We start from the raw sequence: 72089 nt of genomic DNA, 5'->3' as shown, positions 1-72089 counted from the left end.
ATTGAGACAAACTTTGACGCGTCACAGCTCCAAGCGAGGATTTCGTAGAAACGTGTGATTTGCCACATTTGAAGAGGCTGGCAGGCTCTGTAAGAGCATACCTCAATATGGGGTAAAAGTTGCACCCCTGGGGGGCAGGAGCTGCCCAAAAATGCCCCAATTCACTTATAATGGTGTAGGACGGCCCATGAAATGAAAAGGCATAGGGATTTGTATTGAACATAGCTCTGGATCACAGTGTCATAGAGATGAGGGGGTGGGCTCATTTTACTCAGACAACCAATCAGTCTCTCTGGATCATTGTGAAGCTATCAAGCCACGCCCTAGCAACCATTAAGAGCACCTTAGCAACAAGTCCCATAGAGTTCTATTGAAAAAGATCAAAGGGATATCTCCGGATAGAAGTGTCATAGAAACACAAGGGTGGTCTCGTTTGACTCGGGACAGCAAACAGCCAATCATGCATCACTTCAACACTTCCTAGCCCCTCCCTAGCAACCATTGTCGAGCACCTTAACAACCTAAATCCATAGAGGGATATCTTCCATTCTGAATGTCACAGAGGCATGGGAGTTGGTTTATATCATTCATACTGACAAGCAGCCTTTGGAGATTCATGATTGGCAGCTGCCAAGCCACTCCCTAGCAACTACACAGAGTACCCTAGCAACCGTTTAGCAGTAACTATATCTCTGCACCAGAAAATCAGAGAGACTTCTGGGTTGATTTATTTCAATCAGGATGGCAAGGAGACTTGATAAGTATCACTATGTTAACTGCCTAGCAACCAGATGGGGTTACCCTAGCAACCGAGTAACAAATCACATATCTCTGCATCAGAAAAACGTAGAGACTTCCGGGTTGACTTATTTCAATCAGGATGGCAAGGACACTTCATTAGTATCACTATGGTAACTGCCTAGCAACCAGATGGGCTTACCCTAGCAACCGAGTAACAAATCACATATCTCTGCATCACAAAAACATAGAGACTTCCGGGTTGACTTATTTCAATCAGGATGGCAAGGACACTTGATAAGTATCACTATGTTCACTGCCTAGCAACCAGATGGGGTTACCCTAGCAACCGAGTAACAAATCACATATCTCTGCATCAGAAAAACGTAGAGACTTCCGGGTTGACTTATTTCAATCAGGATGGCAAGGACACTTCATTAGTATCACTATGGTAACTGCCTAGCAACCACATGAGCTTACCCTAGCAACCGAGTAACAAATCACATATCTCTGCATCAGAAAAACGTAGAGACTTCCGGGTTGACTTATTTCAATCAGGATGGCAAGGACACTTGATTAGTATCACTATGATTACTGCCTAGCAACCAGATGGGGTTACCCTAGCAACCGAGTAACAAATCACATATCTCTGCACCAGAAAATAGTACTGACTTCCGGGTTGATTTATTTCACTCAGGATGGCAAGGACACTTCATTACTATCACTATGGTAACTGCCTAGCAACCAGATGGGGTTACCCTAGCAACCGAGAAACAAATCACATATCTCGGCACCAGAAAAGAGTACAGACTTCCAGGTTGATTTATTTCAACCAGGATGGCAAGGACACTTCATTAGTATCAATATGGTAACTGCCTAGCAACCACATGGGGTTACCCTAGCAACCGAGTAACAAATCACATATCTCTGCATCAGAAAAACGTACATACTTCTGGGTTGACTTATTTCAATCAGGATGGCAAGGACACTTGATTACTATCACTATGGTAACTGCCTAGCAACCAGATGGGGTTACCCTAGCAACCGAGTAACAAATCACATATCTCTGCACCAGAAAATAGTACTGACTTCCGGGTTGATTTATTTCACTCAGGATCGCAAGGACACTTCATTACTATCACTATGGTAACTGCCTAGCAACCAGATGGGGTTACCCTAGCAACCGAGAAACAAATCACATATCTCGGCACCAGAAAATAGTACAGACTTCCGGGTTGATTTATTTCACTCAGGATCGCAAGGACACTTGATTACTATCACTATGGTAACTGCCTAGCAACCAGATGGGGTTACCCTAGCAACCGAGAAACAAATCACATATCTCGGCACCAGAAAAGAGTACAGACTTCCGGGTTGATTTATTTCAACCAGGATGGCAAGGACACTTCATTAGTATCAATATGGTAACTGCCTAGCAACCAGATGGGGTTACCCTAGCAACCGAGTAACAAATCACATATCTCTGCACCAGAAAACACTACAGACTTCCGGGTTGACTTATTTCACTCAGGATGGAAAGGAGCCATGTATTGTATTACCTTGGTAACTGCATAGCAACCACATGGGCTTACCCTAGCAACCGAGTAAAAAATCACATATTTCTGCACCAGAAAATCGTACAGACTTCTGGGTTGATTTATTTATGACCATAATTTTTTTTCTTTTCAAGTTACAACATGCTGTTTGACGAGTTTTGCCACGGCAAGCACCACTCACATTTTCTTCAGGAAATGTACCTATCTAGTTATTTTTATTTTTCTTATTTTTTATATCTCTTAACAAAACTTCGGCACCTAACTCGTCCCGCACCGTTTGGCGTAGACCCACGAATGAGGTGTCAAATCGAACGACCAATTGAGGACACGTGTGCTATGACTTTTATAAGCGATCGGGGTACGGTACTTGCCCCAGGGGCAAAAAAGCAGCCGAAAAATCCCATAGACTTAACATTGAGACAAACTTTGACGCGTCACAGCTCCAAGCGAGGATTTCGTAGAAACGTGTGATTTGCCACATTTGAAGAGGCTGCCAGGCTCTGTAAGAGCATACCTCAATATGGGGTAAAAGCTGCACCCCTGGGGGCAGGAGCTGCCCAAAAATGCCCCAATTGACTTATAATGGTGTAGGACGGCCCCTGAAATGAAAAGGCATAGGGATTTGTATTGAACATAGCTCTGGATCACAGTGTCATAGAGACGAGGGGGTGGGCTCATTTTACTCAGACGACCAATCAGTCTCTCAGGATCATTGTGAAGCTATCAAGCCACGCCCTAGCAACCATTAAGAGCACCTTAGCAACAAGTCCCATAGACTTCTATTGAAACAGATCAAAGGGATATCTCCGGACAGAAGTGTCATAGAAACACAAGGGTGGTCTCGTTTTACTCGGGACAGCAAACAGCCAATCATGCATCAAATCAACACTTCCTAGCCCCTCCCTAGCAACCATTGTCGAGCACCTTAACAACCAAAATCCATAGAGGGATATCTTCCATTCTGAATGTCACAGAGGCATGGGAGTTGGTTTATATCATTCATACTGACAAGCAGCCTTTGGAGATTCATGATTGGCAGCTGCTAAGCCACTCCCTAGCAACTAAACAGAGTACCCTAGCAACCGTTTAGCAGTAACTATATCTCTGCACCAGAAAATCAGAGAGACTTCTGGGTTGATTTATTTCAATCAGGATGGCAAGGACACTTGATTAGTATCACTATGGTAACTGCCTAGCAACCAGATGGGGTTACCCTAGCAACCGAGTAACAAATCACATATCTCTGCATCAGAAAAACGTAGAGACTTCCGGGTTGACTTATTTCAATCAGGATGGAAAGGAGACTTCATTAGTATCACTATGGTAACTGCCTAGCAACCAGATGGGCTTACCCTAGCAACAGAGTAACAAATCACATATCTCTGCATCACAAAAACATACAGACTTCCGGTTTGACTTATTTCAATCAGGATGGCAAGGACACTTGATTAGTATCACTATGGTAACTGCCTAGCAACCACATGGGGTTACCCTATCAACCTACTAACAAATCACATATTTCTGCACCAGAACATTATACAGACTTCTGGGTTGATTTATTTATGACCACAATTTCTGTTCTTTTCAAGCAGGCTATTTGACGAGTTTTGCCACGGCAAGCACCACTCACATTTTCTTCAGGAAATGTACCTATCTAGTTAGTGGTGCTTGCAAAGCATCACTATTGTAATCTCACATATTATTATACTTTTTATTTTTATTTTTATATCTCTTAACAAAACTTCGGCACCTAACTCGTCCCGCACCGTTTGGCGTAGACCCACGAATGAGGTGTCAAATCGAACGGCCTATTGAGGACACATGTGCTATGACTTTTATAAGCGATCGGGGGTACGGTATTTGCCCCAGGGGCAAAAAAGCGGCCGAAAAATCCCATAGACTTAACATTCAGACAAACTTTGACGCGTCACAGCTCCAAGCGAGGATTTCGTAGAAACGTGTGATTTGCCACATTTGAAGAGGCTGGCAGGCTCTGTAAGAGCATACCTCAATATGGGGTAAAAGTTGCACCCCTGGGGGCAGGAGCTGCCCAAAAATGCCCCAATTGACTTATAATGGTGTAGGACGGCCCATGAAATGAAAAGGCATAGGGATTTGTATTGAACATAGCTCTGGATCACAGTGTCATAGAGACGAGGGGGTGGGCTCATTTTACTCAGACAACCAATCAGTCTCTCTGGATCATTGTGAAGCTATCAAGCCACGCCCTAGCAACCATTAAGAGCACCTTAGCAACAAGTCCCATAGACTTCTATTGAAAAAGATCAAAGGGATATCTCCGGATAGAAGTGTCATAGAAACACAAGGGTGGTCTCGTTTGACTCGGGACAGCAAACAGCCAATCATGCATCACTTCAACACTTCCTAGCCCCTCCCTAGCAACCATTGTCGAGCACCTTAACAACCAAAATCCATAGAGGGATATCTTCCATTCTGAATGTCACAGAGGCATGGGAGTTGGTTTATATCATTCATACTGACAAGCAGCCTTTGGAGATTCATGATTGACAGCTGCCAAGCCACTCCCTAGCAACTACACAGAGTACCCTAGCAACCGTTTAGCAGTAACTATATCTCTGCACCAGAAAATCAGAGAGACTTCTGGGTTGATTTATTGCAATCAGGATGGCAAGGAGACTTGATAAGTATCACTATGTTAACTGCCTAGCAACCAGATGGGGTTACCCTAGCAACCGAGTAACAAATCACATATCTCTGCATCAGAAAAGCGTAGAGACTTCCGGGTTGACTTATTTCAATCAGGATGGCAAGGACACTTCATTAGTATCACTATGGTAACTGCCTAGCAACCAGATGGGCTTACCCTAGCAACCGAGTAACAAATCACATATCTCTGCATCACAAAAACATAGAGACTTCCGGGTTGACTTATTTCAATCAGGATGGCAAGGAGACTTCATTAGTATCACTATGGTAACTGCCTAGCAACCAGATGGGCTTACCCTAGCAACCGAGTAACAAATCACATATCTCTGCATCAGAAAAACGTAGAGACTTCCGGGAGGACTTATTTCAATAAGGATGGCAAGGACACTTGATTAGTATCACTATGGTATCTGCCTAGCAACCAGATGGGGTTACCCTAGCAACCGAGTAAAAAATCACATATCTCTGCATCACAAAAACATAGAGACTTCCGGGTTGACTTATTTCAATCAGGATGGCAAGGAGACTTCATTAGTATCACTATGGTAACTGCCTAGCAACCAGATGGGCTTACCCTAGCAACCGAGTAACAAATCACATATCTCTGCATCAGAAAAACGTACAGACTTCCGGGTTGACTTATTTCAATCAGGATGGCAAGGAGACTTGATAAGTATCACTATGTTAACTGCCTAGCAACCAGATGGGGTTACCCTAGCAACCGAGTAACAAATCACATAACTCTGCATCACAAAAACGTAGAGAATTCCGGGTTGACTTATTTCAATCAGGATGGCAAGGAGACATCATTAGTATCACTATGGTAACTGCCTAGCAACCAGATGGGCTTACCCTAGCAACTGAGTAACAAATCACATATCTCTGCATCAGAAAAACGTAGAGACTTCCGGGTTGACTTATTTCAACCAGGATGGCAAGGACACTTCATTAGTATCACTATGGTAACTGCCTAGCAACCAGATGGGGTTACCCTAGCAACCGAGCAACAAATCACATATCTCTGCACCAGAAAACACTACAGACTTCCGGGTTGACTTATTTCACTCAGGATGGAAAGGAGCCATGTATTGTATTACCTTGGTAACTGCATAGCAACCACATGGGCTTACCCTAGCAACCGAGTAACAAATCACATATTTCTGCACCAGAAAATCGTACAGACTTCTGGGTTGATTTATTTATGACCATAATTTTTTCTCTTTTCAAGTTATAACATGCTGTTTGACGAGTTTTGCCACGGCAAGCACCACTCACATTTTCTTCAGGAAATGTACCTATCTAGTTAGTGGTGCTTGCAAAGCATCACTATTGTAATCTCACATACTTATTATACTTTTTATTAGTGGTGCTTGCAAAGCATCACTATTGTAATCTCACATACTTATTATACTTTTTATTTTTATTTTTATTATATCTCTTAACAAAACTTCGGCACCTAACTCGTCCCGCACCGTTTGGCGTAGACCCACGAATGAGGTATCAAATCGAACGGCCTATTGAGGACACGTGTGCTATGACTTTTATAAGCGATCGGGGGTACGGTATTTGCCCCAGGGGCAAAAAAGCGGCCGAAAAATCCCATAGACTTAACATTGAGACAAACTTTGACGCGTCACAGCTCCAAGCAAGGATTTCGTAGAAACGAGTGATTTGCCACATTTGAAGAGGCTGGCAGGCTCTGTAAGAGCATACCTCAATATGGGGTAAAAGTTGCACCCCTGGGGGGCAGGAGCTGCCCAAAAATGCCCCAATTGACTTATAATGGTGTAGGACGGCCCATGAAATGAAAAGGCATAGGGATTTGTATTGAACATAGCTCTGGATCACAGTGTCATAGAGACGAGGGGTGGGCTCATTTTACTCAGACAACCAATCAGTCTCTCTGGATCATTGTGAAGCTATCAAGCCACGCCCTAGCAACCATTAAGAGCACCTTAGCAACAAGTCCCATAGACTTCTATTGAAAAAGATCAAAGGGATATCTCCGGATAGAAGTGTCATAGAAACACAAGGGTGGTCTCGTTTGACTCGGGACAGCAAACAGCCAATCATGCATCACTTCAACACTTCCTAGCCCCTCCCTAGCAACCATTGTCGAGCACCTTAACAACCAAAATCCATAGAGGGATATCTTCCATTCTGAATGTCACAGAGGCATGGGAGTTGGTTTATATCATTCATACTGACAAGCAGCCTTTGGAGATTCATGATTGACAGCTGCCAAGCCACTCCCTAGCAACTACACAGAGTACCCTAGCAACCGTTTAGCAGTAACTATATCTCTGCACCAGAAAATCAGAGAGACTTCTGGGTTGATTTATTGCAATCAGGATGGCAAGGAGACTTGATAAGTATCACTATGTTAACTGCCTAGCAACCAGATGGGGTTACCCTAGCAACCGAGTAACAAATCACATATCTCTGCATCAGAAAAGCGTAGAGACTTCCGGGTTGACTTATTTCAATCAGGATGGCAAGGACACTTCATTAGTATCACTATGGTAACTGCCTAGCAACCAGATGGGCTTACCCTAGCAACCGAGTAACAAATCACATATCTCTGCATCACAAAAACATAGAGACTTCCGGGTTGACTTATTTCAATCAGGATGGCAAGGAGACTTCATTAGTATCACTATGGTAACTGCCTAGCAACCAGATGGGCTTACCCTAGCAACCGAGTAACAAATCACATATCTCTGCATCAGAAAAACGTAGAGACTTCCGGGAGGACTTATTTCAATAAGGATGGCAAGGACACTTGATTAGTATCACTATGGTATCTGCCTAGCAACCAGATGGGGTTACCCTAGCAACCGAGTAAAAAATCACATATCTCTGCATCACAAAAACATAGAGACTTCCGGGTTGACTTATTTCAATCAGGATGGCAAGGAGACTTCATTAGTATCACTATGGTAACTGCCTAGCAACCACATGGGGTTACCCTAGCAACCTACTAACAAATCACATATTTCTGCACCAGAACATTATACAGACTTCTGGGTTGATTTATTTATGACCACAATTTCTGTTCTTTTCAAGCAGGCTATTTGACGAGTTTTGCCACGGCAAGCACCACTCACATTTTCTTCAGGAAATGTACCTATCTAGTTTTTATTATTTTTATTTTTCTTATTTTTTATATCTCTTAACAAAACTTCGGCACCTAACTCGTCCCGCACCGTTTGGCGTAGACCCACGAATGAGGTGTCAAATCGAACGGCCAATTGAGGACACGTGTGCTATGACTTTTATAAGCGATCGGGGGTACGGTACTTGCCCCAGGGGCAAAAAAGCAGCCGAAAAATCCCATAGACTTAACATTGAGACAAACTTTGACGCGTCACAGCTCCAAGCGAGGATTTCGTAGAAACGTGTGATTTGCCACATTTGAAGAGGCTGCCAGGCTCTGTAAGAGCATACCTCAATATGGGGTAAAAGCTGCACCCCTGGGGGGCAGGAGCTGCCCAAAAATGCCCCAATTGACTTATAATGGTGTAGGACGGCCCCTGAAATGAAAAGGCATAGGGATTTGTATTGAACATAGCTCTGGATCACAGTGTCATAGAGACGAGGGGTGGGCTCATTTTACTCAGACGACCAATCAGTCTCTCAGGATCATTGTGAAGCTATCAAGCCACGCCCTAGCAACCATTAAGAGCACCTTAGCAACAAGTCCCATAGACTTCTATTGAAACAGATCAAAGGGATATCTCCGGACAGAAGTGTCATAGAAACACAAGGGTGGTCTCGTTTTACTCGGGACAGCAAACAGCCAATCATGCATCAAATCAACACTTCCTAGCCCCTCCCTAGCAACCATTGTCGAGCACCTTAACAACCAAAATCCATAGAGGGATATCTTCCATTCTGAATGTCACAGAGGCATGGGAGTTGGTTTATATCATTCATACTGACAAGCAGCCTTTGGAGATTCATGATTGGCAGCTGCCAAGCCACTCCCTAGCAACTACACAGAGTACCCTAGCAACCGTTTAGCAGTAACTATATCTCTGCACCAGAAAATCAGAGAGACTTCTGGGTTGATTTATTTCAATCAGGATGGCAAGGAGACTTGATAAGTATCACTATGTTAACTGCCTAGCAACCAGATGGGGTTACCCTAGCAACCGAGTAACAAATCACATATCTCTGCATCAGAAAAACGTAGAGACTTCCGGGTTGACTTATTTCAATCAGGATGGCAAGGAGACTTCATTAGTATCACTATGGTAACTGCCTAGCAACCAGATGGGCTTACCCTAGCAACCGAGTAACAAATCACATATCTCTGCATCACAAAAACATAGAGACTTCCGGTTTGACTTATTTCAATCAGGATGGCAAGGACACTTGATTAGTATCACTATGGTAACTGCCTAGCAACCACATGGGGTTACCCTAGCAACCGAGTAACAAATCACATATCTCTGCATCAGAAAAACTTAGATACTTCTGGGTTGACTTATTTCAATCAGGATGGCAAGGACACTTGATTAGTATCACTATGGTAACTGCCTAGCAACCAGATGGGGTTACCCTAGCAACCGAGTAACAAATCACATATCTCTGCATCAGAAAAACGTAGAGACTTCCGGGTTGACTTATTTCAATCAGGATGGAAAGGAGACTTCATTAGTATCACTATGGTAACTGCCTAGCAACCAGATGGGCTTACCCTAGCAACAGAGTAACAAATCACATATCTCTGCATCACAAAAACATAGAGACTTCCGGTTTGACTTATTTCAATCAGGATGGCAAGGACACTTGATTAGTATCACTATGGTAACTGCCTAGCAACCACATGGGGTTACCCTAGCAACCGAGTAACAAATCACATATCTCTGCATCAGAAAAACTTAGATACTTCTGGGTTGACTTATTTCAATCAGGATGGCAAGGACACTTGATTACTATCACTATGGTAACTGCCTAGCAACCAGATGGGGTTACCCTAGCAACCGAGTAACAAATCACATATCTCTGCACCAGAAAATAGTACTGACTTCCGGGTTGATTTATTTCACTCAGGATCGCAAGGACACTTGATTACTATCACTATGGTAACTGCCTAGCAACCAGATGGGGTTACCCTAGCAACCGAGAAACAAATCACATATCTCGGCACCAGAAAAGAGTACAGATTTCCGGGTTGATTTATTTCAACCAGGATGGCAAGGACACTTCATTAGTATCAATATGGTAACTGCCTAGCAACCAGATGGGGTTACCCTAGCAACCGAGTAACAAATCACATATCTCTGCACCACAAAACAGTAGTGACTTCCGGGTTGACTTATTTCACTCAGGATGGCAAGGACACTTCATTAGTATCACTATGGTAACTGCCTAGCAACCATATGGGGTTACCCTAGCAACCAAGTAACAAATCACATATCTCTGCATCAGAAAAACGTAGAGACTTCTGGGTTGCTTTTTTCATTCAGGATGGCAAGGACACTTGATAAGTATCACTATGGTAACTACCTAGCAACCAGATGGGGTTACCCTAGCAACCGAGTAACAAATCACATATCTCTGCACCAGAAAATAGTACTGACTTCCGGGTTGATTTATTTCACTCAGGATCGCAAGGACACTTGATTACTATCACTATGGTAACTGCCTAGCAACCAGATGAGGTTACCCTAGCAACCGAGAAACAAATCACATATCTCGGCACCAGAAAAGAGTACAGACTTCCGGGTTGATTTATTTCAACCAGGATGGCAAGGACACTTCATTAGTATCAATATGGTAACTGCCTAGCAACCAGATGGGGTTACCCTAGCAACCGAGTAACAAATCACATATCTCTGCACCAGAAAACAGTAGTGACTTCCGGGTTGACTTATTTCACTCAGGATGGCAAGGACACTTCATTAGTATCACTATGGTAACTGCCTAGCAACCATATGGGATTACCCTAGCAACCAAGTAACAAATCACATATCTCTGCATCAGAAAAACGTACAGACTTCTGGGTTGGTTTATTTCACTCAGGATGGCAAGGAGACTTCATAAGTATCACTATGGTAACTGCCTAGCAACAAGGAGGGGTTACCCTAGCAACCAAATAACAAATCACATATCTCTGGATCAGAACATCGTAAAGACTTCCTGGTTGACTGATTTTACTCTGGATAGCAAGGACACTTGATAAGTATCACTATGGTAACTGCCTAGCAACCACATGGGGTTACCCTAGCAACCGAGTAACAAATCACATATCTCTGCACCAGAAAACAGTACAGATTTTTGGGTTGACTTATTTCACTCAGGATGGAAAGGAGCCATGTATTGTATTACCTTGCTAACTGCATAGCAACCACATGGGCTTACCCTAGCAACCTAGTAACAAATCACATATTTCTGCACCAGAAAATTATACAGACTTCTGGGTTGATTTATTTATGACCACAATTTCTGTTCTTTTCAAGCAGGCTATTTGACGAGTTTTGCCACGGCAAGCACCACTCACATTTTCTTCAGGAAATGTACCTATCTAGTTAGTGGTGCTTGCAAAGCATCACTATTGTAATCTCACATACTTATTTTTATTTTTATTTTTCTTCTTTTTATTATTATTCTATCTCCGTACAAAACTTCGGCACCTAACTCGTCCCGCACCGTTTGGCGTAGACCCACGAATGAGGTGTCAAATCGAACGGCCTATTGAGGACACGTGTGCTATGACTTTTATAAGCGATCGGAGTGCGGTAATTGCCCCAGGGGCAAAAAAGCGGCCGAAAAATCCCATAGACTTAACATTGCGACAAACTTTGACGCGTCACAGCTCCGAGCGAGGATTTCGCAGAAACGTGTGATTTGCCATATTTGAAGAGGCTGGCAGGCTCTGTAAGAGCATACCTCAAAATGGGGTAAAAGTTGCACCCCTGGGGGCAGGAGCTGCCCAAAAATGCCCCAATTGACTTACAATGGTGTAGGACGGCCCATGAAATGAAATGGCATTGGGATTTGTATTCAACATAGCTCTGGATCACAGTGTCATAGAGACAATGGGGCGGGCTCATTTTACTCAGACGACCAATCAGTATCTCAGGATCATTTTGAATCTATCAAGCCACGCCCTAGCAACAATTTAGAGCACCTTAGCAACAAGTCCCATAGACTTCTAATGAAAGACATCAAAGGGATATCTCCGGATAGAAGTGTCATAGAAACACAAGGGTGGTCTCGTTTCACTCGGGGCAGCAAACAGCCAATCATGAATCACCTCAACACTTCCTAGCCCCTCCCTAGCAACCATTGTCGAGCACCTTAGCAACCAAAATCCATAGAGGATATCTTCCATTCTGAATGTCACAGAGGCATGGGAGTTGGTTTATATCATTCATACTGACAAGCAGCCTTTGGAGATTAATGATTGGCAGCTGCCAAGCCACTCCCTAGCAACTAAACAGAGTACCCTAGCAACCCTTTAGCAGTAACTATATCTCTGCACCAGAAAATCAGAGAAACTTCTGGGTTGATTTATTTCAATCAGGATGGCAAGGAGACTTCATTAGTATCACTAAGGTAACTGCCTAGCAACCAGATGGGGTTACCCTAGCAACCGAGTAACAAATCACATATCTCTGCACCAGAAAATCAGAGAAACTTCTGGGTTGATTTATTTCAATCAGGATGGCAAGGAGACTTCATTAGTATCACTAAGGTAACTGCCTAGCAACCAGATGGGGTTACCCTAGCAACCGAGTAACAAATCACATATCTCTGCATCAGAAAAGCGTAGAGACTTCGGGTTGACTTATTTCAATCAGGATGGCAAGGACACTTGATTACTATCACTATGATTACTGCCTAGCAACCAGATGGGGTTACCCTAGCAACCGAGTAACAAATCACATATCTCTGCACCAGAAAATAGTACTGACTTCCGGGTTGATTTATTTCACTCAGGATGGCAAGGACACTTGATTACTATCACTATGGTAACTGCCTAGCAACCAGATGGGGTTACCCTAGCAACCGAGAAACAAATCACATATCTCGGCACCAGAAAATAGTACTGACTTCCAGGTTGATTTATTTCAACCAGGATGGCAAGGACACTTCATTAGTATCAATATGGTAACTGCCTAGCAACCACATGGGGTTACCCTAGCAACCGAGTAACAAATCACATATCTCTGCATCAGAAAACGTAGATACTTCTGGGTTGACTTATTTCAATCAGGATGGCAAGGACACTTGATTACTATCACTATGGTAACTGCCTAGCAACCAGATGGGGTTACCCTAGCAACCGAGTAACAAATCACATATCTCAGCACCAGAAAATAGTACTGACTTCCGGGTTGATTTATTTCACTCAGGATCGCAAGGACACTTGATTACTATCACTATGGTAACTGCCTAGCAACCAGATGGGGTTACCCTAGCAACCGAGAAACAAATCACATATCTCGGCACCAGAAAAGAGTACAGACTTCCGGGTTGATTTATTTCAACCAGGATGGCAAGGACACTTCATTAGTATCAATATGGTAACTGCCTAGCAACCAGATGGGCTTACCCTAGCAACCGAGTAACAAATCACATATCTCTGCATCACAAAAACATAGAGACTTCGGGTTGACTTATTTCAATCAGGATGGCAAGGAGACTTGATAAGTATCACTATGTTAACTGCCTAGCAACCAGATGGGGTTACCCTAGCAACCGAGTAACAAATCACATATCTCTGCATCAGAAAAGCGTAGAGACTTCGGGTTGACTTATTTCAATCAGGATGGCAAGGACACTTCATTAGTATCACTATGGTAACTGCCTAGCAACCACATGAGCTTACCCTAGCAACCGAGTAACAAATCACATATCTCTGCATCAGAAAAGCGTACAGACTTCCGGGTTGACTTATTTCAATCAGGATGGCAAGGACACTTGATTAGTATCACTATGATTACTGCCTAGCAACCAGATGGGGTTACCCTAGCAACCGAGTAACAAATCACATATCTCTGCACCAGAAAATAGTACTGACTTCCGGGTTGATTTATTTCACTCAGGATGGCAAGGACACTTCATTACTATCACTATGGTAACTGCCTAGCAACCAGATGGGGTTACCCTAGCAACCGAGAAACAAATCACATATCTCGGCACCAGAAAAGAGTACAGACTTCCAGGTTGATTTATTTCAACCAGGATGGCAAGGACACTTCATTAGTATCAATATGGTCACTGCCTAGCAACCACATGGGGTTACCCTAGCAACCGAGTAACAAATCACATATCTCTGCATCAGAAAAGCGTAGATACTTCTGGGTTGACTTATTTCAATCAGGATGGCAAGGACACTTGATTACTATCACTATGGTAACTGCCTAGCAACCAGATGGGGTTACCCTAGCAACCGAGTAACAAATCACATATCTCTGCACCAGAAAATAGTACTGACTTCGGGATGATTTATTTCACTCAGGATCGCAAGGACACTTGATTACTATCACTATGGTAACTGCCTAGCAACCACATGGGGTTACCCTAGCAACCGAGAAACAAATCACATATCTCGGCACCAGAAAATAGTACAGACTTCGGGTTGATTTATTTCACTCAGGATCGCAAGGACACTTGATTACTATCACTATGGTAACTGCCTAGCAACCAGATGGGGTTACCCTAGCAACCGAGAAACAAATCACATATCTCGGCACCAGAAAAGAGTACAGACTTCGGGTTGATTTATTTCAACCAGGATGGCAAGGACACTTCATTAGTATCAATATGGTAACTGCCTAGCAACCAGATGGGGTTACCCTAGCAACCGAGTAACAAATCACATATCTCTGCACCAGAAAACACTACAGACTTCCGGGTTGACTTATTTCACTCAGGATGGAAAGGAGCCATGTATTGTATTACCTTGGTAACTGCATAGCAACCACATGGGCTTACCCTAGCAACCGAGTAAAAAATCACATATTTCTGCACCAGAAAATCGTACAGACTTCTGGCCTCATTTATTTATGACCATAATTTTTTTCTTTTCAAGTTACAACATGCTGTTTGACGAGTTTTGCCACGGCAAGCACCACTCACATTTTCTTCAGGAAATGTACCTATCTAGTTATTATTATTATATCTCCATACAAAAGTTCGGCACCTAACTCGTCCTGCACCGTTTGGCGTAGACCCACGAATGAGGTGTCAAATCGAACGGCCTATTGAGGACACGTGTGCTATGACTTTTATAAGCGATCGGGGGTACGGTATTTGCCCCAGGGGCAAAAAAGCGACCAAAAAATCCCATAGACTTAACATTGCGACAAACTTTGGCGCGTCACAGCTCCGAGCGAGGATTTCGCAGAAACTTGTCATTAGCCACATTTGAAGAGGCTGGCAGGCTCTGTAAGAGCATACCTCAATATGGGGTAAAAGTTGCAACCCTGGGGGCAGGAGCTGCCCAAAGTTGCCCCCATTGACTTACAATGGTGTAGGACGGCCCATGAAATGAAATGGCATAGGGATTTTGTATTGAACATAGCTCTGGATCACAGTGTCATAGAGACAAGGGGCGGGCTCATTTTACTCAGATGACCAATCAGTCTCTCGGGATCAAAGGGATAAGCGTCATAGAAACACAAGGGTGGTCTCGTTTGACTCGGGACAACAAACAGCCAATCATGAATCACCTCAACACTTCCTAGCCCCTCCCTAGCAACCATGTCGAGCACCTTAGCAAACAAAATCCATACAGGGATATCTTCCATTCTCAATGTCACAGAGGCATGGGAGTTGGTTTATATCATTCATACTGACAAGCAGCCTTTGGAGATTCATGATTGGCAGCTGCCAAGCCACTTCCTAGCAACTAAAAAGAGTACCCTAGCAACCGAGTAACAAATCACGTATTTCTGCACCAGAAAATCGTACAGACTTCGGGTTGATTTATTTCAACCAGGACGGCAAGGACACTTCATTACTATCACTACAGTAACTGCCTAGCAACCAGATGGGGTTACCCTAGCAACCGAGCAACAAATCACATATCTCTGCACCAGAAAACACTACAGACTTCCGGGTTGACTTATTTCACTCAGGATGGAAAGGAGCCATATATTGTATCACCTTGGTAACTGCATAGCAACCACACGGGCTTACCCTAGCAACCGAGTAACAAATCGCATATTTCTGGACCAGAAAATCGTACAGACTTCCGGGTTGATTTTTTACAACCATAATTTTTACTCTTTTCAAGTTATAACATGCTGTTTGACGAGTTTTGCCACGGCAAGCACCACTCACATTTTCTTCAGGAAATGTACCCATCTAGTTATTTTTATTTTTATATCTCCGTACAAAACTTCGGCACCTAACTCGTCCCGCACCATTTGGCGTAGACCCACGAATGAGGTGTCAAATCGAACGGCCTATTGAGGACACGTGTGCTATGACTTTTATAAGCGATCGGGGGTACGGTGTTTGCCCCAGGGGCAAAAAAGCGGCCGAAAAATCCCATAGACTTAACATTGTGACAAACTTTGATGCGTCACAGCTCCGATCGAGGATTTCGCAGAAACGTCTGATTTGCGACATTTGAAGAGGCTGGCAGGCTCTGTAAGAGCATACCTCAATATGGGGTAAAAGTTGCACCCTTGGGGGGCAGGAGCTGCCCAAAGTTGCCCCCATTGACTTACAATGGTCTAGGACGGCCCATGAAATGAAATTGCATAGGGATTTTGTATTGAACATAGCTCTGGATCACAGTGTCATAGAGACAAGGGGGCGGGCTCATTTTAATCAGACAACCAATAGGCCTATTTCACAAAATGGCGACCGCAACCGGAAGTAGGGTAACGATTCTTCCGGTCGCGCCGCCGCTCTCTACGATCCCCATTCATTCTTGGACATTCTTCGCTAAAATGGACTGTGAACAGCGTGTTTTTTCTCAGTCATTCATGTACTTGCCAAAAGTACATATATCTGATGTTGTCCGTTTTGTTGACATTTTTCAGGGAGATGTGAAGCGATCAAAATTGGACAAAGGTTACAAATTCTTTTTGAGCAATTTATTTTTGATTACCAAGGTATGTATTATTTCACGATAGGCTGATTTACCTTTTGTTGGTTTTATGGATGAATTTCAAAGTGGTGTAATAAAAAACCGAGTTTTAACCATGTTTGTGTGTATTTGGACACTTCAGTCTCAAATATTATTGCAGGGACAGTGGTAATTAGGGCCAGATGTTATAGGTCGTTAAGAAAGCGTGAGGAACCACATCAACTTGAGGTAAATACATACTGGATTTAGCTAAAGATGAATGGTATATTTTTGATAACCAATATAAATTCTACTTGTCTCAGTATCAATAGTAACGTCAGCAGCTATAGTTAGAAAAAACTAAACAATGTTACATTCATTAAAATGGCATTGCACTTGATGACACTTACTATACCAATCTTCACCCACAAAATCAATAAATAAATAGAAATGATGTCTGATTGTATGTGTGATATCTAGTGGCTTTAAAAAAAATTCATGTTGTTTAGTTGTCCAGGAGAGTGCAGCAATCTTACACTAGATTATGGCTCATTTTCATGTCATCACCATGAATGAAACTAAGAATTGTACATCTTTACAGTAAATTTAATTTAACTTTGCTATTTTATCTAAACATGAAAATAATGAAATTAAGGCAAATAAATAATAAAAACTAATTTTACACTAATGATATTACATTTTAAAAAGTTACAAAAACATTTTTGTATGTCCCCAAAAAATCCCAGTGTACACCCTAAATGAACAACACACAAAAGTTAAATAAAGATGTGAAATATATGAGTCTTTCTATCACTTTCTCCAGATCACGCTTGAATCTAACCATCCACCTCAAATGGCAGCTTATACTTGTACTTGTGCTGCTGGAAGAAGTTTGTGCAACCACCTTGTTGCACTACTTTACCAGACAGCACATTACAGTACATTAGGAACCAAAAATGTTCCAGCTGCCCTTGCTTGCACAAGCAAACAGCAGACATGGCATAGGCCACGCACCCAGGTATAAAAAACAAACTCCTCAAACAGTTTTAATTTAGCCAACAGTAAATAATAAATAAAAAAAGTATGTAAAATGCATGTGCAAATCAGATTACAATCAAATGCAATATATACATGTTTTGTCAGGGCATCACTCCTGAACCAGTGGATCAGCTTGTAGTCGCAAGCCGAAAGCCTCTGGTAGGAGCTGTGTGCAGTCTACTCTGTATAGAGCATATGGAGGTAATCTCCAAATACTAATACAATACATATTCACATTAGATAAGACACACTGATAATTAATATGGTGGTAAGATGGTGGTAAGAGATGGTAAGCCTTGACACCAGTTCTTCCAGCTCCTTTTAGTGTTAAACATGACACTTTATCATTAGAGGGGAAAAACGTATTCATTTGGTAAATTGCAATTACATGTATGCAGTTATAAAACAGTTAGAACATCACTGTAAATTTTTTATTCACCCCAACAGCCTCACATACCATTTTTTATTTAGTTCTGTTTAATCAATTGTTCATATTGTCTCCATTGTTGCACATTTAATAATAACTGGACAAGAACTGAAATGGGTGTCAGACAAAAGAGACATGCAAAATACTGGGGTCCTCTGAGCTAAACCACAGAATGCAGTATAAAAGGGGCTGACAAGAGAAATGATGACTTATCGTGCTATCGGAATGATCGTAAATACTAGTTTCCTAGTTTAAAAAAAAATGGAGACGAACGCCCTCACAAGTTAAAATTTGAATGCGATGAGCTCGTAGTCACAACTTCAGAAGAGGGAAGTAGGATGTTTCCGATGGCACGTAAAGGCAGCAAAAAATTAGCTGCTACCAGTAATAGCTAACTTAGGCCTATATTTTAAATCGTGGTATTGGTCGCACCAGACCATGCTAAAAATAATTAAATACAAATTCATCTTCCTAACATGCTCCACTGCTAGCATAACTGCTACTATATGCTACAGCAATTTTATAAAATCTAACATATTGTATTGGATAATAACATGTTACACTCACCCGGAGAGCTGGCTGTCATAATCGTGCTCCTGCACCAGCAGCTGGCATCAGCACTTTCCACTTCTGCTTCCTCGAGTACACAACAGACACCTCTTTTTGCCGTCAGTGTCTGGCGTAATTTAACTTCTCCCCAGTTGTTCCAGGAAAACCGAGAAGTTACGGCCTGCGGTGTAAGATACTTACGACCGGATTCTCTAACACAGACTTCGTCCTCCGTGAAGTGCTTAGCACACAAACAAGTACTGCCTTTCCTCACTGTGAACGTCGGCCCTCCTCTCTTCAGTATAGCCCATATCCAACGCCTTTTCAACATTTCATCGCAAGGAAAGCTGTGAAATGATAAATAGGGTTGTTTCTTTTCGAGTTGAAACATAAAGGTCGCTAACATGTCTGACTGCTTTTAGATTCCGCCATTGTTCTCCGACTGCTGCTGCTAGCGCGTTCACCGGAAAATAGTTTACCCTACTTCCGGTCTCGGCGGCCATTTTTGTGAAATAGGCTAATCAGTCTCTCGGGATCATTGTGAAGCTATCAAGCCACGCCCTAGCAACAATTTAAAGCACCTTAGCAACAACTCCCATAGACTTCTAATGAAAGACATCAAAGGGATATCTCCGGATAGAAGTGTCATAGAAACACAAGGGTTGTCTCGTTTGACTCAGGGCAGCAAACAGCCAATCATGAATCACCTCAACACTTCCTAGCCCCTCCCTAGCAACCATTGTCGAGCACCAAAATCCATAGAGGGATATCTTCCATTCTGAATGTCACAGAGGCATGGGAGTTGGTTTATATCATTCATACTGACAAGCAGCCTTTGGAGTTTCATGATTGGCAGCTGTCAAGCCACTCCCTAGCAACTAAACAGAGTACCCTAGCAACCGTTTAGCAATAACTATATCTCTGCACCAGAAAATCAGAGAGACTTCTGGGTTGATTTATTTCAATCAGGATGGCAAGGAGACTTGATAAGTATCACTATGGTAACTGTCTAGCAACCACATGGGGTTACCCTAGCAACCGAGTAACAAATCACATATCTCTGCACCAGAAAATCAGAGAGACTTCTGGGTTGATTTATTTCAATCAGGATGGCAAGGAGACTTGATAAGTATCACTATGGTAACTGCCTAGCAAGCACATGGGGTTACCCTAGCAACCCAGTAACAAATCACATATCTCTAAACCAGAAAATCCTAGAGACTTCTGGGTTGATTTATTTCAATCAGGATGGCAAGGAGACTTGATAAGTATCACTATGGTAACTGCCTAGCAACCAGATGGGGTTACCCTAGCAACCGAGTAACAAATCACATATCTCTGCATCAGAAAAATGTAGAGACTTCTGGGTTGGTTTATTTCAATCAGGATGGCAAAGACACTTGATTACAATCACTATGGTAACTGCCTAGCAACAAGGAGGGGTTACCCTAGCAACCAAGTAACAAATCACATATCTCTGGATCAGAAAATCCTAGAGACTTCTGGGTTGATTTATTTCAATCAGGATGGCAAGGACACTTGATAAGTATCATTGTGGTAACTGCCTAGCAACCACATGGGGTTACCCTAGCAACCGAGTAACAAATCACATATCTCTAAACCAGAAAATCCTACAGACTTCTGGGTTGATTTATTTCAATCAGGATGGCAAGGAGACTTGATAAGTATCACTATGGTAACTGCCTAGCAACCAGATGGGGTTACCCTAGCAACCGAGTAAAAAATCACATATCTCTGCATCAGAAAAACGTAGAGACTTCCGGGTTGACTTATATCAATCAGTATGGCAAGGAGACTTGATTAGTATCACTATGGTAATTGCCTAGCAACAAGATGGAGTTACCCTAGCAACCGAGTAACAAATCACTTATCTCTGCCCCAGAAAATAGTACAGACTTCCGGGTTGACCTATTTCAATCAGGATGGCAAGGAGACTTCATAAGTATCACTATGGTAACTGCCTAGCAACCAGATGGGGTTACCCTAGCAACCGAGTAACAAATCACATATCTCTGCATCAGAAAAACGTAGAGACTTCTGGGTTGGTTTATTTCAATCAGGATGGCAAGGACACTTGATAAGTATCACTATGGTAACTGCCTAGCAACCAGATGGGGTTACCCTAGCAACCGAGTAACAAATCACATATCTTTGCACCAGAAAATCATAGAGACTTCTGGGTTGGTTTATTTCAATCAGGATGGCAAAGACACTTCATTAGAATCACTATGGTAACTGCCTAGCAACAAGGAGGGGTCACCCTAGCAACCAAGTAACAAATCACATATCTCTGGATCAGAACATCGTTGACACTTCCGGGTTGACTGATTTTACTCAGGATAGCAAGGAGACTTGATAATTATCACTACGGTAACTGTGTAGCAACCAGATGGGGTACCCTAGCAACCGAGTAAAAAAACACATATCTCAGCAGTTATAAAATGCTATTTGACGAGTTTTGCCATGGCAAGCACCACTCACATTTTCTTCAGGAAATGTACATTCTAGTTAGTGGTGCTTGCAAAGCATCACTATTGTAATCTCACATACTTATTTTTATTTTTATTTTTCTTCTTTTTATTATTATTCTATCTCCGTACAAAACTTCGGCACCTAACTCGTCCCGCACCGTTTGGCGTAGACCCACGAATGAGGTGTCAAATCGAACGGCCTATTGAGGACACGTGTGCTATGACTTTTATAAGCTGATCGGGGTACGGTAATTGCCCCAGGGGCAAAAAAGCGGCCGAAAAATCCCATAGACTTAACATTGCGACAAACTTTGACGCGTCACAGCTCCGAGCGAGGATTTCGCAGAAACGTGTGATTTGCCATATTTGAAGAGGCTGGCAGGCTCTGTAAGAGCATACCTCAAAATGGGGTAAAAGTTGCACCCCTGGGGGCAGGAGCTGCCCAAAAATGCCCCAATTGACTTACAATGGTGTAGGACGGCCCATGAAATGAAATGGCATTGGGATTTGTATTCAACATAGCTCTGGATCACAGTGTCATAGAGACAATGGGGCGGGCTCATTTTACTCAGACGACCAATCAGTATCTCAGGATCATTTTGAATCTATCAAGCCACGCCCTAGCAACAATTTAGAGCACCTTAGCAACAAGTCCCATAGACTTCTAATGAAAGACATCAAAGGGATATCTCCGGATAGAAGTGTCATAGAAACACAAGGGTGGTCTCGTTTCACTCGGGGCAGCAAACAGCCAATCATGAATCACCTCAACACTTCCTAGCCCCTCCCTAGCAACCATTGTCGAGCACCTTAGCAACCAAAATCCATAGAGGATATCTTCCATTCTGAATGTCACAGAGGCATGGGAGTTGGTTTATATCATTCATACTGACAAGCAGCCTTTGGAGATTAATGATTGGCAGCTGCCAAGCCACTCCCTAGCAACTAAACAGAGTACCCTAGCAACCCTTTAGCAGTAACTATATCTCTGCACCAGAACATCAGAGAAACTTCTGGGTTGATTTATTTCAATCAGGATGGCAAGGAGACTTCATTAGTATCACTAAGGTAACTGCCTAGCAACCAGATGGGGTTACCCTAGCAACCGAGTAACAAATCACATATCTCTGCACCAGAAAATCAGAGAAACTTCTGGGTTGATTTATTTCAATCAGGATGGCAAGGAGACTTCATTAGTATCACTAAGGTAACTGCCTAGCAACCAGATGGGGTTACCCTAGCAACCGAGTAACAAATCACATATCTCTGCATCAGAAAAGCGTAGAGACTTCCGGGTTGACTTATTTCAATCAGGATGGCAAGGACACTTGATTACTATCACTATGATTACTGCCTAGCAACCAGATGGGGTTACCCTAGCAACCGAGTAACAAATCACATATCTCTGCACCAGAAAATAGTACTGACTTCCGGGTTGATTTATTTCACTCAGGATGGCAAGGACACTTGATTACTATCACTATGGTAACTGCCTAGCAACCAGATGGGGTTACCCTAGCAACCGAGAAACAAATCACATATCTCGGCACCAGAAAATAGTACTGACTTCCAGGTTGATTTATTTCAACCAGGATGGCAAGGACACTTCATTAGTATCAATATGGTAACTGCCTAGCAACCACATGGGGTTACCCTAGCAACCGAGTAACAAATCACATATCTCTGCATCAGAAAAGCGTAGATACTTCTGGGTTGACTTATTTCAATCAGGATGGCAAGGACACTTGATTACTATCACTATGGTAACTGCCTAGCAACCAGATGGGGTTACCCTAGCAACCGAAGTAACAAATCACATATCTCAGCACCAGAAAATAGTACTGACTTCCGGGTTGATTTATTTCACTCAGGATCGCAAGGACACTTGATTACTATCACTATGGTAACTGCCTAGCAACCAGATGGGGTTACCCTAGCAACCGAGAAACAAATCACATATCTCGGCACCAGAAAAGAGTACAGACTTCGGGTTGATTTATTTCAACCAGGATGGCAAGGACACTTCATTAGTATCAATATGGTAACTGCCTAGCAACCAGATGGGCTTACCCTAGCAACCGAGTAACAAATCACATATCTCTGCATCACAAAAACATAGAGACTTCCGGGTTGACTTATTTCAATCAGGATGGCAAGGAGACTTGATAAGTATCACTATGTTAACTGCCTAGCAACCAGATGGGGTTACCCTAGCAACCGAGTAACAAATCACATATCTCTGCATCAGAAAACGTAGAGACTTCCGGGTTGACTTATTTCAATCAGGATGGCAAGGACACTTCATTAGTATCACTATGGTAACTGCCTAGCAACCACATGAGCTTACCCTAGCAACCGAGTAACAAATCACATATCTCTGCATCAGAAAAACGTACAGACTTCCGGGTTGACTTATTTCAATCAGGATGGCAAGGACACTTGATTAGTATCACTATGATTACTGCCTAGCAACCAGATGGGGTTACCCTAGCAACCGAGTAACAAATCACATATCTCTGCACCAGAAAATAGTACTGACTTCGGGTTGATTTATTTCACTCAGGATGGCAAGGACACTTCATTACTATCACTATGGTAACTGCCTAGCAACCAGATGGGGTTACCCTAGCAACCGAGAAACAAATCACATATCTCTGCACCAGAAAAGAGTACAGACTTCCAGGTTGATTTATTTCAACCAGGATGGCAAGGACACTTCATTAGTATCAATATGGTCACTGCCTAGCAACCACATGGGGTTACCCTAGCAACCGAGTAACAAATCACATATCTCTGCATCAGAAAAACGTAGATACTTCTGGGTTGACTTATTTCAATCAGGATGGCAAGGACACTTGATTACTATCACTATGGTAACTGCCTAGCAACCAGATGGGGTTACCCTAGCAACCGAGTAACAAATCACATATCTCTGCACCAGAAAATAGTACTGACTTCCGGGATGATTTATTTCACTCAGGATCGCAAGGACACTTGATTACTATCACTATGGTAACTGCCTAGCAACCACATGGGGTTACCCTAGCAACCGAGAAACAAATGACATATCTCGGCACCAGAAAATAGTACAGACTTCCGGGTTGATTTATTTCACTCAGGATCGCAAGGACACTTGATTACTATCACTATGGTAACTGCCTAGCAACCAGATGGGGTTACCCTAGCAACCGAGAAACAAATCACATATCTCGGCACCAGAAAAGAGTACAGACTTCGGGTTGATTTATTTCAACCAGGATGGCAAGGACACTTCATTAGTATCAATATGGTAACTGCCTAGCAACCAGATGGGGTTACCCTAGCAACCGAGTAACAAATCACATATCTCTGCACCAGAAAACACTACAGACTTCCGGGTTGACTTATTTCACTCAGGATGGAAAGGAGCCATGTATTGTATTACCTTGGTAACTGCATAGCAACCACATGGGCTTACCCTAGCAACCGAGTAAAAAATCACATATTTCTGCACCAGAAAATCGTACAGACTTCTGGCCTCATTTATTTATGACCATAATTTTTTTTCTTTTCAAGTTACAACATGCTGTTTGACGAGTTTTGCCACGGCAAGCACCACTCACATTTTCTTCAGGAAATGTACCTATCTAGTTATTATTATTATTCTTCCATACAAAACTTCAGCACCTAACTGGTCCCGCATCATTTGACATAGACACATGATGAGGTGTCAAATCGAACGGCCTATTGAGGACACTTGTGCTATGACTTTTCTAAGGGCTTGGGGGTATGATGCACCCCTGGGGGGCATAAAACGGCCCGAAAAATCCAATGGACTTTGCATTGCGAGAACAAATCTCATAAAGACTCATTTTATGTGGCCTAGCAAGCAGTTTTGGAGCATTACATGAGTTTGGGGGTAAGATTTACCCCTGGGGGTAAAACGGGCCCAAATATGCCCCATAGGCATACTATGTTATGGCAAGGATCTCGCCCATGAAAACAATAGTTTTTCCCCTACTATGACAAGACACTTTATTTTGTTGGATCTTATCTCCCAATCAAAATGTCGTAGAGACATTGGGGTGGGCTCATTTCACTATGGCTACCAATCAGTATATAAGTATCACCTTGGAAATGGCATGGCCATGCCCTAGCAACCATTTACGGCACCCCAGCAACCGCCCCCATAGACATCCATTCAAAATGGTTCAGATGGATATCTTCAGAACAAAATATCATAGACATATGTGGATTGGCTCTTTTGAGTCAGGTTAGTAAGCAGCCAATTAGAATCACTCCACACCTGGCAACCATTTAGAGTACCCTAGCAACCAGCTCTATTGCTTTCAATTAGAGTGTGATATCTTTAGAAGATCAAAGTGTTAAAACATACAACAAATGTGCTAGCATCATGCTAACACATGCTAGGATCACCTAGCTAAGTGCTAAAACATGTTAAAAATGTGCTAGCATCATGCTAACAAATGCTAGTGTAGCAGGACAGCCGGTCGAGGATAGATAGGGCGTCAGCACCAGCCGAGGGGGGAAGAATGCTGCTGATGCTGCCATAAAAAAAAACAATAAATGAGCAGACTACACAACCCTGTAATTAAAAGGGAAATACTAACCTAAATCAGAAAGGGCACACAGGTTTGTTTTTTCAAAACAAGAGGGTGAGAGATTTGAATACCAAGGTATAAAAATATTTAATTTATTTTAACAGATGAATCATAATGGGCACTGCATGCTCATTTCATCCTTTAAATGTGTATTAAAATTATGAGCACCGCAATCAGCTGTGTGGTTTGTAGTAGGCTTCACACATCCATAAAACAACATATACACTGACCACAAAGGGCTTAGGCTAACCAGGAGCAGGAAGGCTAGCTGGGGGCAGCAATTCACTGATAAAGACACGTCACCCACAAGTGTACACTCTCTCACACACACACACACACCAACACAGGTGAGTCAGTTGTAAAACCACAGCACTCCACATGGGAAAGGGGCACTACCACCATTTAGCGGGAACAGCTAGCCCCCTGCACTGGGCCTTCAGCTCCTGAGAACACAGAAGGGGAAATTAACTAAATACTCATACAATTAAAAACAAAGACACTAACTGATTTTTAACATACAACACATCATATGTCAGTGTGAAGGGCAGAGCTAATGACAAATCACCATACCAGGACCAACATACAAACAATAACAAAATAAAATTGTTTCAATTAATACAAAATAGCACCATTTCCAAACTCTAATGATGATCTCTGTGGCTCAGGATATACACATAGAGGACGGATCCCACTTCTCTCTGTGAGAGAGAAAACAGCACTTCTGGAGCCAGAGACAGAGTTGATAATGTAAACATACCAAAACATAAATGTATAACAAAACAGCAGCATAGTTCAGCCCTGCAGCTTCCATCTAGACAGACACCTTCTGGTGAGCAGATTAGTTAATCTATAAAAAGAACAAACAATTACAAAAAAACAGGAAACCCACACGAGTTTCAATCACCATCGTATTTAAGGCGTTCACATACCAAAAGTGTTGAAGCCACAGCCATAATTATGGCCGCAAATACACGGCTGTATGGAACGGCTGACTGAAGGAAGGCAGCAGTTGGCCAGCGGAGCTCGATACAAGCCTCGCACAAACAAAAGCTAATCATATACAAACGAAACTAACATTAACACAAGATACCAGAGCCAGGCAGTTAGCCTAACGCCGAACTTAAAAACAAACAATGACAACAACTCATACCTTTTGATGGAATCGCTCAATACCGGAAAAAGGGGGAGGCCACATGAAGCACGTAGCTGCCCTAATATACCCCACGAATGCACGCTGATAGGCTATAAACAAAACCACCGAATACTGAGGGGCGGGAAATAATAAAACAGACAGATGCGCTGTTCTTATGCACACTGCATAATACAAATCGCATTAAATATAATATTATGCATAACAGGGAAAGTCACGGTTAGACACAAATTACAACATTTGGGGGGGGGAGAACTACTACAAGACATTAATCTGTCTCACTACACTAGCATCACCTAGAGAAGCGCTAAAACATACTAACATGATGCCAACACATTATAGCATCACCTAGCAAAGTGCTAAAACATGCTAAAAATGTGCTAGCATCATGCAAACACATGCTAGCAATGTTTAGCGAAGTGCGAAAACATGATAGCATCATGCTACCACATGCCAGAATCGACTAGTGAAGTGCTAAAAAATACTACCTACATGCTACCATCATGCAAACACATGCTAGCAACATCTTCTTCTGCTTCTGTTTTTGCTATTGTTTAACATATTCAAAGGTTTTGTACCTGAGTACATGCATTGTGTGCTGCTAGGTGTGGTTAGGCAATGGACTACCCTGTTGTTCGATCCACAACATAGTCAGTGTTCATGGTACCTTGTTAGACACACACTTTACTCTAGGCATACTCAAGATGAAACCACCGAGGGACATGAGCAGGGTACCACTTTCACATTTCTGGAAAGTGGAAGTCTTTCCTATTGTATTATTAACTTTTTGCAATTATGGGTTTACTCCCCAATAAATTTGATCAACACTGGGGTCTGCTTTTCTCTCCATATTCTGTTGCAGCCCAGAGTACCAACATTTTTGATTGAAAAAGCTGACTTGATGTTGAAAAAGTTTGTCAAATATGCTGAAATGCTGTATGGCAAACAGCATATCTCATTCAGTGTGCACCAGCTGAAACATTTATCCAGTAATGTTTATAGCTGGGGACCTTTTTGTGCTGTGTCTGCCTTTTACTTGAGTCCAATAACAGAAAGTTGCTGAGCTTTTTCCATGGAACTCAGCATGTAACCATTCAAATCACGAAATCTTTCTTGTTATCCCCAAAATGCTAAAAGCAGCAACGGATGCATCACCATCTGTGGTCTGCTATGTAGAAAGACTTTGGCATTGTAGCAGTGTTCTCACACAGAAATCCTTTAAAAGAGATATCTATTTTTTTCTCTCAGTATATAGTGAAACAGTTGCCTTTGCAACATATACTGGCCTTAAAAGGGACTTCTGGGTCGAAGTTTGCAGTTTGACCATGGCATTTATCATCGAAAGGTTTTAATTAGACAGAACTTATATGCAGTGGAGTATAGTTATCCATCAGAATGGATATGTAATTCTTTGGTTGAATTTTGTGATGCCACATTTGGCATTTTAAAGCATATTCATGCTCCAAAGTGTGTGAAATGTGACAGCATTTTTACTACAGAAGTTCAATGTGACTGCAATTCTTCGGTAATGGTTTTGTACTCAAGTCTGACAACTGACTGTGATGAGGAGGAGGGCGTGGCCGGACCGTGATGGAGCTGAAGATAAGGGGAAGCCGGAGACGCTGGTTCAGGAGAGAGAGAGAGAGATGCACGTGGCCGCATTGCACGTGTGTCTGTTTATGTTTGTTTAAGTTCATTTATGCATTAAAAGTTTATGTTTATTGTTCAGCCGGTTCCTGCCTCCTCCTTTCCCATCCTTTACCTGTTACATTGACTCATGTGTTTTTTAGAGACACACCAATAGGATTCACTTCAGCAGGTTTTATGCACAGTTTCCACAGGGAATTGAGTTGGAGATAAATTTGCAAAACACCTGAAACGAAAGTACTTCTTGATTTCATTTCAAGATACTATGTTTGTTGTTCCAATTGTGAACACTGTATAATCTGACTAAGGACATCCAATGGAATGTCTGAAAGAGCGGTTTGTGTTCTGACCCTGCCCCACTTCTTTTTCCTGTCAAATGATAATCCAGAAATATAATTTTGTTAAATAATAGATATTCAGTAGGCCTACAGTATATGTCATGTCTTCTTAAAAGTATTACTGTTATTGTTTAATTACATTTATTTATGTTACTGTTCAGCATCAAACAGTTGTCATGAATTGTAATAATTTCACCAATCTTCGAGGATGTATCACACTGTATCTCTGCTAAGAAAATGTATATGTAGTTTATACAATTTATAAAAAGTAGATCACCTTGTTTATTCACCAGCTGATCAAATCATTGTTGATCATTTACTAATCCAGATCTACTAAAACCTCAAACAGGTAACATTTTTGTAACATTGATACATTATACAATATGCTCATTTTATATTCCCACTCAGATACGGCACTTAATTTCTGCCTGCACCACCCTGGAAAAATCCTGCATCAAAAATATGTTAATGTTTTGATAACACTACACAAACCAATACAAATACTGGTTCTTATAGTACAATCTTGTGATATTGCACAAAAGAACATGCTGTGGTAGCCCTGTCATAATCAGCTCTGTTAAGATGTTTTGGTTATACCACACAAAAACAATGAAAAAATGAATAAAAATACAACAGACTGCATCTTAAGGTAAATTCTTGTGATACTGTACAACAATAAGTGCTGAGGTAATCCTGTCATATTCTGCTCCGTTCAGATGTTGTGTGGTACATTTGTGCTGTTTTGCGGAAGTACCATATGAATACCACAGGACATCTTTGTAAGGGCTAGGAGAATATTACGCTGATATATAGATATATTTCAGATATTTATAAAAAATAAGTAGGCTACAGGACATTTTTGTAAGGGCTAGGAGAATATTACACTGATATATAGATATATTCCAGATATTTATAAAAAATAAGTAGGCTACAGGACATTTTTGTAAGGGCTAGGAGAATATTACACTGATATATAGATATATTCCAGATATTTATAAAAAATAAGTAGGCTACAGGACATTTTTGTAAGGGCTAGGAGAATATTACACTGATATATAGATATATTCCAGATATTTATAAAAAAATAAGTAGGCTACCGCGGTACAATCCATGAAAAGTGTTCTCCTTTTTCAAACATGTGGGCATAATACTGGAACTTTATTTATACAGTATTGATGGGTGAAGGTGTTCAAATCTCACTTTGAAATCTTTTGTTCAACAAATAAAAAAAATACGTTTTTGAGTGGAAATAATAAACTGATAAAATCATTACGTTAATCAAGATTTTTTTGCTTATTTCGATACTTATTTAATCTTTTTCTATTTTTTTTATTTCAAATTTGTCATTCATTTAGTTTTATTATTATTGTTGTAACAAAGGGAAATCTAAATCCTTCAAGTACCCTTGCTCTACGGACGGTAGGCTACTATTATACCCTGGTTCATTGTTACAGAACTGACTCGTGTGTCCGGCAGGCGGCAGTAGCCTCAGTCGGCAGTCAAACACACGAGAAGAAGAGTTGCGCTCTGCTAATGTGAAGGTGACAGTCATGGCGACAGCAGCGGTTGTTCGTGGGATCGGTGCAAATCTGTCGAAGAATCTCCGTGAGATTCGCTTGCATTTATGCCAGACTTCTGCTTCCAGCCAGGGAGCGAGGTACAGTACTGGAGACGTTTACTTGAGGAGAAATATGTTTCTAGGAGAGAAGCGGGTGTGTTAGGTCTAAAACCTTTAGAACCGTCAGCAGTTTTGAGTACCATAAACGCTGTCCTTCATGGACCTATCAGAACGTGTTTGAAACTTTTTAGTTTTAATGTTTTCAAGTCTAAACGTGCGTTCAGACCAGAGGAGGCGAGAGCGTAATAATTCGCTCTTGCTGCCCTGCCAACAACGCTATCAAAGATTCGTGGACGCTCTAACGTAGTTGAAATAGGCGGCAATATTCGTTCGGAATGCTTGGTTTTGTGAACTATATTTAAAGGGGCCGCAAAACATCCAGACATGTCGAACGCAGAGACGTGGGAACTATATTGTGAGAGAGGGGGCGGGGGGAGGTTTAGTGTAGGCCTATAGTAGGCTGTGTTATGTATCCTGATTGACTCTTTATGATTAGTTAAATCTGTTTTGCACATGCATCGCCACAGAGTTAACCATTTCAGACAGTACCGGTCAGCCTCTGTCTCGTTCACTTCACGTCTGTGGGCGTTACGCACAGCTCAGTGTGGCCGCTCCAATTTACCTTCAATGAAATCTAACCTTAGTGTAATTGACAGAATTACTAAAAAATATTTTGCTACCTAAAAGTTAAAGATTTTTAAAGGGGTCATGACATGGGTTTTTTTATTGTATTATTATGTTCCCTTAGGTGCAATTATAGTATTAATATATTTTTTTTTTTAAGAAAAACTTTTAAAATCTAGTGATTTATGACCTTTTCCCACCCTGTTTCTCATCCTCTGATTCAAACAGTCTGTTTTGGGGGCGTTTTCCATTTAAGACTTCAGTGTTAACGCCCACTGTTATGATTGGCTAACGTCAGTGCCTATGTATCAATTATTGACGCCCCCAGCCAGAACAATATGCAAGTAAACTAAGTAAAAACACTGTGATTATTCATAATGAATGAAATTGCGCTTTAAAAAGTAGTTTAAAGTTTAAAATAGATTACTTACAGTTTGCGTCGTCGTTGTTCCCAGAATAGTCGGCACGGACTTATCTTTGAGCAACAGTTTTCTGGCAAAGCCAGCATCATATTGAGATTTGTTCTCAAAACAGTCATCCTTAAAATGTACAGAACAAACGCTTAAGTTAACACTGCCGTGACTGGGACGTCCGCAAAAAATAAACTGCATCCATTTTTCCCTGACGCCTGGATCTTTCGGCAGCTTATTCAGAGGTTTTGTTTGACCACAGCTAGGAACAGCACATCTGTGTGGCATCGTAATTTTCCTGTGCACAAGTAGTCTCTGTCAGAGCTCGCTGTCCATCGACTGAACACTTGTGAGGCGCACGGCGATACTGAAATGAGCGTAGTTGTCTTGAGCTTAAAGCGTAGTTATCTTGTGCTGGAGGCGGTCATATGCAAACGCTGGTACGTCACTTCTAACCGACACGTCACTTCTAACCATGAATCCAGAACGAGCTGTATTTTGAGCTTGATTAAATAAATGATTCGTTTAGAATGGGGAGGACGTCTTAAAATATTAAACTTGCAGGACGTTTTAATGATACAAAGACCTCTTATATACCAAAAGATCAAGGCAAATTTGGTTTCTCATGTCATGACCCCTTTAATAAAACTCAAGAGATGGTGGATGTGTGAAATTTCATGATTTATGAGTGACGTATTGTAGTAGAATTTTCAAAAAAATATTTTGCTACCTAAAAGTACCTAAATATTAAATATAAAACGCATGTGGACTGATATTTTTCCAATGTCGGGACTCCTTTATTAATGGAGTATATAAACAGACGTTTCAATGTTTTGGTATTAAATGCATTTTCTGAGAATTTATATTTCAAGTTTTTACTGCAAATGTCGAAATGCGCGCTCTTTGTTCCATCAGCGCTTGAGTCACCATATATCGGAAAACATTTGGAATGGGTCAGACATAATTCTGACCACTTATTGTTTTGTTTTAAGTGAATTTCGTTTTGTATAAATTGTATCTTCATTTTAATCAATGTTTTCATCAACAAATTGACTTGATTAATAAATAAGAAGCAAATATAGTAGACAATATAATTAGGACACGGAGGTGCCGGCGCTTGAACTGCAGCGCGTCTCATAAATGAACCGAAAACTGACAGAAAACACTAGTTTATTAATAAACAATTTAAATGTTTAATGCATAATCCTTACTTTGGCCGGTTCTTTGTGGCAAGCTTTATGCATGCGTTGAGATGCGGAATAGGCAATATAAAAATGCTGTCATTATAAAAGGTTTCTAGTGTCAAGCTTGTTTTTCTGTTTACATTTCATGTTGTGACACTTATTTTCTCTCGAACATAATGCTGCTACGCCAGAGGGGCCAAAGCTTCAACAAGCTTCACCGTACTCCTTAGGGGGCTTTCACACTTGGTTCGATTGCCTGTTCCGAACCAGAGTTCGATTGCACCCCCCTCCCCCCTGCCCCCGATGGACTGTGTTCACATTATATATTTGTATCCGAACCGCGGTACGCTTGCGTCATCAAGCTGCAGCTGGTGCGTAATCGTGTTGCTTGATAACCGCGAAATGAAAATGCGTCAAAATTCAATGAATAGACTTGCTCGGTTCACATTTGTTCTTCTTTTTTTTAACCTTTAGTTTTGTTTTCAACATCAAGATACAGAAACACACTTGCGTCTGTCTGCCGCAAAAATACTGAAATCGTTCAAAAGACAGCGGGCTGTCCGCCGAAGACAATTTTTGCGAAGGCAAGCAGAAATCATCTCTCTGCTTGCAGTGCGTGTAGCGTCAATCCCGCTTTCGTCAAGGTAAGTGTATACACGCACGCACGAAAGTAAACCCTTTCCGCTCATTTTGAAAGTGACGCGTGTGAGACTGACGACCACATTATACATCATCAATAGCGGTTCACTTCCGCGGTTTGGTTCGATTGCGTTCATATCAGCAGCGAACCGTACTGGAGTTCACATGAACCGTACCCCAGACCACCTTTTTAAGCGGACCCGAGTACGGTTCGCGGGTGCGCACCCGAGTTCGGAAGACAGCGTTCACATCATCCAAACGAACCGAACTCTGACGTCATTGGAACGGGGGTGCGCACCAAAAGTGCTAGTGTGAAAGCCCCCTTAGACAAGCATCCTCGACAGGGCCAGAGCTTCTTTGCCGCTCAAGTCGGCGGCGGTGTGAACGTGCAGTTATGCTTCTTACGCGGACTTTTGGGACTTTTTGGTGTCAAGGTGCGCAATGAATGAAATGCACAAGTGGTAATTAAATAGCTCTCCCTCGTTCATTTCAGGGGTTCTGTGTTTTATTTTCACAACATTTCATATTGTTTGGAACATGAAAATTCATAATATGAACGAACATATAGAGCCCTATTGATATAGCATTGACAGTCAAAACATTTAAAGCTATGAACATGCTAGTAGACACATACGCTAGCGCTACTCAAAAAGAAAAAAATAATTCATGCATTTCCAAAGGTGGATCTTCTTTCAGATGTTCGACTTATACATTTTTTTTATCAGAGTCGAGACATCGATTTCATCCAGGAGATCACTGTGGGCATTCATAATGGCCAAGTGCGTTAGTCTCTCCTGTTACGTTACTGGCTCCATCAAAGCAGTAGCCCTTCAGTCGCTCCAGTGGCAAATGGAGGCGCACCAGGACATCCTTTATGCACTGAAATAAGATTTCAGCCGTTGTGTCAGGGGCGTTGTAAAAGCCAAGATCGAAATTTTGAACTTCTAGGTGATCATTGCTAAACTGCAGACTGATTGAAAATTGTTCTTTGCCACTGATATGTTGTCCCATCCGCAGTTAATCCAAAAAAGTCGGTTTTTGATGCTGTTGCTCCAATTGTTCTCAATATGTCATGCGCAAATAGCTCCAGAATCTCATTTTGGATGTTGTTTGACATCCAGTTGTCTCTCCTTTTCAGCCACTTATCGAGGTCAGGATCATCGCGCACTCGCTCCTGCATTAGCTGCCATAAGGCTCCATCCCGATTGGCATCCCCTCTCAGTGGAAGCCCCTGGCGCCCCAAGAATCTTACGCAGCTGAAAATAAGTTCGAGGATTTTCCGCGCTGTTCTCTGCTCCTTTGCCTCGGCTTCAGAGAGTAGGGCATTTATTGGAGTGTTTTTCAACGCTGCCAGTCTTTGGGTTGCATCTAAATGAGTTTTAGATTTCTCGTGGTCTCTGATTTTCTCTGTTGCTTTTTTCCAATTTGAAAATCCCTTATCTTTTAAAAACAAACTGTCGGTGGTTGGGCACAGCAGTTTACTTTTAACAGCCGATCTGCACACCCCACACACGATGCCATCACTGTCCGAAATATATTCCAGCCACTTCCACTCTCGGAACCAGGAGTCCCTACAGCTGCGTGCGAAGCTCTCCCCACTTTTTTTTTTGACTGGAAAATTATAATCAGGCGGAGGCCTGAAGGACTGTGCACCTGCATCTGCTTTTTGACTATCCGCGTGTGGCGACGGGGGATGAGGGTGGCGGTGGTGGGTTCATTCACTTGGGTCAGCTGCCGCTGCTCATCCCGGCGGCTTTCAGCTGGTGGTGCTACACATAACGATGAATCGGATGTCAAATCCAGTGATGTTGCCCCCCCTTCTCTTATTCGCTTTGCTGTGGGAGCTTTTGAAAAGAAATTTGAAATCCGTTTTTATGTCATTACCGGAATGTTGCTTTCTTCACTAAGAGGATAAAATCATATTCTTCCAGGACTCGCATCCTTAAATTATGTCTCCGCTGCGGCTGCGCATACAACATATAACTGACCCCCCAGCTTGAGTTTTTCTAGGTGACCATTATTTAGAATGTGTCACTTTATGGTTTCCATGGTGACGCATCATTGCTTGTCACGTGACGCACTGCAGCAGCAACAGCGCTGAATGAATGATGATCTGCTTTTATGTCATTTTTCCTTTTTTATTCAGAATATTCACAAATGTGTTAGCTATGGCATGAAATATCTGATATTCCGATTGTCAAATACATGGAAGTGGAAGTGTATTGTTGTTGAAACACCTTTCGTTTAACGATCGCGTTAGTTCAGCTGTATGCGCGATGGGCGCTGCCATGTTAGTTTGTGCCGCAGACGCAGTTCAGAGAATCGGATCTGTTGGATTTACAACACGTGAATTCATCCACTCCCGAAATACTTAAAAGTAAGTGGCTGGTGAACTGGGAGAAGAATAGAGTAAACATTAAAGTTACTTACACAATGTGTATCTGATATGAATAAAATGTGTCGAATTATAATGGAAAGGATTATTATTACCTCTTACATAGACATCAGTCTGTATTTTACAAACTCTAACGTTAAATGTATTGTTTTTTTAGTACTTGGGTGAATTTAGGGGGCGGCCGGGGTATCTTTTGCCGACCTATCAAAAGTAGCGTATATCCTCATGAAATATTTTGAATGTGAAAGTATGAAATCGATGGTAGAAGTAATTAAAATGATGGTTGTTTGCTACCAAAATAAAATACATATATCCCTGTAAGCAAACAGGGACAGATCATTTATTACGGGAAAACTTGCCACGGCAATAATTAGTTTCTCCTCCATTTTGTCTTCGGATCTATTGGTTGGTGGGAACCAAAGTTTACACTGTTATGTAAGTTCTTCTTCGGAGCACTTCTATTTACCAATAGGTTGCCACCAAACCGCGTCAAAGCTCAATACCATAATGTTGCCCCCACTTTAACCGTGCATTCACACCAGAGGCGCAAGAGTGTCAAATCGACCGGAAGTCATTCATTTTCAATGACAGCCAGCGTCTCTCGGCGGTGAGAAGCGGCGCGGCGAGTCTTGGGCGGTGTGGCCGTCAGATGAAAGTTCAAGTGCAGTCAACATTATGGTAATGAGCTGTGACGCGGTTCGGCGGCAACCTATTGGAATATAGAAGTGCTCCGCTCTAGCGAAGACTAGAGAACACAACCGTGTAAACTTTGGTTCCCACCAAACATTAGTTCCGAAGATAAAATGGAGGAGAAACTAATTATTACCGTGGCGGGTTTCCCCAGTAATATATGATCTGTCCCTGTTTGCTTACAGGGATATAAAAGAACCAAGACCACAGTTATTATTACAAATGTATTGTATTTTGATAACAAACAACTATAATTTTAATTAATTTCTGCCATCGATCGATTTCTTATTTTCACATTTTAAAGAGTTCATGAGGATATACGCTACTTGTGATAGGTCGGCAAAAAGTAAATGGTGGACATGTCTGGATGTTTAAATTGCGGCCCCTTTAAATATAGTTCACAAAACAAAGCATTCTGAACAAACGTTGCCGCCTATTTCAACTACGTCAAGAGCGTCTTCAAGCGTTGAAGGCAGGGCAGCCAGAGCGATTTTTGACGCTCTCGCCGCTTCTGGTGTGAACGTACGGTAACTTTCCTCTAACGCCCACTTCTCACTGCCTAGAGAGATGGCTGTCATAGAAATTGAATGACTTTGATCGATTTGACGCTCTCGATGGCTCTAGTCTGAACGCACCATAACGGTTTGTCCACGCTTTGGCACCACAGAGGCATCATGTCAGAGCGGACGTTTTGTCGGATCTATGCATGCATCATATTTTCACGTTAGATCAGGGGTGGAAAGAGTACTGAAAAAACCTAGAAGTATTGTTACTTCCCAAAAAATGTAGTATGAGTAGAGTAAAAGTAGCTGTCTTAAAAACTACTCTAGTAAGAGTAAAAGAGTAGCTCATTTAAAAGTACTCATGAGTAGTGAGTATCGAGTACAGAGTTGCAAAACCTATGCCCCATTATAACGAACACTGTATGCCAACTTTTAAAATTCATCACTTATCTATGATAAACACTAGGGATGTGCATGACTAGTCGAATATTCGTTATGCAATAATTATTAGAATAGTAAAAATACTATAATTTGAAGTTGTGCTTTGCTGGCCAAATATACAGTGAGATGCATGTTAAATCCTGAACACACAAAATTAAACTGGCAGTTATAACAGAATGCACTGGGTGGCGCTGTTGAGTGTGGACACAAGTTGATTACATTAGCTGAGCAAACAGATTTCAGTACGTTCAGATCATGGACACCAAAAAAGGGGGTTATTGTGAGAATGTGACTTACTGTGAGAAAGCAGAGAAAGGTGTACACTTTACTTCCGTATATATGTGCAGCTCCTCAGAAAGCAGCATCCCCGTAGCACTTCTGTAAACAACAAACATGGCATCCGAGAAGGACTTTCCTAGCTGAGAGACATTCAGTCATTTAAACTGGTGTTTACGAATAAGTATAGTTTACAGAGGACGTGGATATGCTTTTTTTTGGCAACAAAACAATTAGGTACAATAAACATATAACTATTACATGTCAAGTGTTATATTCGTCCTGTATGTTTACTGCGTCAGTCTACTTCATTAGTGTTTTCTTTTTCTTCACTTTGCATGAGCTTAAATGCTTTAATTCTATTCTTTTTTTTTTTTGTTTAAACATGATATAAGCTTGTCTTTTTTACTAGCGACGCAACCTTTATGACTAAAAAAAAAAATTCTTTCTCATTAATTACCTTCATTTAAATATTTTCATAAAACATTTTTTATGAGCTTAAATATTCGAATACCAAATTATTGATGAATGCCCATCCCTCATGAATTTTAAATCATAATGTATGAAACAATTACATTCAAATCAGTTTATGTGTGGGGTCTAAATTTCCCTTAATGCCGACAGAACATTATTGTTGTGCATAAAACATGTTGAAACAATGCAAAGAATGCTAAATACGCAGCATCACTTGGCACGTCATGTCGTCTATAATAGAGGAGGTTGAGCAGGCATGGGAAAAGCATCACACTCATAAACGAATAATTCCCCCAAAAATGAAAATTCTCTCATCATTTACTCACCCTCATGCCATCATGGATGTGTATGACTTTCTTCCTTAGTTGTCTATTTAGTAGTCTATCCATGTGTCTCCAGTGGTTTAATCCATGTCTTCAGAAGAGATATGATTGATGTGGTGAGAAAGAGATCAATATTTAATTCATTTTTTTTTACTATTCTCCTCCCTGCTCAGTGAATCTCCACTTTAACTTTCACTTTCTTCTTGTGTTTTTGGTGATTCACTTGCTTCATGCATATCGCCACTCACTGGGCAGAGAGAAGAATTTCTAGCAAAAAAGGATTAAATATTGATCTGTTTCTCACCCACACCTGTCATACCAATGAAGTAATGCTCAAGTAATTACTTTTATGCTGCTTTTATGTGTTTTTTGGAGCTCTAAAAATCTTCATTTGTGCTCTGCAGAAAGAAAGTCTTACAAATCTGGGATGGCATGAGAGTGAGTAAATTATAAGAGAATGTTCATTTTAGTGTGAATTATTTCATTAAATAGCACACGGGGGGCGGCACAGTATCTCAAAATGTTTCTTCAGATAAACTGACATGACGCAGTCAAGCAATTGGCCTTTTTCACTACGAAAATGTACACACCTTTTAGGTGCGGCCCTGGTGTTCAGGTGTTGAACTGTGTTTGAGGCAGTCCACATCCATTACAGATGCTGCCAAATCTGCAACTACTGTTCAAATTTGTTACATTTGATTTGAGTCACGAGACTCATAGCCAATCACATTGATAGATACAAATAAATTCAGGACAGGGAAGTAGCGAACACAGATGGTGAGGAAAATAGCTCCGTAAAAGTACAATTACAGCACTTCAAATGTACTCAAGTAAAAGTAAATGTATAACATTTTTAAATTACTTATAAAAGTACAATTATTGGGAACAAGTAGTTAATTACAGGAATGTGAGTATTGGTAATTCGTTACTTTACACCCCTGCGTTAATGCAATTTATAACACATTTTTTTGTGAGATTGCGTGCTCTTATGTCTGCCTAAATTTAAAATATCAGGATAAGGTCATTCTACAGAAATGTCCACTTTTGTGGTAGAAAAATGCCGCGATACCGCCTGCCTGATGGTAGCAGTGAGAACAGACCATGACTTGGGTGGCTGGAGTCTCTGATGATCCTCCGAGCCTTCACAATGCCCTCCGTGTGGACGGACCATGTGAGTTCCTCAGTAATGTGGACACCGAGGAACTTGAAACTGCTGACTCACTCTACCGGTGCTCCATTAATGGTGATGGGGCTGTGTTCTCCGTCTTTCTTCCTGAAGTCCATTACAAGCTCCTTGGATTTACTGACGTTGAGGGAGAGGTTCTGCTCCTGACACCAGCGTGTCCTCCTCTCCGTAGGCTCTTTCATCATTGTCAGTGATCAGACCTACCACCGTCGTATCGTCAGCAAACTTAATGATGGTATTGGAGCTATGTGTTGCCACACAGTCATGTTTGTATAGGGAATACAGGAGTGGGCTGAGAACACAGCCCTTCGGGGCTCCAGTGTTGAGGGTCAGTGATGAGATGTTGCTGCCCATTCTAACCACCTGACGTCTGCGTGACAGGAAATCCAGGATCCAGCTGCACAGCGAGCTGTTTAAGCCCAGAGCCCGGAGTTTCTCATCAAGCTTGGAGGGCACTATGGTGTTGAATGCTGAGCTGTAGTGTACAAGCGTTTGTCTGTCGTAAACAATAAGGCAGACAACATCCAAGACAAAAAAAACTAAGAACTGTAAACAAAACAAACAATAAACCGCAGTGTTGTATCGGAGTTCGCAACGCAGCAGCCATACTCGGCGCCATCTTGAGACATCTTAAGCAGAGCAGTTCACAATCATTAAGCCATGATCACTAAAGATCAACTGTTCATGATGATGATGTAGTGTTGATGAAATATGACAATGTTTACTTTGAATTGTTTATATTGTAATATGCTGTAGATCATTGTTGGAGTGCACATTTAATATCCCTTAATTGCTTGAATGAGCAGCTGGAAGCAGTGAAGCACAAATATTTCAAAATAAGAGTACCCGGTGCACTTCAATATTAAAGTGCCTTTAAAGTTAAAAGTTTCACGCTACGAATCAAAACTTTATGCACAAATAACTTGCTCTATGGGGCAATGAGGGTAATTTATACCCTACAAATGAACTGGTTAATTGCTTAAAAACTGAAATTGTGTTATGGTAATTTGGTACTATAACTAAACCCCTAAAGGCTGAGATTGAAATTTTGTGCTTTCACTGCTTCCATCAGACTGAAGTGTATATGTCTTGCACTGAGCTGCACAGCAATATGAGATGGTGATCAATGTTTATCATATTGCAGTTCTTATCACAAAGTGTCAAAATATATCTTAGCACATGTGGCAGGGCGGAGGGCGGGGCCGGGTTGTGATCATACACACCCGGTCCATTATCAGGCTAATCAAGCCTCCGAGAGGGATAAAGGCCTACTGCGGAGGATTGTGCGGGAGAGAGAGTTTACGGACATGTCCGTCATGTGTGTGTTTGTGTCTTTTGAAGTTTATCATTAAAACTATTATTTATATTGTCAAGCCGGTTCTCGCCGCCTCCTTTCCATTGACTGCTTTACAGCACAATATATAGTTCCCCCCCATAAACATAATATAGCTACTGCCCCTCTTTTTTCATAAAATATTCAAAATTTTGACTTTTTAAAAAGAGGGCAGAAATGAATTGCTGAGTCCCAGGAGGCTATAATGCCTTCTAAAATGCTGTCGAGGTAGCTCAGTAGGTTTTGAGACATCCATAGACTCGGTCTTATTCTTTGTACAGTGTAGAATATTATTATAGATTGTTATGAAGTGGTGTTATTTTTGTTTCTTAATGTTGATATTTTAGGGATTTCATCAAGCAGCATTATGTGACATTAAAGAAGGCGAACCCAGAGTTTCCTGTCCTGATCCGAGAATGTTCCGGTGTCCAGCCCAAACTGTGGGCACGATATGGTAAGAAAAATATTCATGCAGACAACACAATTAAAGCATAATCATATTATAAATATACAGCACAGTGTATGCATGATGATATACCTCTGTCTCAGGTTTTGGTAAAGAACACAGCGTTCCACTGGACAACATGAACGTCGAGCAAGTGGCCAAGGCACTAGAGACAGTTATGAACGCAAAGCTATGAACAAACCACATGTAATTGTAAAGTCATGTAAATGTTATTGAAAATAAATGACTTCTAAAAGATCTTCTATAAGATTAATGTCAGTTTTGTTTGAAATAGGCTATAAAATGATACACTGTTACAGACTGCAACTTGATTGTCTTTTTAAATGGGTATTGCAGTTTTCAGACCTCACAACTCCCTCTGCTGGATAAGACAATCAGAAGACTAGTTTTTAAACAGCAAAATGTAACCATGGGCTGCAGACACATTCTTTGACAGACAAAGCTCATCAAAGTCTTCTGATTAGCTGATCAATCATTTGGCACGTTCTCATAGTATAGTAGTTGAAGCAGAAAATGTAAGTTTAATGTAATGTTCAGATTCATAGTAGTTGTCAGCTGAGGGCACTCTTTTGCTACTGTTGTGTTTGACAACTGTGAGAAGATTCACTGCTCTGCTGTTCGGTGTCAGCCACGACTCTTTCTTTGGAAGACTGTTTTGGAAAGAGGAAGCGTGTCTAATTTAACAGCTTAGTCTCATCAGTGACTGTTCAGCAGAGATGGGCCACTTCTATTAAAAGAAAAATGAAATTATAATAATAAATATAAAAATGAAATTGGAAAGGCCAATGGACATAGGAAAGGAAGTCCTGCCTGCAATAGCTGGTATCCATAGAAATAGCTGCCCATTCTGCCCAAAATTTCAAAAGATCTCAACACCCCATTCTCATATATAGGTCACCGATTTAGACCAATCAACTCTGTATCCTGAGAAGTTCGGATATGAATTAATAATTATGTGGCGGCAAGGCATAGATCTAGTGGGGTCAGAGAGGAATAATAAAATATCATCTGCATAAAGCATAAGCTTATGCACCACACCTCCCGCCACCACCCCTGGAAAATCATCTTACCTTCTTATCGTGGCTGCTAATGTTTCCAGGGCAAGACAGAACTATAATGGGAAAAGAGGGTAAATCCAGAGTAAAATAATCTGAAATTAATCAATTTGTTTGTACCACCACACTGCCGGGTGTCTATAAAGTATCTTAATCCATCCAATAAAAGTATTCCTGAACCCGTATATTTCCAAAATCTTAAAAAGATTATCCCATTCTACCATATCAAACACCTTTTCAGCATCAAGTGAGATTGCAGCAACCGGGGTCTAATGATTCACCACTGACCACATTATATTGATGTAAAACCTATGTTTTCAGAAGAGCTGTGGCCCCGAATGAACCCCACCTGGTCTGTATGTGTAAGAGATGTCATAACTTTATTTAATCGGTTAGTCAAAATTTGACAAATTGGACGATAACTCTAACACTTGCTTGGATCTTTGTCCTTTTTAAGAATCAGACTGATCCTGGCTTGTGTCATGGTTGGCGGAAGCTTTCCATTCTTTATTGATTCCATATAAACTTCTAACAAATGTGTAGCCAGTTCTGTCAAAAAAATCAGTGGCAAAGCCATCTGGCCTCGGAGCCTTGCCTGTAGGCAGGACCTTAATTACCTCATCAAGCTCCTCCAAAGTTATCTTAGAATCAATATTTTTTTTTTTGCTCATTCATCAGTTTAGGGAGATCTAATGGTTCCACAAAGTTTCCAATATCTTCATCAATAGATGAAGAAGTAAAACTACAGAGATTAAAATAGAATTCTTTAAAAGCATTATTAATATCAATGGCTGAGGTAAAAATGTTACCACCAGCAGCTTTCACTAAGGGAATGGTAGAAAAAGACTCTGCTTTATATATCTAGCAAAAAGCCTCCCTGCTTTGTTCCCGTCTCAAAGTGTGACTGTCTTTCCCTGAATAACCAAAACTCCACCTTCCAGGACCAGTTGGTCTCCATATATAAACATTGATTTCAGCCTTTAATATGTTTCTCCATATTTGGCAACACCCCAACAACAGAAAAAATGAGGGACATCGATATAAAAAAAATCTATTCTAAAATATATCTTATGGACTGATAAAAAAAATGTATAGTCCCTACCAGATGGGTACAAAATTCTCCAAATATCTGTAAGATTTTTACACATCCTGTGAGAAGCGTCAATGCTGCCCTAGGGGGCTTGCACACTTTTGCTTCACAATTATCAAGGACCAAGTCCATTAAAAGATTAAAGTCGCCTCCCAATATTATATCATGAGGGGTGCCAGCGGCTTGCAAAATCCCTTCAAGATCTATAAAAAAGCCCTGATCATCATCCTTAGGTGTGTAAACATTAGCCAAAATCAACCTTTGCACCGGAATTTCTGCTACAACAATAATGACTCTTCCTAATTTATCTTTAATCTGTTTGAGACGTTTGAATTGTAGATGCTGATTTATCAATGTAATGGCTCTAACTTAAGCCAGCACTAAAGAAAACATGTCCAACCCATATCTTCCCAAATATTTCAGCTTCCTGCAGGGAAAGATGTGTTTCTTGAAGAAACACTATATAACATTTCTTATGTTTAAGAAAATAAATAACCTTCCGTCTTTTTATTGGGTGCCCCAACCTATTCACATTCCATGTGGAGAAAGACAATCCACGCATATTAACATTTGACATTTTGTCATATTATAAACAATAGATTGTGTGTCTAAAATAATATTATAAAGACCATATTCCAACATTGGTGCAACAATCAAACCCCGAACTTCACCCAGAACCAAACAAACAGAAAAAAGAAAAACTTGCGCATTAACCCAGCGCATGACAGTGCCAACTGGCGTCAATCCCGCTAAACTCAAACAGTCCATGTACGCCTACGAGAGTCCCCGTGACAACTTTGTCGTCGGATTGCTCAAGTCTGGTGATTCTGTACAGATTTTGTGAGATAGAATAACATAACAGAAAATAATCTGTAAAACAAACTCCAGCCAATAATAAACACAATGAACATGTAGATTAATTCACAAAACTGTCTCAAAGGTGTGTTCCTCCACAAAACAAATTCCAGCTGCTAGCGGGACCCACAAAAAAAGTTAATAAATAAGCCGTTTAGTTTCCTCGGACAGTCAAAAGAATGTTCAGTGAGCCAGCTGTTTCATGTGTGCAGGTGTTGGATCTTGGTGATAAAAACCGCACAAAGAACGTGCAGATTCATCCACAGTTGTCCCGAAGGAGTGTTATTCAACAAAACAAACTCCAGCCTGTAGGCGGACCCAAACACAAAAAGAAACAAAAATGGTGCCCCGCTTCCTGAGACAGTCACGTGTATGTACCATAGACTGTAAAAATAGATGGACGATGCCCCTTCGCTCTTTTCCATTGGTGAGAACTGAAACCGCCAGTGTCCCGATATGGCGCTGACATCTTGGGACTTGAGTCTGTGCAGTTGCGATTTTGGGACCAGACCTGCGCAGTAGTGAGCAGGAAGTAAGACCCCGTCCTCACTCTCGCTGAATCAATCGCAAGCACACGCCCCTGCACTTTTTACTTTTGACTTATGATGGTGTGAAATAGTTAATTATAGAAATTTAGATATTAAATTTAAAGCTCCAATCTCCTCAGTCCTCCGAAGATCCCGAAAAAGTGTCAGTTGGTGCTTCAGTGACTACTTCGCTCAGAGAACCTGTCAATCACAGCTGTCAATCATGATGTCACAGCACCGTTTTTATAGCATCAAATAACTAACTAAAAACAAACTTATTTTGAACACAAACACTTGAAATTACATCAACGTGATAGAATCTACAGTAAATGACAAGTTTAAAAAAGATATGTGAAGTGTAATTTAATTGTTTAGTTGGTCTCACGTCCCGTTGAATAACATGGGGAGGCGGGGTTTATGACCTATACTAGGACCAGTCACCGGGGGGCGATCGAGACGTTTTGGCTTCACTTTTGAGGGCTTGTGCGGCACACTTGGCATGTACAATGAGACAGGTCACTTGGGGGCCATATGAAAATCACCAAATGGTTTACTCGCCCCATTGTCTCTATGAAAGACAATGCTTGCTGTGGGCAAGTCAATATTTTATGGCCATCCTTAGCATCTATTTTCAATTTGGAAAAAAACATCAGAGCAAAAGCAATCTTCCGTTGATGAAAGAGTTTTTTGCATTCCTTGAATCAATCATGTTTCTTTCTTGTCGAATTCGCAAAATGCTGAACAAGAAAATGCTGTAATACTTCCAAGAAAGTTTCCTTTGTCCCTCGTCTTGCGCAACACAACATCTTTATTGGATGATTTCAGAAATGTGGCCAGAATTGATCGGGGCTCCCTCCGTGGATCTGTGAGCCAGGACTCTGAGCTCGCTCGATTTACAGCTTATGGCCTGTTATTTCAAGAAGACTCGGGAAGACCTCATCTAGGAATTTCACCATATCTCTGCCTTCTTCCTGCTTAGGAATTCTAACAATTCAGACGTTGTTTCGCCGATTACGATTCTCCAAATCCAGTTTTTCCCAAATGCTTTCCGGGTCTATTTGGTCGCTAGTGGATTAGCAGCTATTTCCCCGTCCGATGACTTCAGATAATCGATCCATCTCTCGACGTCCCCAATTCTTGTAACCAATTCAGAAAATGTTGTTTCCATCGCAATAATCAATCGACGTTATTCCAGCAAGATCCTCTAAGTCAGCAACAACTTTCATCAGCATTACAGACATGCTCGCCAGTTGGCATTGAATTTGTCCTGCCGCACTGTCCAAACCGAGTCCCTGGTCTGCGGGCCCGTCCGAGGCACCAGCTTGAGTGCGTAAGTGTCTTTTAATATGTCCAGAGCCGAAGGATTTTTAATTCTTTGACACGTTGACTTCAAAGAACAGATATGTAGCAAGGTGTATCGAATCTCACTGGTTTATCACATAAATATAATTAAAAACTAGCAAAGTGCGCAGAGCTCGCCGTTTACATGTCCGCTCCTTGCATGACACGTGACTCTTTTTATGTTTTTTTTTAACTTCCAGCCTGATTTTTTTATTATTATTTTTTAATTACTATTTAATTGTGACATTCTATGTGTAATGAAAATATATTCAGCCTTTACATTTTACAGTATCTTTACACACCGCTTTAGTCCTAGAAATGTATTTTCAAGAACATTGATGGCATGTTTTTCTACAAGAGTGACAAAAAAAACAGGTCACTAACAAAAACACTTATGCACTTCATCTACAGTGTGCTTCTACAGTCAATTCAGGATGGACTTCAAAGACCCCAGATCAATAGTCTTGCAGTTCATACAAAATCCTTTAGTATTAAACATTGCCCACCAACATCTACTTAGTTTTTTCACATAAAACAAGACTTGTACTACACATAGATAAGTAATATTGGCATTATATTCATGCTGTATTTGAATTGTATATAACAGCCACAATATTTAAACATGATATTTGTAGTGAAACCCTAGTGATAATACAGGAAAAGGAAAATTATGGTAATAAAAATATGGTAATCATTATTTTGTGGGTATCATGGTTTTACAATGCAAACACCATAGTTTAACTATGGTAATATAGTATATGGTTATATTGTGTTAACACTTTAAAATAAGGTTTCATTTGTTAACATTTGTTAACAACATTAGTTAACATGAACCAACAATGAATAATATTTTTACCAATGGCGGGCCGTGCATTTAAAGTCTATGCCTTCAGTGTTATTCATGCCATTAAGAAAACACAGTTTTACAATGAATAATTGTTCATTTTGTTAGGATACATGGTTATGATGCCTTCCATTCAAGTTGGATGTGAGATATGCCTACTTGATATCTCTGACCATAAATGCATTCCGTTTCCTGATATCCGGAAGATGACATTAAAGGAAACAAATCTGCAATGCTCCCGTTAGCTTAGCAGGGGTTTGACTCTCATTAGAGATGTCTCCTAGCAACCCAACTGATAAACAATGCTGCAGCGCTAGCATTTTTAGAAAGTGCATTTGGCATTACATTTGTGTGTTATTAGATTACAAAGTGCATTTGGCATTACATTTTACATTTGGCATTTTTAGAAAGTGTCATCTTTTTGCATTATTCATTCCAAATGTGTACTGGTTGACGCTGCACTGTCTCTTACTGTGTCTATTGTCCTGTTCCTTTTAGTAAGTTATTGTACTGTCCTGTACGTTTTGCACACATTTGCACATGCACCTTATATAGTTATGCTATTTAGTCTGTGTAGTCTCATGTGGTTCTGTGTTTGTCCTATGTTGTATTTATGTAGCACCATGGTCCTGGAGAAACGTGGTCTCATTTCACTGTACTAACTTTATAAGGTTGAAAGACAATAAAACCCACTACTTGACTTGATTTGTGCTTCAGGTGTACGATTATCAAAAGAGATTATAATGTTTTTTACACCTGTTTCTGCAGCTTTAATATCATGAAAATGTAAAAACAAACTCATTTATCGATATTACATAATAAAGTGTTTATCACTTTGTATATCTCCCTGAGTGTGGACATGTTTGTGTGACATCATGCCCCTGCATCTCGGCGAAATCAGAGTTGAGAATTTCTGCACGAGTCTACAAGTTGTAATTCTGACTTGAAGGTGCATTCCATTGTACTTTTCCTATTTGGAAGTTGTAAAATCAGACTTTCCGAGTTAGATGGACCGTATCACTACTTTCCAAAGCTTGATCCGACACTGAATGCTCAAGCAGAATGTTTTATACCATTCTGTGCCAGAACAAGAGCAGCTATCAGCTGCATCAACCTGATACAAAGTGAGAATAATGTCATACTGTGACCTGCATTTATGGCAGAAGAAGTTTAGTAAACTTTGTGAAAGAATCCTCTTGTTATCGCTCATTTCACCCACTTTTCCACACGTAATATACTCCATTCAACAGCACGACAATAGCAACAAAACCACCACAGCACTTTCCTAAACACATGTTTATCACCATACACTGCATAATATTCCTGATCCATGAGATCTTTGTGTGTAGTGTCTAAAGTTTGATTTTGAGATCATATTTTTTTATATTTTTTAAATTGTTGCAAATATGTAGCTAATGAAAATTCCTGAAATTAACCAATTTATATATATATATATATATATATATATATATATATATATATATATATAATTTACATTTTTGTTCAAGGTCATTAAATCAAAAGTTTTTTAATAAATGTACGCTAATTAAGTTCAGTCATGAAACTCTAAATCGCCAGCTGATAGTACTCTCTGCCCAATCACTGTTGCCAATCATTTGTACATACTTATTACGTCAACTCTTTAAATGAATTGTACCGCAGTCAGCTTCCGTAGCCAGTCTCTGCATGCACTGAGAGATCTCACTATAAGTGCTTCTTCTAACCTCTTTTTCCATATCAAAGAGGTATTATGTTTCAGCTTGATGTGGATAAAGTTCTACCCCTCAATGACCCCGGATCGGACCAAGAGGTATCCGCAGAAGATGCTCAATTCTTTGAGGATTTATACCTCCATAATATCTCTCAACTAGCTGTTTTATCTCACAAAGATCTGTTTTCCTTCTTCCTGTCTTCTGCTGACTCTGACTCCTCCCCAGCCCAGCCCTGCCCCGCCCCAGCCAAGGCTAAGAATAAACATAAAAACCTGAATCCTGCTCTGGCCCCAATTTCGGCAGACAAAAGGCCCATGTCGCTTCACCTGCAGCCGAAGATCCAGCGTTCACAGCTCTTATGAAGATAACAGAATTGTGGCTTTGGAAAAATCCTTGTTCAGAGCCTACCTGTGCCACTCATGCCTGCTTCTCATGCCTGCTCTCCCTATAGACCTCCCAGAAGTCAATTTGAAAAATGTCTTTCCACATCATTCCCTTGCGAATGCACTTCCCACATCATCCAGCGGAACCCCATTCATTCCACCAGCAGCAGCTATTCCTATCCATCTAAGAATCCAGATTATTGACATTAACCTGGTCGATATACTTCTTTGATCTTTTGGAACTTTGGATAAACGTATCATAGACTGTGGAGATATTTCTGTTGTTTTAAAAGAATGTGATCCAAGGTTATCTAAGATTCTGTCACTTGCTAAGTTTACTGTGGCTTTCAGAGTTTACAGAAACCTCAATGCAAAGTTCCAGATAGACGCTCTAAGTTTGACACATACCTAAGCATTATTTCAGATCTGGCCCATAACTATGGTGATTTGCTCTTTTACGAGTACCATAAGTCTTTCTCAGCTAAAGCAGCCATGTATATCCAATGCTTCATCCTAAAGCTGGACTGGTCCATTGTAAATATAGAACTGATCAGCAGACAATTTACTGGCCATAGGGCCATTTATTGCTCAGTCTGTAGTGTTTTTGCACATACTGTTAATCTTTGTCCCCAAAATGCCTACCTTATGGTGCAAGACAATTCCGTACAAGCCCATTAGGGTTAGGGTTAAGGTTAGTCTTTCACCTATCCTGCAAGTCAGGCGAATTATTCCTCAGAGGGATCTAGTGTTCCAGTTTGTATTAAAGTTAATTAATCTGTATGTCCTTACAAAAAATTTAGGTTTCTTCATTGTTGTGCTATATGTGGTGACAGTCAACCCAGAGCTGTTTGTCCCTACAAACATGTGAAAAGATGAATAAACATCCATTTACACCTATCAACATCCAAGAACTTTCCAATAATTTATTTTATCACCCTAACCACTGCTTTGTTAATTTTCTTATTACTGGTCTCATCCAATGTTTTCCGGCTGGTCCTATTTTCATCCCCTCCTCCATTTATGTATGCAAAAATCTCATGTCAGCTGCGGAAGAACCAATAGTAGTCGATATCCTAATACACAAAGAACTAGGGAAGGGTCATCTTATCGGACCTTTCCGCCAGTCTCCCTTTCCTATTTTTAATATTCACCTTATAAACATAGCTACGAGAAAGTATTCTGGTAAGAAAAGATTAATCATTGATCTCTCAAACCCTTATTCCTGAATACATGTTTTCTCTATCATTTGCTTGTATCGATCACGCCATTCAATTGATTAAAGCAGCAGGTAAAGGAGCATGGCTAGGGAAAGCAGACATTACTGATTCTTTCATTTAAAATAATTATGCACAACAAATGAATAGCGATATCTCTTTGTTCAAACACCACCCAAAACATTCAAGTGTTGAGTACTTTCCTCAAAAAAAGGATGCACTTACAATATGATAGTTCACAATCTTCACCAACAGCCAGGTACAGCATCCCACATTTTTCCTTTGTTAATTAATCCTTATAAAATGTTGAGGGCAAAAAGAGCACTTTTATACATGTGTATTTCAATACTGAGATAAGTTCTGAATTTACCAATCACACGTACTGTTGCATGCATTTGTTTACATTTAGTAGCACATTCGGCTGTACAGCCGTGGCCAAAAGTATTGGCAGTGACATACATTTTGTGTTTTGCAAAGTTTGCTGCTTCAGTATTTGTAGATAATTTTTTCACATGTTTTTATGGTATACTGGAAAACAATGATAAGCAGTGTTGACCCTTGTTCTTCATAACCTCTGCAATTTGCTCTGGCATGCTGGATATCAGGTTCTGGGCCAAATCCTGACTGATGGCGATCCATTCTTGACTTATTAGTGCTCGGGGTTGATCACAATTTGGGGCTTCTGCTTGTCCACTCGCCTTTTGAGGATTGACCACAGGTTCTCTATGCGATTAAGATCTGGGGAGTTGCCTGGCCACGGATCCAAAATTTCAATGTTATGATCTCCGAGCCACTTCATTAACACTCTTGCCTTGTGACATGGTACTCCATCATGCTGGAAAATGCAGTGATCATCACCAAATTACTCCTGGATCATTGGGAGAAGTTGCTCTTGCAGGACGTTTTGATACCATTCTTTATTCATGGCAGTCTTCTGTTGTCCAATTGATGTTTTTCTTGGAGAGAAGTGGCTTCTTTGCTGCCCTTCTTGACACCAGGCCATTGTCCAAAAGTCTTCGCCTCACTGTGCGTGCAGAAGCACTCACACCAACCTGCTGCCAATATTGAGCTGCTTCTGCCATGCTAATGACGTGCTGCTTCTGCTTCCAATGTAAATAAACTAATTTGATATTTGTTCATTTGTAATATTTTTAATAGAATAGAGTAAGACGATGCATGATTTGTCTGTGTTGTGGAATAATGAGATAACACTTTTAATAGAACAGAGTCCAAAAATGCATGATTTGATGCAGACAATATGTGGAAATCTAGAATTGATCGATAAAATCTCAAAGAAATAGGAAAGCGAAATTAGTTAAAATAAAAAAAGGTGAAACTGACTAATAAGAAAAATGTTTCCAAAACCAAATTCTATCTTGTAACTTGAGTATGAAAAGCAAACCTTAAATGTGAATACTTTGTTTTATGTTCTATCTGGTCCGGATTATGAGAAAATAAAAATTTTAACAATATTAAATTAAACTGTAAAGTCTTGATATCTAAATCAAAGAACCCATTATTATTTTATTTATTTTTTTATTTACTGTGGGTTTAAGTATGTCTGGAGAACAAATTTACATGTGAGTTGCAACATAATCAGTGTAATCTTGATCAACCAACAAAAATAAGATGATAGTCCACTCCACTCAGACAGTGGCGCCCCTAATTTAAGAAAAAAAGATAGATAGCAGATTTATTTAATTTAGATTAGATATTTATTTTAATTTTATTTTCTTGTTTTATATACACAGTGTTGGCATTGGTTGGTCATGGGAACACTGAGATCTGCCTTTGAGACTAAAATTAAGCCTTGCCAATATTGTGATGCTTTTTTCTTGGGTTTGATCTGTAACCAATCATGCCAGATAAAATGGAAAATAATGTCCCAACCTCCAATAGGAGGCAGATGCTCTGATATCTAATCAAATTTACGTTTTCTTCTTTTGGAAGTGCATCAAATGGAAAATGTTATTCGTGCTAGAAGTTCTGATTTGAAGATTTAAGAAATATCTTGGATTTATTTGATTGTAAAAAAATATTGATAATGCTAAGGAAAAATTGGTCATTGTTAGTATGTGAACCCCATGGAGAAATGTTAAAGTTAAATTGAATATTGTAACTTTCTAAACTATGAATGTTAATAACTTCATATTTATGCATCTATTCTGTGTGTGTCTTTGATACTAAGTTTTACCCTTTCTTTTGTCATCATTATGTGTATGTTGTTCACTAACTAATTCTGGAACCAGTCTCTACCCATTGCAGGTGGCTGGGCCAGATGATTTATTGAAGCTGCTAATACTGCAGAAGGAAGTCTGGAGAAAAAGAAGACTGAAAATTAGGTGGGCTTTTATCCGATTGGTCCTCCCACTCTCATTAATGCTGGTAATTATTACTGATTTGCCATTTCTAATGTGGATTCAAATTTCTCTGGATAAGTTGATTTCAATCTTATACCAGCAATTGGGTTTATGATTTTTCAGACTGCCATCCAGGGGTTCAATACCCATATCTAAATTGTTCTGAGAGTCTCAAATTAAATCCAGTATCTAACTTAGCAATTGGATTGGTTACTCCCCCAAATTTTCCAGAGAGTACCCTCACTTTAAATAAAGGTTAGTTGGTGCTACAAATAAGGATTGGGTGTCTTTTTCTAGTACTACTATATCTATTTGAGATTAATCTATGTAAGTATCACTTTAGATGAATACAGTTTCTGCACTGTGACATTTGGCTCTGCTATTTTACTGAATAATTTGTTAGGAAATGCAGATAGGTATAAGAGAATAATAACTGATGGGGATAAGATATGTTTTGTAAATTTAAAGCTCTACTTGAACAGAAGGCTAAAGTAAGTTTTATTAAATGTAAAGAGAATGAATATCCCCCTCTGAATTCCTCCCCCACACTTCTCTAAGTGTCTGTTTGAAACAGAAACACAAGAGCAGATTTTGATGTGTGCTAAAGACACATCGCTAAATTGTTTTATATTCTTTTGATTTTCTTTTATTTTACATGGAAGATTATGTGATTTGACAATAATGTTAGATAAAGTGATATGAAGGAGAGTTTCAAACAGCTTTCCTCAACATGATTAAAAATGGTATGTATTCAGAGGGCAATTTGAAGATAATTGTTTATACTAAAGATAAGAGATTCAGTTGAATGTTCATCTGAAAGAATACATTTAGTTTCAAAACAATCTAGAGACTACAATTTAATTAAAGTGATGTTTTAAATTAAGGTTCTTAGCAGCTTGAAAGTGGATACCCTTTATTTTGTTTTGTTCTGTTGTTAGTCCCCACCATGATACATGGTCTTTTGTGACATTTGCTAAAGTAGCAGAAGTCAAGTCAAGTCAATTTTATTTGTATAGCGCCTTTCACAACACACATCGTTTCAAAGCAGCTTTACAGAAGGCATTAACAGACAATAAAGCCAATGTCTACAATGTCGATGAATCATTGTAAAGGGATCAATGGAAAGGAGGAGGCGAGAACCGGCTTTTCAACATAAATAATGGTTTAATAATAAACTAAATCAGAAGACACAAACACACATATGACGGACATGTCCGTAAACGATCTCTGTCTCCCGCACGATCCTCTGCAGTCAACCTTTATCCCTCTCGGAGGCTTAATTAGCCTAATACGGAACCGGGTGTGTAGGATCACGACCCGGCCCCACCCTCCGCCCTGCCACATTCCTCCCTCGTTCTCTCAGGCTGGGGAGCCCCCAGCCTGACGTACACCCCCCCCCTTTCCCTGGGGGAGGGCGTGCTTTAAGCCTAGTCTGCCGGCAGGTCATCCCCATCTACCTGGACGAGGGAGGGACAAGGGAGGAAACAGAAATAATTAAAATGGGGGGTACTTCCTGTAAGAGTGTAGTACCCCCCCCCCCAAAACTAAAATTTAAACAAGAGGGAAAAGGCCAACGCAGAGTGGCAGTGAGAGAGAGAGAGGAGAGAGAGATGAAAAACTACTCGCCAGTTCTCAGATACGACGTAGCTTGTTCCTCGTACACTCCTCCACCCTCTATCGGACGACAGCTGCGCCTCTCCGGGCGGATCAGAGGTAGACCTCCTGCCCCTGGTGGACGGAACGCCCCGCCGCGTTCTCGGGGAACAAAAGGGGTCTCCCCCGCCCCTGGCAGCGGTTCTCCCACTCCAGGCGGTCGGCAGCGAGCCCCTGCCCGCCCGCTCGCGCTCAAACCCCGGCGTGTTTCAGCGGCCGGTAAGCGACTCCTGCGCCCCTGCCAGTGGCCTGACTGCTCCAGGCGGTTGGTTAGGAGCCCCTTCTCCCCTTGCGGTCGGCGGCCATCGTCCTCTTCCAGGCGGCTGGGCTCCTCATCCCCCGGTAGATGGCCGCAGCTGCTCTGTTGGGGTGGACGGTTGTGGCGAGAACTCTACTACGGTGTATCCCTCCTCCTTCCCAATAGACACAGTGAGAGACAGTGCAGTGCCGACCAGTACACAGTAGTGCAAAAAGTGCCAAATGTAAACATAACATACTATGAAATAGTGTTCTATGGACATAGTAGTTATTGAGGTAGCAGCCAGGTATAAAGTGACAATGAATTAAAGTGCAACTCTGGACATGTGCAAAAGTTGGATGGTGTACAGGTGTGTGTGTGTGTGTGTGTGTGTGTGTGTGTGTCAGTCCAGTCCCTGAGTATTGAGGAGTCTAATGGCTTGGGGGAAGAAGCTGTTACACAGTCTGGCCAAATGCTTCGGTACCTCTTGCCAGATGGAAGGAGGGTGAAGAGTTTGTGTGAGGGGTGTGTGGGGTCATCCACAATGCAGGTTGCTTTGCGGATGTAGCGTTTTATGTAAATGTCTTTGATGGAGGGAAGAGAGACCCCTTATGATCTTCTCAACGGTTCTCACTATCCTCTGCAGGGCTTTGCAGTCCAAAAAGTTGCAAGTCCCAAACCAGGCAGTGATTCAGCTGCTCAGGATGCTCTCAATATTCCCTCTATAGAACATAGTGAGGATGGGGGTGGGAGATATGCTTTTCTCAGCCTTCGAAGAAAGTAGAGACGCTGCTGGGCTTTCTTGGTGATAGAGCTGGTTTTGAGGGACCAGGTAAGGCTCTACACCAGTCCGTTAGCCACTGTACCTCCTCTCTGTATGCTGACTCGTCGTTCTTGCTGATGAGACCCACCACGGTCGTGTCATCGGTGAACTTGATGATGTGGTTTTAGCTGTGCATTGCTGCACAGTCAACAGCAGTGGACTGAGCACACAGCCCTGGGGGGCCCCAGTGCTCAGTATGGTGGTGGTGGAGATGCTGTTCCCGATCTGGACTGACTGAGGTCTCCCAGTCAGGAAGTCAAGGATCCAGTTGCAGAGGGAGGTGTCCAGGCCCAGCAGGTTCAGCTTTCTAATCAGGTGCTGAGGAATGATTGTGTTGAATGCTGAGCTTAAGTCTATGAACAGCTTTTGAATGTATGAGTCTTTTTTATCTAGGTGGGTGAGGGCCAGATGGAGGGTGTTGGCGATGGCATCGTCTGTTGAACGGTTGTGACGATACGTGTACGGCAGTGGGTCTAGTGAGAGGGGCAGCTGGGTCTTAATGTGCCTCATGACGAGCCTCTCGAAGCACTTCATGATGATGGGTGTGAGTGTTGAGGCAGGACACTGAAGACTTCTTTGGCATGGGGATGATGGTGGTGGCCTTGAAGCATGTTGGAACGACGGTGCTGCTCAAAGAGATGTTGAAGATGTCAGTAAGAACATCTGCCAGCTGGTCTGCACATCCTCTAAGCACTCTGCCAGGAATGTTGTCTGGTACAGCAGCCCTTTTTCTCACATTGGCCGTGGTAAGAGAGAGCACCTGGTCGTTGGGAGGAGGGGTGGCTTTCCTTGTCACATGTCATTCGGCACCTCAAACCGAGCGCAGAATTCGTTCAGTGCATCTGGAAGGGAGGCTTCTTTGTCACAGGCATCTGTTGTTGTCCTGTAGTTGGTGATGGCCTGGATGCCCTGCCACATGCGCTGTGTGTCGCTGCTGTCCTGGAAGTGACTATGGATTCTCTGTGTGTGTGCGTGCGCGCTTTGCCTCTTTGATGGCCCGGGACAGTTTGGCCCTCAATGTTTTTAGGGCTGCCTTGTCACCTGCTCTGAAGGCAGAGTCTCAGGTCCTCAGCAGCGCACGCACCTCCGCAGTCATCCACGGCTTCTGGTTGGAGCGTGTGGTGGTGGTCTTGGAGAAAGTGACATCATCAATGCATTTGCTGATGTAGCTGATCACTGATACTGTGTATTTATCCAAGTTGGTAGAGTCGCCATATGTTGCAGCCTCCCTGAACATGTCAAGTCAAGTCAAGTCAATTTTATTTGTATAGCGCCTTTCACAACACACATCGTTTCAAAGCAGCTTTAATATCAGCATTAACAGACGATAAAAATGTCTATAAAGTCGATTAATCATCATTGTGTAATTTAGATAAAATACGATTTTTAATAGTGTTTAAAAATAATTAAATGATAATTGTATTAATAACCCCAGTGAGCAAGCTGTAGGCGACTGTGGCAAGGAACACAAAACTCCATAAGATGTGGATTAATGGAGAAAAATAACCTTGGGAGAAACCAGACTCACTGTGGGGGCCAGTTCCCCTCTGGCTAACATTATGAATGTAATGTAAATATTAATTATGTATAGGTAAAATCATGGTTTAAAATTATTAAACTAAGTGTTAAGGGTCAGTGATTAAACATAGATTGTGTTTGAACTGTAAGATTAATGACCAAAGTCTTTGAAGTCCATCTTGATTAATTGCAGAAGTTCACATGCAATTGTCCTTGTTAATTGGCTGATGAAGGCTTTTGTTGGCAATAGTTAGTCTAAGCATTTCATTTCAAGATCGTAGTCCATAAATAGACCGAGGTGATGCAGGTTGGAGTTGGCATCATTTCATCCTCTGAAGTCTGTCATAATAGACTGAAGTGATGTTTGGCTGGCACCGGCTGCATTTAGTCATCATCATTCTGCGACATGTAGCAGTGGAGCAGGAATGGTGCTGGATCCAGCCGGTTCTGGTGACCTCAGGATAGGAGTCCCGAGGTTGAGACAGGGAAACAAATAAAAAGATGTAAGCGTAGATGCCATTTAATTTATTGCAGAGTTAGAGATCATGCTCAATGTTTCTGGTTTCTGGTTCCGGCAGACCCAACTAAAGCAGCCTAATTGTGGGTTGGAGGATAAATTAGGTGTATGCCTGGCTAAATAGATGAGTCTTTAGTTTAGACTTAAACTGAGAGAGTGTGTCTGCATCTCGAACAGTGTTTGGGAGACTATTCCATAGTTTATGAGCCAAATATGAAAAGGATCTTCCTCCTTTAGTGGAGTTTGATATTCTAGGAACTATTAATAGGCCAGAATTTTGCGATCTTAATGAACGTGTTGGAATATAGCGTGGTAGAAGATCACTTAAGTACTGCGGAGCTAGACCATTCAAAGCTTTGTATGTAGTTAACAGAATTTTAAAATAAAAATTACGGAATTTAACAGGTAGCCAATGTAACGATGATAAAATGGGGCTAATATGATCATATTTCTTGGTTCTCGTCAGCACTCTGGCTGCTGCATTTTGAACCAATTGAAGTTTATTTATTGATCTTGCTGGACATCCTCCCAGTAATGCATTACAGTAATCTAGTCTTGAGGTCATGAACGCATGAATTAGTTTTTCGGCATCAGCAACCGAGAGCATATGCCTTAATTTAGCAATATTTCTTTGATGGAAGAATGCTGTTCTACAAACATTTGTAATTTGATTTTCAAAGGATAGATCGGTATCAAATATAACACCTAAGTTCTTTGCTGTTGAAGATGATGTAACAGTACATCCATCTAGAGTCAAATTATATTTTAGTGGCTTATTTTTAGAGTTTTTTGGTTCAATAATTAGAACCTCTGTTTTGTCAGGATTGAGTAGAAGGAAATTTCTGGCCATCCAATCTTTTATTTCATTGATACACTCTGCTAATTTTGAGAATTGTGAAATCTCATCAGGTTTTGAAGAAATATAAAGTTGTGTATCGTCAGCATAGCAGTGGAAACTTATTCCACGATTCCTGATAATATCTCCCAGGGGAAGCATATACATGGAGAAAAGCAGAGGCCATAAAACTGATCCCAGTGGCACTCCATATTTTACTTTTGTTTGGTTTGACAGTTCCTCATTTACATAGACAAAGTGGTAGCGGTCTGCTAAATATGACCTAAACCATGCTAATGCCACTCCACAAATTCCAACATAATTCTCCAGCCTATTCAAGAGAATGTCATGATCTATCGTGTCGAATGCAGCACTAAGATCTAAAAGCACTAGAAGAGAAATGCAGCCACGATCAGATGATAAGAACAAGTCATTTGTAACTCTGATAAGTGCAGTCTCTGTACTGTGATGAGGCCTAAATCCTGATTGAAATTCTTCATATATACTATTTCTCTGTAGAAATGAACATATTTGGGAGGATACTACCGTTTCTAGTATTTTTGACATAAACAGGAGATTTGAAATCGGTCTATAATTAGCAAGTTCTCCAGGATCAAGTTGTGGCTTCTTAATTAGCGGTTTGATAATTGCCATTTTAAAGTTTCTTGGGACATGTCCTAAGCATAGCGAGGAGTTAATGATATTAAGAAGAGGTTCTGATATTACAGGAGATACCTCTTTTAAGAGCTTAGTTGGTATAGGATCTAACAAACAAGTTGTGGCTTTTGATGTTTCGATAAGTTTTGTTAGCTCTTCATGACCTATGATAGCGAAGGATTGAAGTTGCACATGAGGGAAATTATTCAACACTGTTTTCTGAGGTGCCATGACAGATGATTGCATAATTCCAATTTTATTTCTGATTATTTCAATTTTATCTGTAAAGAAATTCATGAAGTCATTACTCTTGAGCTGTGACGTAATATCTGGTTCGGTTGAGGCTTTATTCCTAACCAATTTAGCCACAGTACTGAATAAACATCTAGGATTGTTGTGGTTATTTTGTATGAGTTTACTGAAATATGCTGACCTGGCAGCTTTGAGTGCGTGTTTGTAGCTACAGACACTATCCTTCCATGCACCCTGAAATACTTCTATTTTTGTATTTTTCCACATGCGCTCCATTTTCCGAGCTGCTCTCTTGAGAGCGTGAGTGTGATCATTGTACCATGGTGCAGGGCTTATTTCTTTAATTTTCTTTAATGAAGTGGGGCGACAACATCAAGGGTGCTAGAGAAGACTGCATTTATATTTTTTGTTATTTCATCAAGTTTCTTTGGGGTTTATTGAGTATATGAGATAGATCTGGAAGAGTATTAGTGAAGCTATCTTTAGTGGTCGAAAGAATAGTTCTACCTGAACGATAGCGTGGTGTAGATTGAGTAACATTAGCTGATTGCAGCATGCAAGAGACGAGGTAATGATGTCATCGCTCTGTTGCAGAATTTCTATATTATCAACATCAACTTCATATGAAAGAATTAAATCTAGCGTATGACTATGGCAATAAGTTGGTCCTGTTACATTTTGTCTGACTCCAAGAGAGAGTTGAGAATATCAATAAATGCTAATCCCAATGTATCATTTTCATTATCTATGTGAATGCTGAAGTCACCAACAATTAAGGCTCTATCTACAGTAACTACAAGATCTGATAAAAAATTTGCAAATTCACTAAGGAAATCTGAATAAGGCCCGGGTGATCTATACACTGTAGCAAGGGTAAAGGACGACAGAGATTTTTTATTTATATTTGTATTTGACGGTGTCACATTAAGCATTATTAGTTCAAAAGACTTACATTTATATCCTGTCCTCTGAGTAACACCAAAAACTTCACTGTAAATTGTAGCAACACCTCCTACTCGACCCTTCAGACAAGGCTCATGTTTATAACAATTACCCTTAACCTTAACCAATATCCGGTTTAAGCCAGGTTTCAGTCAAACAGAGCGCATCCAATCTATGATCTGTAATCATTTCATTGACAATTAGTGCTTTGGTAGAAAGAGATCTAATGTTTAGTAGCCCTAATTTTATATGATGTGTATTTTTAATTTGTTTGTTTTGTTCAAGTTTGACCTTAATCAAATTTTTTCTAAATGATTTAGTGAGGGTATTGTGTTTCGTAGTTCGTGGAACAGACACAGTCTCTATGAGATATCTAGGTGATACAGTCTCTATGAGTTGTAGTTTATGTGACCTGTGTGACGTCTCAAGGCAGCTAGCAGATGTTCGGATTAACCAGTTTGTCTGCTTCCTGACCTAGGCCCCATTTAGTCAATTAATATCATTATTAAGTCTATGAGCCAAATTACTAGAGAGGAGAGCGGCACCTTCCCTGGAGGGATGGAGTCCGTCTCTCTTTAGCAGGTCAGGTCTATCCCAAAAACTTTTCCAATTGTCTATAAATCCTATTTTATTCTGCAGACACCACTCAGACATCCAGCCATTCAGTGACACTAATCTACTATAAACCTCATCACCACGACGAGCAGGGAGGGGACCAGAGCATATTACAGTGTCTGACATCATTTTTGCAAATTTGCACACCTCTTTAACATTATCTTTAGTGATCTCCGACTGGCGAAGCCGGACATCGTTCGTGCCGACTTGGATAACAATTTTAGAAAATCTACGTTTAGCATTAGCCAGCACTTGTAAATTTGATTTGATGTCAGACGCTCTGGCCCCCGAAATGCAATTAACAATAGTGGCTGGAGTCTCTATTTCCACGTTCCTTACAATAGAATCACCGATAACAAGGGCTCTTTCAGTATGATTCTCAGTGGGTGTATCACTGAGTGGGGAGAATTTATTGGAAACCCTAACAGGAGCGGGAGAGTAGTGTCTCTTTGCTGAACGAGTATGCCGCCGAGACGTCACCCAAATGCCCTGCTGCAGGGGCTCTATAACCGGAACCAAAGTGTGTGTGTTGCTCTCTGTACTGCCCGCATCCGAAACAGTATCTACCGGCTTCTCTTTCTCACTGACCTCTACTAACGTTCGGATGCGAGTCTCTAACTTATTAACCTTCTCCGTCAGCCTGACTAATTCCTTACATTTATCACATGTGAATCCCTCACTGCTGACGGAGGAGGCTATTTTAAACATGTGACATGCAATGCAGGAACAAATAACATGAGCCGATGCCATGACTTACCGCAAATTGTTCGTTGTTCCTGAGCGGTGAGGGTTTTGAGATTGATTTGAATCCCTCACAAAATTGTTTGTTGTTGGTGGTGGTTGTTCTTGATAAGCGGTGCTTTGAGATCGATGCGATAATCTGTGCACCGCAGAGGAGAAAAAACGGGTGCGTGCTGAAAAAATGCACGCAGTTTAATCGCGATAAGAGAATAGTACGGGAAGACCCGATGCATGCTTAAAAATGGCAGATGTTTAAGGATTAAAGGCTACAAACACAGACTCTAGCTAGGTGTCAGCAGCAACCGGTAAAATACACGCAGATGAAACGGGAGAAAAAGCGGAAGCATCTGAAACGCGGTAAAATGACAAAGGATATAACTATGAACGATGACTATAACGTTGAACGTAAGAGAATTAGCAGTGCTAAGCAGGCCACAAACAAACTCTCGTGCAGCGTGCGTGCGTGCTGTGCCGTCAGCAACAGGAAGTCCAATGACGTCAGCAAGAACATGTGCCAGTCAGTACACTCAAAACTGTCCTGAAGAGCAGAGATGGCTCCTGCTGGCCAGGTTTTCACCTGCTTCTGAAGCAGTTTTGTGTGCCTGACGAGCGGTCTGTATGCTGGAATTAGCATAACAGAGATGTGGTCTGAGTAGCCAAGGTGGGGGCGGGGCTCCGCACAGTACACGCCTGGGATGTTTATGTAAACAAAATAAAGTGTGTTCGCCCCTCTCATATGTCCACATACTGATGGAATTTAGGGAGCATTGTCTTGAGATTCGCATGGTTGAAATCACCGGCGACAATAAACAGTCCGTCAGGGTTAGCATTCTGCAGTTCGCTAATAGCCCCATACAGTTCACAGAGCACTTCCTTAACATTAGTGCTGGGGGGAATGTAAACTCTGGTTATTATGACAGTGGTAAATTCCCGTGGTAAATAAAAAGGTCTGCATCTAACAATCACAAGCTCCAACAGTGATGAGCAGTAGCTAGAGACTAGCACAGAGTTCTTGCACCATTCCGTGTTGATGTAAACACACAAGCCAACACCGCGAGTCGGCGCGAAACGAGGCGAGCCCGTCTAGCTGAATGGCGGCGTCCGGAACTCTGTGAAAACTAAGACGCAGCAGTCTCTAAACTCATGCTGCGTAGTCTGCTGGATTCGGATGTAGTCCAGTTTATTTTCCAGGGAGCAAACATTTGAGAGCAGGATAGACGGGAGAGCCGGCCGGCTAGGGTTTGTTTTTAGCCTAGCACGGAACCCCACCCTCTTGCTGCGCTTCCGCTTTCTCGCACAACACCAAGGACCGGAGGCCTGGTCTCCGCAGCAAGCCGAGGTTGCGTAGCTTCTCCTGCAGATCATCATGCAGCTTGGTTGTTGCATGAGTCATATATTATACTAGTGTCTGGCGATGGTAAACATGGACACCGGTTGCTCTACATATTTAAGCAGTTGTAGATGGTTCCACTGGCTTTGACGGTTCTCAGGTGATACTCACTGAAACAAAAGAAAATATCTGTTTACTGATACCAAATTATTAAAGATTGGCTATTAGGACTGAGTGGCATCAAGACCAGTGGCAAGAGGTGATGACCCAATAAAGGAAGTGGATGGATGCTCTTAGGCCGGAAGCATCAAAAGGGAGGTCTAGAAGAAACCTGCCCGAAAATTGTGAGTTCCACTCAACCCAACTGCCTTTTAATAACCGTTTTACTAAAACAGCATATCACAGTGTTAAATATCAAACCTTCTGTCAATATGCCATCATGGGATCATACCCTGTATAGAAGATTATTTATAGATTGGTTTTGGGGGTAAAGTTTTGAGAACCGTTGCAGACAAAGGAGTGCCTGACTTACAAAAGAAGTATCAAACAAACCTGGAATCTTTTACTTTTACTTATTCTTTTATTGAACTCATGTACATTTTAATAGTAAAAAAGAATGGAAAAAGAAACCATGGTAGTGACTAAAGATTAAGATTACTTGTCTTGTTTGTTTATAACTATTTAAATAGAATTGTTTAAGAAATGGGGTGCATGGTTAGCTAAAATTGTATAATGATAACAATCCTTGTGGGAGGAATAATATTCTGTTGTGGGTTACTATTGATAAAAATCATTCATGATCTGAGAAACAACGAAGCAGATGACATTGATCAATGTGAATGGTCCACTACAATACAATGACAACTCTCCTGGATGGACAGAAAGAACAAAATGGGAGGAAATTGATTCCTCCACTGAATGGATATATAAGGAAATGAATGATGAGCCATGCTTGGGATGAAAGTGTTTGCCTAACCTCTCCCCGGAGGTAACCCTCTACGTTACGCAAAGTAACTGGGTTGAAGATATATTTTTTAATGGAATCTTTGATATATAATGTTTTTGATATATTTACTAGGTTTTCGATCATGCTACTATAATCAAAATGTTATGCTTTTGAATGATATTTTCTGTTATATTCTACATAACCGTGAAACCACGGGCAAGAGCTGAACCATTTACATGCTCGTGCTTGGAACACAATATTCTATCTCTTGAGAGTAGGGAGACAGGATCTTTTACTCATCTCTTGATAAGAGTGGGAGGAGATGTTTGGTGCTGATGCTCCATAGGAGTGCTGTTCCATGATCTGGTTATTAGTAAAAAAGTCTGTGTGACCTGTGTGACTCTATAGAATTCCAAAATATATGATATGTTTTCAGTTAATCATTTAGTATGTAACTATTATGAAGTGATTATAGTGTGTTTTATGCATATAAATTGAAATAATTGTGCTTTTTCTAGTGTGAAAGAAAATATAATAATTTTCTTTCACACTATAAAGTACCTAATAATTGAATAGTACTTTGCAGCTAGAAAAAGCATTATTTGATCACAATTTCAAATAGAACATCCTGTTTTTGATCAAAAGACAAATGTCTCTTTATTATAAAGAGCATGCGTCTGATCATATGACAAACTTGGAGTAACATAGAATGTATGCAAATGCATCCTAAAATATATTTTGCTGATATCACATGTAACAAATTAATGAAAAAGGAACTACACATAAGTACATCCTATATAAACCTGTCATAATATAAGGGGGCAGAAGCCACAGGACTTCTCCCTCGGCCAGGTGGTACGAATAAAGAGTTATGGAATCAGAACCTTGCGTCTCCAGAAATCTTTGACTCGGCTGCATTTTGATTGCTGTTTTGAAGAAATCTACCATGACACAGTCAGCACAAACCACAAAAATCAAGAGCAGGCAGCACAAAATAAGCCTTCAACAGCTTCAAGGATGCATTCTAAAGAGAGCTGGATAGAGCACAAATCCAAAAGCAGGGGTTTTCAGACTGTACGCCAGTGATAGACTTATGTTTAATAATATGGAAAAAATAAAAAATATATTGCATTCTAAAGACATTTTTGTAGTGTGTATTCACTAGTCTGCCACAATAATGTAAGGTTTTTATTTTTTTTTTAAATTATTATATTTACTATATACAGTATATATACGCAATGATGAGCCAAAACATTATGACCACCTGCCTAGTATGCTGGTGGTCCTTTCGCGTGCCACCACACGACAGCACCGACCCACTGAGGCATGGACTCTACAAGAACCTGAATGTATCCTGTTGTATCTGCACAAAGACATTTGCAGCAAAACCTTTCAAATCCAGTAAGTTACGAAGTGGAGCTGCCATGGATCGGATCTCTTGGTCCAGCACATCTCACAGATGCTCAGTCAGATTGAGATCTGGGGAATTTGGAGGCCAGGGAAAACCTTGAATGCTTCATCACGTTCCTCAAACCAGTCCCGAGCAATGTGTACAGTGTGGCAAGTGTGCATTATCCTGTTGAAAGAGGCCACTGCCATCAGGGAATACCATTGCCATGAAAGGGTGTACCTTGTCTGCAACAATGTTTAATCGGACATGTGGTGACCTTCTTCGACTGCTCCAAGGTCCAGTTCCAATGATCGTTTGCCCATTGTAGGCACTTTCAGTGGTGGGCAGGAGTCATCATGTGCAATCTGACTAGTCAGACCAATATGCAGCAGGTTGCGATGCACTGTGTTTTGTGACACATTCCTCCCGAAGCTATCATTAAAATGTTCTGTGACTCGTGCCACAGTAGACCTTCTGTTGGTTCGGACCAGACGGTATAGCTTTTGATGCCGTAGTGCATCGATCAGCCTTGAGCACCCAATACCCTCTCGCTGGTTTGTTGTTTGTCCCTCCTCGGACCCCTGTCAGTAGGTGCTCGCCACTGCTGACCGGGAGCACCCCACAAGCCTTGCAGTTTCAGAGATGCGCTAAGCCAGTCATCTGGCCATAACAATTTGGCCCTTGTCAAAGTCGCTCAGGTCTTTACTCCTGCTCATTTCTCCTGCATTCAACATGTTGACTATGAGAACTGATTGTTCACTTACCATCTAATCTACTCAGACCTTTACACGTGGCCTTGTTAGGAGATGGTCAAAATCTTTTGGGTCATTGTGTATATTATATTTATAGTTATTTGAATTATAAAATTTTGAATTATCTTTATTTGGGGCTGTTCTCAGCAAATATTGGTATATGCAACTAATTTGAATTATTTGATTAATTAATCAGCATGTCATGTCAGTTACACAACTTTCACATTTAAATATGAACTTGTACATGCAAACAATGTCGATGCCATCAGAAAATCAGTTCAGTGTTGACATGTTAGCTTGAGTACAACACCTGTGCAGGTTTGTAAATTACTCTTTATTAGAGACATAACTGCATATTAAATGCTATGACCTGCACCAAAATGCTGAATTTTAAACACTGATGTTAAATGGACTTGAATCAAGTATTGCTAACTAGATGACTTCATGTTGATTGTTTGCTGGTTTTATAAAGTATATACTGTGCTCTTACTGGAGTATACTCAACCACCCACCTCATGCCTCAGGCATCTGAATGTGTGCTCTAAAGATGACTCATACCTCACTGTTACCATGGTGATGTTGGAATGTGTCTGGAAATGGTGCTTCCAGAGAGCACAAGCATGCATTAAAACTGATAGCACAGGCATTACTAATGCGCTCACTGTCCACAGTCATCTACTGCAGGCATTTCATATTGGGTTTTCAAATGGTGAAACAAAAGTGTACAAAGCCGTTACGTGGTGTTAATGTAGATTAATAACACATTTCTAATATTATGATACTGTAATTTTCTTTATGAAATACATTTAAACGTATACAATTAACTGAATTTTACTGATACGTGTTTCACTTCCACTACTGATGATGACTAATAAAGATTATAATAATAATAAATCATCTCACGGAGATGGCTTAAATATGAAAGATAATATTTTATATAATAAACGAATTATACAATTACACAATATTGTGTCCATCCAAGTAATATTATGTTAAGTTGAATATTAGTAATATGACTTCTACAAATGTATAAACTATGCTCTATTCTTAATTTGGATCAAGATGCCAGTGTGCATGGATTGACTCTCCAGGTCCTTAAAGTTGACAATCAAAATTGACCAAAAATATTTACTTTCTTAATACATATTCCTGGTCATATTGTGTATTGTCCTTCTGCCTCATCGGTTTAGTCGAATGAGTGCCCTGTTAAAGTCCTCCACAATCCACTGCACACTACATTGTGGTATGAAACACCCACTCAAATGAGTACCTCATGGATAAAATCAGCATTCTAAATAAAATCAAAGCATTCTTGCAATAAACCATGGTGATCTCTCCTGAATGGCTATACATTTACTTTGAAATAATGGTTATTTATCTAATCTTATGTGACAAAGGCCTTTAATCTTAAATCTCTTTAATTGGATTCACTGAAATCAGATAAAAAAGGCAAAAGAATGATTGTTCTTACACTGCCATTGAAATAATCTGATATGTTGCAGTGACAAAGTGTTACTGTCCAACTGGTGATTAACTATTTTATTTCCTTGCCCATTATTACTTGCACATGATGATTGTTAAATTCAGACCGTGATTGTTTGTGGTGGAGAGATGAGGCGCAGTGTAGCAGTGAACAGTTTCTTTAGAGCGTCGTAATTGAATATGAAGAATGGTGAGAATCTGTTGGGAGCTGGTTATTCCACTGTGGATCTGTGAGTGTTTGGTGAGTAGGTGTGAGGCTGTGTCAGGTAAATGAGAGTCTGTGGAGGCTGGGCAGAGCCAGTAAAGAGTCGAAAAGCAGTAGTCCACCATTAACCTTCTAAGACTCGAGCGTGACTGCTGTGTGCATTTTCCATTTCCCTTTTTGATTTGTAACTAGTAGCATCTAATAAACAAGCAGCAACAACAACATAAGAAGTGGTACTAAGTTGTGAAATTTCAAATAATACAAAGATATAGAAAGTCAATTTTTTCTGATTATGTTGTTTCCAGGAGTTTTGGTTATTTGTGTTTTTGAGATGTTACAGACAATACATCAGACATTAGCATAATTAATTCAGATTCAAAGTAATGTCCAGCATCATCCAATCACTGCCAACCATATATAAATAAAATTATAAATTGTGAATCTATGTACTGATTACTATTTGTGAAACATGTTGAGTGATCCAAACATCATCTGCAGCCTGAAACTCAACTTTGGTCGGACTTTAGAAATGAATGCACAACTGGAGAGCTATAGGATGCTCCCTTGCTCCCTATTTAGTGAATGACTTAACCTCCAGTGTCTGTCTTCAGTGGTCTCAGAACAGTTTGAAATGCACCTTATTATCATCATAACTTCATTTAAAAAATATTTTTCAGCTTTTGAATGAACCCATTTATTCTCAATGTGAAAATGCACAGAAAATACAGGAATGCATTTACTAATGTTAATGAATAGAATCGTATCGCAGAGATAACAAAATAAAATACCAAAATATGTATTAAAATAAATCTAAATGACTCACAGATGTGTTCGTTTTTTCTACTTTTGAGGAAATGCAGAGCCATTTTTCACACATGTGGACATCATGTTAATCAGCACGCTGACAGCGAAAAATGAACAGGTATTTTAAAGCAGCATATCAAACTAAAATAAAGACGTTACTCTTTACAACCAAATATGTTTCAATGAAAAAACGTAGAGATTTCTTACCAGAAGCAGTTGGTTGTGTCACGTGACTCGGTGCAAAAAGAGGTTTTACCCTTAAATGGCAGTCTTGTGAACAGTATTCAGTCATTTTTTATTCATTTAAATTATGGGTTGAGTATAGTGAAGCTAAAATACCATGTCCACGCAGGTGGACGTGGGGTCACATGAGGTTAAGTCAAATCAAGTAATTTATTTGTGTAGTGTTTAAAACAATTTTTCTAAACATTGTTTAATAGCAGCGTTACAGAGAATCATGCCTTGATGTCTTTAGACCTCAGTGAGCATGCAAAAGGTGACTGTGACAAGGAAAAATGTCCATTCCCTCTGGAGAAATAATTTTATTTACATATTAATTTTATGAATGCTTTTTATCCACAGCATCAAAGGAATTAATATGAGGAGTTGCACAACTGTCACGACACACATATACACAGATGGCAGGTTGAACTCAATCGCAGGAGCTTTATTAAAGATTGTACTTTTCAGTTAATTCAATAGTGATAATGGGATTGGGAACTTAGCTTAGAATAACAGAGTTCGTGTACCCAGGGAGAATGCTGAAGGATTGCCACTCCAGGACAACGAAGGAAGATGAAACCTTGGGAAATACAGCTTCACATAGGGACACTGACAAGCAGGTGAGTCTGAGCATCCCTTGCGGAGACTAGACTTCGATGGAGTGGCGGGGTGAGTATTTATGGAGTGAATGTGATTGAGTGCTTGATTGGGATCGGGTGTGAGCGATAAGTAATTCAGGGAGGGACAGCAAATTGTGAAGTGAGAGAGGGAGTCCGGTGTGGATGTGACAACAACACTGTCTGTGTCTTCAAATTTTTTATTTTTTTATTGTTGGTTTATGTAAACATGCGCTAGATGGCCAACTTTGGCTGTTGCGGCCCTTCTCTATTTAGCAGGGCAGCAGATCAGGTGCAATGGGGGAGGGGAGAGAAGGGGTCCTGAGTGGGTCCAATGCTTGACACTTCGGTTGCTTTCAAATACGTCAAAAATGCACATTAATTCGTAGTGACATTGCTTCAGCAGGTACAAATGCATTAAAAGCACAAATTAATTCATAAGATGTACAATCACATCGCAGAGCTAACAGAAGTAGTCTATCTAAAAATAAATAGTTTTCTTTAAAATAGTTGTTATTTAAAGGTAAATGTAGGCTGTCCCAATTACTACAATTACTGTACAGTTAAATCACAAAGTTATAATATAAATGATTGAGAACTATAAAAAAGTGACCCCTTAAACGGTTGCTGAACTGAACATATGAATCAAGCGGTCTTCTACAGTTTACTGTCCACAGGGACAAAAAGAAGAGTTTGAGTTTTTATAAAATCCATTTGAGTCAGCTCATTATAGAAACACTAAATGAAATATATTGCAGCCTTCATAAACTTTTCAAACTCAGTAGGGCCCTGTCATCCAATTATGCAATTTCCCAAAAATGAACAAGGCAGGTTTTGAACAGGTACAGGTCCATTTAAATAGCTGTAAACAAATGTAAATAGCTTTTATTATTATTACACCAAAAAACTAACATTTTATTAAAATCAAGGCTAATGGCCATCAATGAGGAAACATCATGCCATCAAAGAGCGTAGTTCCCACAGTCTGTGCTCTAACGTCTGATGCACACCGAACACGATATTGGAAAATGCTTTCTCAAATTATCAGCACAAATTTACTGACTGGTTTGTTGGAACTTCTGCAAACAAAAGCACACAGGACTTTTTTTGGAAAAAGAGTCATGTTCACAAGGTTGATATAATGTGCACTTTTGAGGACATAAAAATCACCAGATTTGCTCATGTTTGCCAGGTTAGTGACATCAAATCCTTTAAAAATATACAGTTTCGTTTGAGGTATGTTGCAAAAAGTCAAGTGGAAATCCACGAGCAGAGCTGCATATTCTGCTTTATCTTGACTTGTGCCTGTGAAATTCTCTGTGATGAGGTTTTCTGTGCTGATTTTCTACTATTTGCCAGTGTGTTTTCTGTGCAATTGCTACTTTCTCCATGTCGGCCTTTTATTATAGTATATGCTAAACCTGCCCCTAAACTGCATGTAATGGCAAAACCAACTGTGATTAAATGCTTTAAATGTCAGTTAAATGTTTTTTTTTCCTGTCTATGTGAGTGGTTCTTCACCAATTTAAGCTTCCATATGGTCCAGGGGCCTCATCTATAAATGTATGTATGATCAGATTTGATCCTAAATTACATGGATTTGATCCTATGTCAGAAAAGAGGAACAAATCTGGATTTATAATCAAAAACTGACGTGACTATTTCTAATGCTTATGTCATCTGACAAGCATGCGTACAAAAGTTTTTGTGCTTATGCTCTGGTGTGCCAGTGCACGCTGACTTGATTTTTGAGTCAGTGAATGACTGAATTTATTAATAAATGATCAAGCATGTTAACGTGAACAAGAATATTCCTATATGAGACAGAATGTGGTCTTCTTTGGTTTTATTGTATTCTGCTCACCATATTAGGGTATTTGTGGGTTTTCTGTAGGTGGAGACCATGCATTCACTCATGTGTGCATTTTGTTTCATGAATTGCGATATATAAAGTGAGATGCATTTAGGAACATTGCTTTATGCGTACGGACATTTTATAAATTGTTCTTAGAGCATTTAGGAAATTGTCATACAATACACCATCCATCCATCTTGTGTACAGGGTCGCGGGGGGCTGGAGCCTATCCCAGCTAACATTGGGCGAAAGGCGGGGGACACCCTGGACAGGTCGCCAGTCCATCGCAGGGCCACACATAGACAGACATACACTCACACTCACCTCCACATCCACACCTAGGGCAATTTTCTGGAGACACCAATTAACCTAGCCTGCATGTCTTTTGGATGGTGGGAGGAAGCCGGAGTACCCGGAGAGAACCCACGCAGACACGGGGAGAACATGCAAACTCCACACAGAAAGGCTCCACACGACCTTCTTGCTGTGAG

The 72089-nt window shown here is 40.7% G+C and overlaps 1 protein-coding gene across 1 annotated transcript; it reads left to right on the top strand.

The window, feature by feature from the left end:
• The first annotated feature begins 30760 nt into the window (after positions 1–30760).
• On the top strand, positions 30761–42061 carry ndufa2 (NADH:ubiquinone oxidoreductase subunit A2). The gene is made up of 3 exons (XM_052103737.1): positions 30761–30918; positions 41705–41811; positions 41907–42061. Exons 1-3 carry the CDS (start codon positions 30812–30814, stop codon positions 41996–41998), a joined length of 306 nt encoding a protein of 101 aa, XP_051959697.1. The 5' UTR covers positions 30761–30811; the 3' UTR covers positions 41999–42061.
• The last annotated feature ends 30028 nt before the right edge of the window (positions 42062–72089 follow it).

This window comes from Xyrauchen texanus, chromosome 34 (assembly GCF_025860055.1).
Source record: "Xyrauchen texanus isolate HMW12.3.18 chromosome 34, RBS_HiC_50CHRs, whole genome shotgun sequence".
NCBI classification, from domain to species: Eukaryota; Metazoa; Chordata; class Actinopteri; order Cypriniformes; family Catostomidae; genus Xyrauchen; species Xyrauchen texanus.
The sequence above is the reverse complement of the archived record's forward strand: the minus strand, read 5'-3'. Positions and strand labels throughout refer to the sequence as shown.

What these genes read in the sequence shown, in the direction of transcription:
- ndufa2 (XM_052103737.1), top strand. Translation starts at nt 30,812, where the DNA reads ATGGCGACAGCAGCGGTTGTTCGTGGGATCGGTGCAAATCTGTCGAAG. An exon ending in GCTTCCAGCCAGGGAGCGAG is followed by an intron (nt 30,919 to 41,704) that starts GTACAGTACTGG and finishes TTGATATTTTAG; the next exon opens with GGATTTCATCAAGCAGCATT. An exon ending in CAAACTGTGGGCACGATATG is followed by an intron (nt 41,812 to 41,906) that starts GTAAGAAAAATA and finishes CCTCTGTCTCAG; the next exon opens with GTTTTGGTAAAGAACACAGC.